Consider the following 71,036-nt stretch of genomic DNA (forward strand, 5'->3'; position numbering starts at 1 on the left):
CGGGACCTCTATGCAAGGCCTGGAAGCTCTTACCTCCTCTGTCCTGTCGGTTGTGCTCACTGGGGTGTGTACTGATTGGCAGCTAAGCCAGGATGAAAGAAAGCAGCCTGTGACCTGACTACAGGAGGGGAGAAGGCAGCTGGGGACACTAGGGCCAGGGAGGAAGGCAGGTTGCAGCTGGGAGCTGCCCTGAGGACTCCCTGAAGCTGACAGGAAGGAAGCAGGCCCAGGATGGGGAGGGGTCGAAGGACTCACCTGGCAGCAGGAGGGTCACAGGTATCCCTGAAAAGGCATGGTGGCCAGGCTAGAAGATGATGGGCCAGGAGTCAGGTGTGGAAAGGAAGGCTATTTTGCTCCCTGTTTCAGGGCCCCATGAGTGAGTCAGTGTGTGTGTGTGTGTGTGTGTATAATTCAGAGGAGGAATTCAATTTATACAACTGTTGTAGGTTTGTACGAGATTAATGTTTACCATCCATGTATCATCTTCCAGATTTTTGACATATCTGGGACCCATTTAAATATTTATGTGTTTATATATAATTTTTTTCTTTAAATAATTCACTCTTTTGGACACAAATAAATAAATATTTAAAGAAAACTTGAAATCCTTTCTATAAAAGAAAGCCAGAATCTTGTAGTATAGATGGAGAATAATGCTCGAAATCACCACCACCACAAACTATTACCAAATCCTAGCTGGGTACTGTCGCCTGCCATGTTGTCTAGGTCAGAATGGAAGTTAGAGAAATGCTAAAGAGAGAACTGCTCCTCAAAAGGCTTTCCCTTAAGATCATTAGAAGCATTGGGGATGAACTGAAAAGTGAGCAGGCTGCTCCCTGAGTGGTTCCATCTAACGCCTGCTCGCGGGGGCATCACCCCCAATCACCTGGACCCCGTGCCCCTTGGTTGTTTCCTTCCCCCTACAGCATCACGTGGCGGGGGGAAAGATGCCCCTCACCCCCGTTCCGCCATCTGTAAAACGAGGTGCTTGGCTGGAGAACCATTGTGAGGGTCCCTTACAGCTCTAACGTTCTTTCCACCTTCATTCTCACAGGATTCTTCACCTCTTTTATCATTTCTTAGGGTGGGCTTTCAACAGCCGTCATCCAGGGAGGGAGATGGGATCCACTGTAAGCATCTGCTGGCCCTGCGGGAGAAGCCTCCTCTCCTGCTGGGCTTCTGTCTCTGAACTCCTTAGAGCCTCTCCGTGACCCCCAACCCCAGCTTCCTCCTTTCCAAGTCTGGCTGCTTTGGGAACTTCACGCAAACTAAATGTCAGTTTAAAAAACAGTGTTCCATGAAAAGATTATTGTCTGGCTCCTTACTCGGTGCTCTGAGATGGAGCCCGTCCTTATTTGATTTGGTCCAGGGGCACTTTCAAAAGAAGGGATGGTGGCGGGGGAGCCAATTTGTCACTGAGAGTGAGAGTCAGAGAAGCAGGTTTCATGTGGGGCTTTGTTTATAATTGGAAAAGTGCTTTGAAATATTTTCACCAGCAGGCAATCGGCAGGATGATGCCCTGTTACACACAGCACCTAAGCCAGAATACAGCAACACCTGGCTCAAAGCAAGTTCACGATGTGAAAACTTGGCCGGAGGAAGGAAAGGTAAATTAGTAGGTGATTATGCACTTTACACAGGAAGGGTTTCTATAAGGAATCCTTTAAACAGGCAATCCCTGGTGACTTTTAAATAAAGTTTTGTTTCTTCTCAGAATGTGGTAAGGACTTAATAAGATGACCATGTTTCAACTAGCTGCATTTCAGGAATGGATTTCCTCCTGGAAACCGCTAATCTCTCCGTCTCTATGGATTTGCCTATTCTGGGCATTTCACAGAAACAGAATCATATGCTATGTGGTCTTTTGTGTCTGGCTTCTTTAACTTAGCATAACATTTTCAATGTTGTAGCATCTATCAGAACTGCATTCCTTTTTACAATTCCATTGTGTGAATGTGCTGAGTTTTATTCATCCATTCTTCAGTTGGTCAATATTTGGATTGGTTCCACATTTTGGTTATTGTGAATAATGCTGATGTGAACATTTGCATACAAGTTTCTGTGTGGACCTATGTTTTCATTTCTCCTGGGTATATACCTAGGAGTGGATTGCCAAGTCATATGATACCTCTCTATTTAATCTTTTGAGGAACTGACAGTTTTCCACAACAGCTGCACCATTTTGCATTCCCAAGAGCAATATATGAGGGTTCCAGCTTCCCAGTATCCTTGCCAACACTTGTCATTGTCTGTGTTTTTGTTTTAGCCATCCTAATGAATGGTATCTACCTAAAGTGGTATCTCCTGTTGTTTTTGATTTGCATTTCCCTGGTGCACACCTGGGGTTTAACTCCAAGTCCCTTGATTCCCAAATCGCTGCTTTATCCACAATATCAAGGACAAAGATGAGGAGCAATGACTTGAGGGAAGAAAAGCATGTTGTTCCACCATTATTCCTACTGTGTCTAGGGAGGTGGATTTGTTTAGGCTCCTGTATGAAAACTATTGAGCACAACAGGAAGAGGGGACAGTCTGTTGTACATGATGCAAAAAACTCAAACCAAAATGGACTTAAGAAGGCAAGGGCAGAGAGGACTCCATGGAAATGTGGAACCAGTTCATTTAAGATGTAATAGTAAAAAACAAAACAAAACTGTAATAGTTCCCAAGAGACTGGGCACAGTGTGTGCCTACAACTCCCTCCCTCCCCTCAACCCTTCCCTGGAGGCTCCCTGAGCTATAGAGCCACCATCTCTCCTTGGGCAGGGTCTGGTCCCTCAGGGATGCTGGGGCAAAACCAGCACCGAGAACCATGCTGTCCTGGCTGCTATTTCATGGAGTCAAGCATTCCATCACTCTACCAGTGAATTATCAGTCAATTTAGGTCTTTTTCCAAAAGGCAAGTATCATAATTTTTAGCCTTTCAATCTTCAGTGCCTGGCATATAATAGTCTTTCTAAAATTGTTTGTTGAAGTCATCCATCCATTCAGCAAATATTCCTTCAACATCTACTTTGTGCCAGGCTGTGTTCTAGGCTTGGTGGATACAGCAGTGAATAAAACAGTGAAAAATTCCTTGCTCTCACAAGGCATACCTTCTTGCAGATGAATGAATATAGTTTATAAATTTGGGTTTGAGACAATGAATGTGAAGGGAGTTTGTGAGCTTCACATGCTATATAAAATAAAGGAGTATATTGAAGGAAATAAGGAAATAGTAATAATACTAGCAACACAACAGATATGTGGTGGCAATGACTATGTGCCAGTCACTGTTGTAAATGATATATATTATATATATATATATATACACACACACACACACATACATATACACATGAGGGGTTTATACATATAAGATGATTATATGTATAAGGATTAAATGGGATTTTATATACATACACACACACACACACAAACAAAATGTAAAACTTTATTTAATCCCCACAACAACCTTATGAGATAGAAGTTACTATCATCTCCACTTTATAGATAAGAAAATTGAGTCACGGAGAGGTTAAGTAACCTCCCCAGAATCACACAGTGAGTAGGTGGGAAAGCCAGAATTTGAACCCAGGCATGTGCCTGCAGAACTTGTGTGCCTGACCACTATGCTGTGGCCTCTTTCAATGGACAAGAAACAGACGTGCATTTGGCATGAGGTGGCTTCCTGGGCTTTGACTCCTGGCTGCCACAGTTTTTATTCATCAGGCCTCCTCTGCTTGGAGCAGGCCTGGGATATTTGCATTGGCGGCACACTCGCCGGGTCATCAGAGCAGAGGCAAGAAGGTCTTTCAGGACCCACCTCGCCATCTTCCTGTCCCCAGGGGTCGTCCTCAGCCTGCACTGCCCGTGACCTCATGCCCTGGAAGCTGAGTCTCCCAGGGAGCACCCCCCAGCCCCCTTGCTGCCCTTCCCATAGGTGACTGTGGGCACTTAACACCCGTTCCCAGCAGCTGCTGAGTGACCTCATGGCTATGGCAAGGGCTTAAGAGTCAGGAAGCTTACTTTCCTTGCCTGGCCGGGTCAGCATCCCCAGGCAGGGCAGGGAGCCTCCAGGAAGCTGCAGAAGGGAGGTGGGCAGGGAGCAGGGGCCTAACTGGAGTTCGGTCACATTTTCTTCCTGAGTTGGGTGAGCTGTGAACGTCCTCTGGTTTCTCCCCGTAGAGGACCAGTGGCTGGTGCTGAAGGTGCCTCTGAATAGGAATGGAGACACATGTCAGGGACCCTGAGACTCCGGGATCCCGGGCCGCGAGAGCGTTCTAAAGCTAAGCAGCACACGGGAAGTGCCTGTGGAGTCTTGTCCTCGGCTGTGTTCCACTGCCTAGCAGGGCGGCACACAGTGGGCGCTCGGAGTAGCTCTTGATGAAAGGGCTGAAAGGGAAAGTAAATACCATCTGGTCCAACCCTTTTATTTTACAGGAAGGGTACTGAGGCCCAGGGAAGGGACGTAGCCCAGCTAAGCCAACATTTACAGTCAACAAATGGAACTAGCAGAGACGCAGGCCGGGCCCCGGCTGTGCACTTGAGAAGAGGTGTCCGTTCCGTGGCAGCAGGTGGCCGGGCCTGTGGGATGCCCTCTCCTGGAGGGAGCCTGTGTGCGGGTCCCCTGCCTCTCCTCTCCCCACTCCCTCTGATCTCCACGAACATCTGATCATTAGCAGCCCAAATTGGATGGTGGGGAGGCAGGAGGAGCCAGTTAACCTCTGCAGTTTGAAATGCTTTCTTGAGAGAAGGGGAAGGAGAGGAGTGCGGAAAAAAGGGAATTATGACAGTTATGTTGAAGACTATGTCTAATTAAAGACCTACTAAGTCCCAGGCCCTGTGAACAGGTCTCTTTCCATGTTTTATTTTTATTTCCTCGACATTCCTAAAATATATTATTGCCCATAGTCCGATGGTCCTGGTTGCTGCTTAAAACAAAGTAGGTAATGGAAACTTTCTAAATAGAATGGAAAAAAATTATGGATGGGCCCAGGTACCCCAGACAAGTGCTCAGCCCAGCAGAGGGGTGGGCAAAGCTCCCCCTGCCTGAACTGTGGGCTGCCTGTGGTCCCGGAGCCTGCAGCCCCACAGCACAAGCTAAGCACCTACGACGTCTTGGGTTCCAATCCCAGCACCCCCACATGCAACCGAGTAGTAGTCCCTTTCACAACTAAAAGGAAACGGATAAGAACACTTACCTCCCAACAGTGCAGAGAGGATAAAGTATGTGGGATGAAAATGGTCTCAGGTCCACAGCACATAGTAGGTGTTTGACAGTGGTTGGTTCTCTTTTCTCTCCCACCTGCAAACCAGTGTCTACTTCCAAGAAAGATGATGGCCTTGCATCCTCTTCCCCCAAGGAAGCGGCATTTTAACCGATGACTCTTTGAAATCACATTCTGGAGGCTCAAAGAAGTGCATTTGAAAAGGTAATTGGGAGCCTAATAAAAACCACTGGCTTGTGCACTTAAGAAAACTTGAAATGCGCTACCATTGCTCAGCTGATACAGGAAAGAACCGTGACAGAGGTCTTCCCAAATGTGGTACCAATTCTGAAGATGTACATGACATCACCAATAATAATCTGTGAAGCTGAAAGGAACTTTTCTAAACTATCAATGATAAAAGCAAAATTTGGTTAAAAAAAATGTTACTGGGAGAGACATGTAGGAGCAGAGGGGTTTTTCCCAGGTTGTCCCCAAAGGGCCTCAGACCCCTTAAAGACTTGAGCACATTTAGTCGCTGCATCTTTTTCTCGGCTGCCTCTCAGCCTCCTGAGCAGGGAGAATGAGATCTGGGAGACACCTGGGAGAAAGGAAGTCCTGACCTGCCCATGTCAGCATCTCAGGGCTCAGTGCGCCCAGCAGGTGCCCTGTGTGAAGGCTGGGGACGGGAGAAATGGGCAGTGGTGGCTGCTGTTCGGGAGTTCGAATTGAGGAAGGAGGATGCTAGTGACCTCTGGCACCAGGAGAAAGGAGTTCTCTGCTACTGTGAGGGTGTTGCAGTGTCTCATCACCATCTCCACGATGTGGGGAGAAGGATAGCGATGATAATTTACTGAATGTTCCTAGGTGGGACGAGATATCCCAGAATGCCTGCAATTAACATTTGTATCACCTTTGAGGCATGGGGACTTGGAACAGATTAAGTTTGGTTTCCAAAAAAATAGGAAAGTAGAGTTTCTTGTGCCTGAGGGTTGGGGTAAAATTTAAATATACAACAGATGCATAGTACTAGCATGTTAAGTGCAATATAGTAACACTGGATCTATATGCCCTTTTATTTTTCCTTTAATGATGTAGCTGATACTGGTTAAAGGGCAAGGTAAGAGGGTAATTATAAAATTTATATATGCATACTTTAAATGTTGTATTAATTTACAATACACTAACATATATTAATTTAGTGATTAAAAATTTTTTCATTACAGAAAATTTAAAACATTTACAAAATAGGCATAATAGTATACTGAACCCTCATGTACCCTTCATCCGGCTCCAAAAATTATCAAATCATAGCCAACCTTGTTTCATCTGTATCTGTCTCTCCAACCTGCTGTTACTTTGAAGTAAATCCCAGATGGAATTTTACGTAATCCCTAATATTTCAGTCTGCATCTGCTATGGACTGAACAGTGTCCCTCCAAAATTCGTATGTTGAAGCCCCAGCCCCCAGTGTGATGGTTTTTGGAGACGGGTCCTTTGTGAAGTAGTTAGGATTAGACGAGGTCATGAGGATGGGACTCTCATGATGGGATTAGCACCCTTGTAAGAAGAGACACCAGGGAGCTTTCTTCTCTCTCCACTGACATGCATCAAGGAAAGGCCATGTGAGGACACAGTGAGAAGGCATCTGTCTATAACCCAAGGGGAGAGCTCTCACCAGGCACTGGCCTTGCTGGTACCATCATCTTGGATTTCCAGTCTCTCAAAAGTGTGAAAGATAAGATTCCTGTTGTTCCAGCCACCTAGTCTATGGCGTTTTGTTCTGGCAGCCCACACTCAATAAAACAGCATCTCTAAAAGATAAGGGCTCTTTAAAACAAACAAACGTAACAACAATAACATTATCATACCTACAAAATGTATCATTGAATCCTTCGTTTCATCAGATATCAGCAGATGCACTTACAGTGTGGGGCTAAGGCTCTTCTTCCGAGTGTGCGTCAGCTAACTGGAGTCCTGTGTTGCCTTTCAGCGAAAACCACGTCCGTGATACGTGATCTACAATTTGCAGTTTCCGTTCTTTAATGCGGAATGAGAAGCTAAAGATATTTTGGAAGCGATGATGACAGAACCCTCCCAGGTAGTGATTACTCTCCCCCACTGTCTTGTATAGTTGTCTCACACACCTATTCTGACATCATCTTGGATTTTTTTTTAAAAGCCCCCTTTATTGAGCATTTCCAAAGCATTCACCTTAGCTTCCACAGAACTGACTTCTCTTTTTTGTACTCATACCTAATTAGTTTTTGTAGTATTTAGTTATGAATTAACACTGAAGGCATACATAGATTTGGGAACAAACAAAAGTGACTCCTTCTAAGCATCTTACTCAACTTGATGGAGGAGGGTCTTGGAGTGTGGGAGAGTGGGCCATGCTCATCACGTGGTTGCTTTTACAGAAAGACTAAGAGCATTGAATGATTTGGTAAGCCTGTTAGGAAAAGACTAAGTGAGCTGCTTCTGGGTATCTTGAAGATCTTTTTATATTAGCACAAATAGTTCCACATCGCTCTTCTTCTATATTGCATGGTATCCATTGTACCATATATCTTAACCCTTATGTTTCTTAACTGGTAGCCGTAGAAGTTTTTTCTGTTTTTCGCCAGTTCATTTTGCTTTTTTACTCAAAATGCTCCCATGAGCTTCCTAACTCATATGCCTTGCTGTACTTCAACCAGAATATCGACAGGATACATATCGTACTTTGGAATTGTTGAGTCAAAGAACAGATAGATGTATGTGAAATTTTTATTGCTATTGCAAATTGTTCTCCAAAATTGTTGCACTAATTTAAAAGTGTGTATTTAAAAATGTGTATTGCATGTCCACTATTACCAAACTTCTTCATCTTTACCAGTCTGGTAAGTAAAAAGTGTTGTCTAATTGTTGTTTTTATTTTAATTTCTTTAATTTTGAGTGAGCTTTAGAATTTTTCATGTGTTCAATGAGTATTGGGACTTATTTTTCTATGAACAGCGGGTTCATATCCTTTGCTCTGCTTGTCTTTTAAAACAAACTTGTGGAACTCTATTTAAGTTAGCAGTATTTGCCCTTTGCTTTTCTGTGTGTGACATAAATTCACAATGAGGCTACAATGGCTGAGTGTTCATCAAAGACGTGTGCTTTCTCTCTTCTGGTGTGTGGAGCTTCTCCTGGGAAGAGGTTGTCAGCTAGATGCTCCATTTTCCGGCCCCTTTTAGGGTGGGTGGGGCCATGTGACTGAGCTCTAGCCAATGGGCTTCCAGCAGGGATGATCTATGCTACTGGGGGCCCAGCCTATGAAAATTTCCCACCGGCCCTCTGCCTTGATGGCATGGGTCAAAGCTGGCAAGGCCCCCGTCAGCCTGGTCTCTGGATGATTTGGAGGAGGGCAGCTGCCCTGTTCTGTGCCATTCATTGAATCCACTGAGCTTGAGCCATTATGCATTTGAGGGTCTATATTTTTTTTAGAAAATAGTAGTAGTTAACCTCTGCCAACTGGTACACAAAATACCTAGCAAGTAGCCGATTCTAACTTAGGTATTAAATATGTATAGTGTTTGTTTTTTGACCTTTTCTGTGTTATTTATTTTTTAACCATACAGATTTATAATTTTTCTTACACAGCATTTTTTAAATTGACTGTTGGCTTTTGTGTTACCTGAAGAGAATCTCCTTACCCCAAGATTATTTTGAAAGTCATATCTGTATCTTTCTAGAACTTTAAAAATTTACATTTTTTGTTGAAATCTTGCTCCATCTGTAATTTATTTCAACCTAAAGTATTAAGTTTATCCCCTCCACCCTGTGATTAGGCCATTGTTCCCATCCCATTTGACTGACTGATTTAATTTTTAATACTGATTTGAATTGCATTTTATTTATACCAAATTCTAATATGCATTTGGGTTTATATATGGACTCTCTTCTGTTCAGTGGATTTGTCTATTAATGCACTGCCCCAAAGTATATTAGTTATTGTAGACTTACAATGAGTACTTTTAATTATCTAGTAAGAAAGTCTATCTTCATTTCCCCCCATCATTTCCCTGACTATCCTCATATATTTGTTTTGCAGATAAACTTTAGAGTAAATTTGTCTCATCAAAAGAAATTATATTGATACTTTAACTGGCATTGCTTTAAATGAGGAAACTGAAATTTTTACTTCACTGAAAATTTGTATTCAAGAATATATACCTTTTAATTTATTCAAATATTATTGAAATTCCTCAGTGAGGGGTTAAAGCTTTTTTTTCATTTAGATCCTACACAGTTCATGTGAAATTTATTCTCAGGTATTTTATTGTTCTTTTTCTTGTTATAAAAGGGATCTTTTCTTCCAGTATATTCTCTAACTAGCTGTCTTTTGTATAAGAATAAACCACCCAGCTCAGTTCTCTTCTTATTTCTAAAGTTTTCCTGTTGATTTGGATATATAATCATACCATCTGCAAGTCATATTACATCTACTTCCTTATTTCTAATGTATTTACATCTTATTTTTCTCTTTATCTAGTTGCACTGGCTTGTACTTGAGGAATGATGTTCCACGATGATGTTGGTGGCAGGAATCTACCAACCAATAGGAGGGGGTCTTTTATCCTCTATTGGCTGCCATCAAACCCTCTCGGAGGAAGTTGGGGAGTCTGCTAGGGGAGGCCTCTGGGGACAGGCAGGCCTGCTGGAAAGGCCCTCCCTGGCCATGCCCTGTACCACAGTAACCCCGGTCGCCTTAGCTCCCTAACCTCCCCCTGCTCCACCCCTCATAGCACTGATCCCACGGCATAGGATACACTCACTATCTGTCTCCTCTTTCCAGGGTAGAAGCAGGTCTTTTCTGTTCTCCTCCCGCCTCGTGCCCTGCCTGTTACATGGGAAACACATAAGCAGTACGTGGGCAGTGAAATGACACGATGGCAGATAGCTGCGGGCTGTCTCCTGAAAATGTGTCCTTCCTAACAACCACCCCTCCTGTTTTTACAGTCCTTTCTAGAAACAAAGCCCTTTCGTATTCATTATCTTGCTTTACCCTCTCATTGAAAACTCTGCCCCATTTTTTCTTCTTAATCCTTCTTTTGCAGATATGGGAAAAGAGGCTCAGAGAGGTTAAGCAACTGGCTCAAGGTTGCTCAGCTAAAAAGTGGCAGAGCAGGATTCCGTTGTAGCCTTCGAGTTCTTTCCGTTGAGCTGTGCTGCTGCTTAGCTGGCCATCCCTTGGAAAGCAGCTCTGGAGATTTTCCGTCTTGATAATGAAATGTGACTGAAAAATGCTGTCCCTTGGAAGAGAGTGATTGAGGGAAGTTGGGCCCCCGCGAAGGTGCTGTTGATTTTGCCCCTGCCAGCAAAGGGTAGGTTTGTGGAGGGGGTTCTGGGAAGGTGGGCTAGGGCTGGGGGTAGGGGCTGTGAGGGGTGGCAGCCTGGACAATTCTCAACTCGTTATCCAGATGAACAGGCCTGAGCTGCCGAGTCTTGGAGCCCGGACAGTGATGCTGCGTTGGCCCCTGAGTTGGTGGTTCTGTGGAGAGTAATGCAGACCTCTGGGCGTGGGCCACCCGCCCTCCCTGCACACACAGTCCTGTTCTGGCCACTTTGGGATGGTTCGGAGGAGAGAAAAAGCGCACCCAGTCCTCACCCTTAGGGGCCCACATTCTGAAGGGAGAGAAATAATGTAGCACCTACTGTGTGCCTTTGGCCACCTCACATGCATCATATTTCCTTTAGTCGTCATCACAGCTCAAGAGTGAGCTGTGAAGATGTCCAGAAGCAGTCTCAGAGAGTGAGGGTTACCAGGTGCCCTGATCACCTGTGTCAGGGCTCGAATTCCAGCCGCGGGTCGGCCATGACCATGCTCTCTGGTTGCTCCCTGCTGCCCTCCCTTGGGAACGTGTAGTCTCACGCAGACAGAGCAACCCAGGGTAGCAGCGCTGGGTCCCAGCAGGGGACAGGATCTGGGAGGCTGCCTGGAAGGCAAGTTGGAGGGGTGTGTGGGACCCAGGGAAGGCAGAAGCGGGCTCTGAACGGGATGGGTAAACAGTGTGGTCTGGCGGTAAGCAGAGCCCCGGGGATCAAACCCAGGCTCCGTGTGAGAGGGTGACTTCTGAGTCAGCAATCCTGAAGGCCACGTTCCCCAAACGCGGAGCTTGGCGAAAATGGTGATAAAGTGTAGCTACTTTTTCATCCCCTCCCTGAGCCCAGACTGGCTTCTGATCCCACGAGGCCTTTCAATCAACCACTCTCCGCCCCCAGCACCTGCCCCATACCTTCCCCCTCGCCCCCAACACACACACCACGAAGGGGTCCTCAGAGGCCTGGAAGCCTTCCAGGCTGTCTGTGGAGAAGGAATTGCTAATGTGGGCGTTTAGGCAGTGGACAAGCTGGTAGGAGGGTCTCCCGGCATCCCTTCCTGTCTGGGGGACCCCTTCTGCCTGCCCCACAAGGGGGTCCACAGGCTCAGGAAGCTGGGGAGCTCAGTGGACAACTTCCTTCCCTGCCACGATGCTGCCTCAGAGACAGCGCCGCTGGTGACTTTTTCCTTCGCTGACCTGGTACCAGGCCTTCTGGTGTCATGGACTCCCCTCTAACCCAGCAAAGTGGAGCGGCGATTCCGAGTGAGCGGTGGCCTGCCGTTGGGCGACTCGATTTCACTATCAAGGTGGAAAATCTCCAGGGGTTATTATTTTTCCGAGGACCGGTCACCTCCCACCCCCGTCTCCGTTAGTGGCTCCTTAAAACGCAATCCAATATCCTGGTGAAGATGACTTTGAAACCAAATCTGGTGTCCCCCGCCTTGCCTTAATCCCAGTAAGCCTCCTGCCCGTCGCTGAGAGCTGACCCAGCACTGGCCCCTGTGGCTTGATCCTAAAATGACTTGGCTTGAGAGGTGTCGTGGGATGAAAACGGAAGCTCACACTTACCATCTGGACAAAGCGGGACAAAATCTGAGACCACTGCTCTTGGGAATTTGGTCCCCCTCAAACTGTAGGTTAACACAGGATCCCCAAACACCTACCCCTCATCAAGCACGAAGAATCCCTAGTCAAGGATAATAGTGACATGGAAGGGTCCTGCCAGATTGGAAGATGGGGTTCTAAGCTATAAAACAGAACTGCGGGAACCAGTTCCCCTTAAACTTTTCTGAAGCCAGGGGCATCATTATTTAGCTTCCTAATCCCTGTCTGTTTTATCCCCAAATCCTCAATCTGCCCCAAAGAACAAGAACATCAGATTAGCACTATGAAGACCTATCATGTTTCCCATCAAGATTTACACATGCGTCCTCTCTCTCCTCCCTTCACATCCATTCTGCTCACAGAAGCCCGTCCTCCCTGCTTCTGCCCCAAGGCTGCAATCGGACCCATTCGTCCAGGCTAAACCCAGTGTCTGCCTCTCCCCTCGGTCTCCCTGGGTGCACAACTCCTTCTGTCCTCAGAATGCAGGAGATATTTAGAACAGGGCTCAGCACTCTTTTCCTGCTACTGTCACTCTTTTTGTTCCTTGTTCTGTGGGCAGCAAGCCCTCCTATCCAGCTAGATTACAACTTCCCCAAGGACCTGTGTTCTCTTCCTCCGTTACCCTCCTGTGCCTACCGCAGGCTCGACACACAGTAGGCCCTCAGGAAATATTGACTATTCAATTTTGGTTTCCCATCTCAAGGAATCATTCTTAGATGCTTAAAAAAAAAAAACAAACCCAGAGTGGGGAGGGTATAGCTCAGTGGTAGAGCATGTGCTTAGCATGCACAAGGTCCTGGGTTCAATCCCCAGTACTTCCATTAAAATAAGTAAATAAATAAACCTAATTACCCCCCTAAACAAACAAACAAGCACATAAAACTAAAAACAAAACAAAACAAAAACCAAAAAACCTCAAAGAAGGCAAAGCACAAGAAATGTAATCAGAACATGTTTGAGTATTTTTCACAAGATGTTCTGAGAATGCCTGCCTCTATATGTGGGGGCATGCCTGCCCTCATAGATGTACATGTGGTACTTCGGATCGAAGGCAAGATTAAGCTCATTAAGAAGATGCTTGCTGACCGCTTGCAAATGGGGGCATCGGCACAGTCCTAAAATTGCCCTGATTTGAGATGCTGTCTTCTTTGTACATTGTAACAAGCCCACAGTAACGACAGGGAGCTGAGGCTGGAATGCCTAATGAGCTGTGGATTAAGAGATGATGTGATAGCATCTTGCAGATTGTAATTAACACACGGCCTCTATTATGTCCTATCGGAGCTGCGTCTTCTTGCTGACAAGTAATTCCCCCAAACAATCACTTGTCTTTCAGCATCTTGACGCGAGGACTAATTGTGAAGAGCTCCTGCCTAGAAAGGCCACTGGAGCAATTTGGGGACAATTACATGGGGACCAGTGGCTGCTGGGCACAATTACCTGGACTTGCTTACATAGTGAGTGAGACCAAGCAGGGGGAACAAGGCCCTGGCTGGGCACCCAGACAGAGCCTGCCCTTGGCTGCTGGCTTCCCAATGGGTTTTCTGTGACCCTGACGTAGGAGAGTAAAGCCCTCATCAGGAGTACTTGAAAGGACTTCAACCATTTTCTTCCTTAAATGATACTAGTCATGATTATCTGTAGAAAAATTAGAAAATAAAGATAAATAACAGAACCACTACCAGCATCTTGGTTAGCGTAATCACCGTCGTCACTGATCCCACCAACACTCCTTTTTCCAAAATGTCCAGCAGCTGCCTACCATCAATCAGATGCCAACAAAGTATTCTTGTTTCCCTTTTCATGATCCGCCATCATCATCTTCACCACAGTTGTTACCATTTAGGAGCGTACACTCCATTCCACGTACTTTGCGAGGCACCTTAAATATTTTGTTTCTAGTTCTAATAAAAATCTTGCAAGGTGGGTGGCTATAGTCCCATTTTATAGATGGGAAAACTGAGACCCGCATCTGTCCCAGATCACACAAAGCTAATAGTATTAGAGGTGAAATTTCAGTTCAGGTCTGTGTGTCCAAAATCTGTGCTTCCATGCCTGTTCCTGTTGCCAGCTTTATGGAGGGAGGATGACCCTTTGGCTTCTTGCCGCTGCTAATAGTTGTTTTGAGAGTTTAGTAGGATACTGCATGTGAAAGCTTCGCAAACTGTGAAGTCTTGAATAGATTCAGGGCTTGTTAGCCAGTGCCTGGCATCCACCCGGGTACCATGCCCAGCTGCCAAGTAAATGAGCAACATTCAGGGAATGCTGTTTCATTGGGTCTCATTGAGAAGCTGAGCCTGGGAAGGTCTGTGCAGTTTTCTTCTGGGGAAGAGGAAGAAAGGGAGAGGAGCAAAGCTGGGTACATGGCGTGGACATCACGAGTTGAGAGGAAAGAGAATGACTCCACCAAGTGGAGTAGAAACTGACTGTCAGGCAGCGGGGATACCCTGCCCATCAGTCACCCCAAAGAAATACGGATTCAGAATCAAAACAGTGTGCTTAACAAGCAACTGTGGCCTCCACACAAGTTCTCTTGTCCCTCTTCCATCCAGGTTTTCAACTTCTTATATCAAAATCCTAGAGCCACTGTGGATGCTGGGGACGAGAAGAGCCTACGTTTGAGGATGTGGGGTGAGCAGAGTTAAGTGTCTGAGTATGAGAGGTGGACCAGAGCCAGACTTGAAACGATGTGCTCTCTGCTTCTGCAGTTGGCCTCACCCACCTTTGTCTCTGCTTCTGTCTCTGCCATCTTCACTTCCTCTCTCACTTTCCTTTCATTCTGCCCCTTGACTTGAGGAGATATATGGAAGTCAAAAGCTTTGTCCCTCTTGTGTGTGTATAAGTGTTGGAATCAGGAATCGGCTCTCATGTTAAAAGGCAGAGGTAAAGAGGCCTTGACATCCTAAATGTCTATACAGGTTGCCAGCCAAGTGTCCTGCCAGGCTTGGACACTGAACTCTGCTCCCATGTTGGAGGTCCTGATGGCATCTCGAGAAATTAATTGAAGTTCTGTTGGGCAACTCTCCTCCAGGGCACCTCTCCAGCCTCCTGTGGCTTCTGCATTTGTCTTGGAAGATCACCAAGCTAGGAGTGGAGTTTGACCAAAAGTAGGTGGAATTGACTCATAAGAGCCAACTCAGGCAGTTGCTACCATCCAAAAAAGAAAAGAGAAGGTGGATAGGGAGAAAAATTGGGCAGCATCAATAAAGATGCTACTTTGCTGGGAAGAACTTACAGCCACAGCCTGGGAGGGAGCAAGGCTGGGTATGTGCAGCTGCACGTATCCTCCAGCTGGGGTCAGGGCCAAAAACAGAATCTGAACTTGGCCTCTACTTCCGTGCACTGTGAAGCAGAATCCTCCCCGGTCCCGACGCTGTGCCACCTGGATCTGTCCTGGCATGCTGCTGACATAATGGGGGACTGTTCCACTGACCAGGCATACTGCATTTGGCTGCTTGACCCTGTGGTCAGTGAACTGGGAGAAGTAAGGAGCCAATGATGGCTCTCTGCACACGGCTGTGTGGTGACATCCTTAGAGAGGACACCAGTGGCCATGAGCTTCCTTTCTTGGTGCTGTGTTCTGTGCATCAAAGACCACTTCTGCCTTCATTCTTGACATTGTTGCGGGGATTCACAGAAAAGGGGATGTTGGTGTGCCATTTGCGCTGGGGAGGTTTTTAGAAGCAAAGAGTGATTGATGTGAGGGAGGATGGATAATGGGTGGAGGAGATTTTCTCCATGGAGAGGAATGAATGAATGTTTAGGAAATTAAGCTGCTGAGTTGCAGCATTGAATATATACTTGGATAATTTAAGCTGAAAAATCACATAGGACTGAAAAAATGGGCACAGACATATAATCGAATTGGAGTTCAGCACCAGGGATCTGCCAACTATTAACCACTGTCGATTAGTGGACTTGATGCTGATGCCATCCCTCCCTGACGGGCTGTGGAGTCTGCAGGGATTTCCAGGGGAAGAGAGGAGAGCTGTCCTCAGCGTCTCCCTGCTGTTCTAAGGCCTGTTGCTCCTCTACTTTGTCCTGACCTGCAACCAGCTCATCACAGGGCAGCCAGAGAGAGTTCTTCTGGTCAAGGTGAGACTTGGCCCCTGGAATGTGGCATCCAAAGTCATCGTATCCCAGCTGAATTCTCCACCTAAAGATAGAGAGGGTGGCCTTGAGAGGGTGTCGTGAGCCTCCCTAATACCCTGCTTAGATGGGCTCACATGAGGTGAAACTCAGAAGTGACACACTTAAATAACAGAATCTCCAGGGATTCAGTCCTGGAACCCGATCAAGTTCTGGCATTCCCTTGGCCCAGCGCTGACCTGGTGCTGGTGCCCTCGTGGGTCTCCACTCTGGAGTGAGACTTGAGGACCCATTTCTTTGAGCCTCTGACTCAAGGAGTCCCTCACTTTTGATCCTGTTCCCTCAGTCTCTGGGTCCATCAAGTTCCACCTGCTTCTTAGCTGTGTTCCATCCCCCTTTCATGAGGCAGGAACCACTCTCTCCTTGCCTCCCTTGTTTCAGTCTGTCAAAACATTTGATGAGGCTCTAGAAACCAAGTTTTATGAAAGATGTCTGAAGGATGATGGGATGTTCCAGCTGAAGAAGAGGAGATGCCAGAATGGACCATCACCACTCTCTTCAGCCCACTGCGAGGTGGTGTGTGTATCAGGAAGGGCAATCAGATCTTGGGTGGCTCAAGAAACAGAGCTAAGATCCATGGGTGGGAGCTGGAGGGGACAAGCTCTAGGTCAGAATAAGGAAGTTAGCAGCTGCAACAGTTAGAAGCTGAGCTGCCAGTCAAGCAGCCGGTACTGGAGGAGGCTGTCTGTTATTTACATTATCATCATCTTCATCGTCTGCATCATTGTCACCGTTTACTGAACATTGATGGGCACCATGCCCATCCCTTTGCTAAGCACTTCACCTTCATGATCTCAGTACCGCTTCTGCTTACTGTCACTTGTTCTCTCTCTATCCTCCAGCGCCTCTGGCTTGTGATCTTGGGGCAGTCTGGAGCTTGGAATGAGGAATCTTGACAAGGCTGCGGAGTCTGGGGCGAGGGTGGTCCTGCTAGGGAGACGCCTACAGGACTGTAGGGCTTAGGAAACAAAGTGCTTGCCTTATGCAAAAATAGACTTCACCCTCGTCTATCTGACAACCAGGCCTTGTCCTTAGTGGAGTAAGCAGATAAATGTGTCATTTGACCCAGCCTTCCCTTTCTGAGCCCCGGACCCCACATGCCGTCCATGAGTTACACCATTAGCACTCCCCTTTGCAGCATCCTTCACCCCATGGAAAGCTGCATGGAAAGCTGCATATAGAAGTGAGTTACGCACCAGATTCTGTGTAATTTTAAGATTTTGGTTTCCTCTTCCAGGGCAATTTTTTTTTCCTACCAGACTGATTTTTTCATAATACAATGAAAGTCTTTGTTCTATTAGTATTGAAGGAATGTTATGGTTCTGAGAGCAAGTGGGAGTATTCCAGGGGGCTTGGCAGGGGACTTGGTTCCCTTCAAACCATGCTACGTGGATAAGTGCCTGGACAGACAGGATGGAAAGAAGGGAGAATGGGGAGTTATTATTTAATGGACACAGGGCTCCAGTGTGTGACGATGAAAGAATTCTGGAGATGGATAGGAGTGACTGTTGCACGATGTTGTGAATGGACTTAATGCCGCTGACGTGTACATTTAAAGATGGTTAAAATGGTAAAAGAAAAGAAATGGTGACTTGGCATAACATTTGGAGACATGGAGGTGGGCAGCAGAAGAAACAATGAGAAGAGTGCCGAAGGACTGTCCCTTTGTCAAACTCCGGTCTGTTGCCAGAGAGGATGCAAAATGGTACAATCCTGATGGGGAGCAGTTGGCAACATCGATCAGAATCACAGATGCTCATGCCTTTTGAGTCGATGATCTCACTATTTATTCTGTTCATTCTCAGAGTGTGCCTGTTCTTGTACAAAATGACGATGGATGAGGGTCTTCACTGCAGCAGTGTCAGGAGTAATGGAAGGTCGGCATTGGGAACAGCCCAAGAGTCCACTCAGAGGGGGCTGGTTAAAAGATCTAGGATAGAACCACACCATGGAATACGATGTAGTTGTGAGAGATTTATTGTAAGGTAAAGACATCAGGGAATAGAATAGTGTAAATAGAATTCTACCTTTGCATAGGAGAAGGGGAAGTACCTGAATACATGCGTATTCTGTGTGCATAAAGGAGCGCTGGAGGATACAGGAGAAGCTAAAGAAAGTGGTTGCCTGAAGGGGCAGCAGTGAGGAAGGGAGGACAGACACAGAGATGGGGCTAGACTCTCATGATGTGTTTTTATATTGCTTTGATTTTTTTAAATTGCATGAATAAATTACCTAGTTAGATTTTCTGGGGAAAAAAAAAGAAAGAATGACTAGGAAATCCCTTTGCAAACTCTAAAACACTCTGCAGATATCAGGAATTAATCATGAGAAAACAATTATGATAATAATAATACTTTTAACACCTACCAATTCTCAAAGTGTTTACTACCTGCTGTGCTAAATACTTGACATCTACAGTCTTCATTGTTCCCTGCACAAGGATCTTGATTTTTACAGGCGAGAAAACTGGCATTCATTAGCTGGTCCAAGGCCACACTTCCAGGAAGGCACAGAGCTGGGGTTTGAACTCAGATCCGTGTGCTGCCACACGCGGCCCTTGACTGTGCGGTGCTGCCCATCACACCACGGCCCCGTGGTAGCTGTCCTTGCACAGCAGCTTGCTTTATCTTCTACACCGCCAGCGCTTCCCCTGGCATCCACTCTCCTTTCCAAGGGAAACTCTGAGTCTCCTATGCCATTCTTGGAAAAACTGAACACCTTGACACCGCCAGTCGGCCCCCGGCCGTGCGGTCATCCTGTCTTCAAGAGGTATTTTTGGTCGCAATTTTCCTGCAATATCCTGAAAAGTGCCATGATTAGGCACAGCGGTTCTTTGCGGTTGCTCCTCGCCTTCCTGAAATATCCATCCAGGACCATGCTGGCTCCGCAGCCTTGGATGGAGCCCAGAAGAAGGTTTTTATGGAACACGTCTTTAAACTGGTTAACGATTTAGGAATGACTTGGCAATGAAGGCATTATGCACACATACGCACAACAAAACCTTTTCCTGTATTCAGACAACCTTGGAGCCGTGCACTTAAACCTGCAAATAGGGCCGGGGTAATTACATGGTCCCAGAGGACACCCAACGTCAAATGAAAATTTGGTTGTAAAAATAATTAGATCACAGGATATTTAAAAATAGGGTCCAGAGGTAGAGCTGTGGGCTCCATCCTGAAAAGACTTCACGAAAGGGACCCCAAGTCAAGAGTAAGCTGAGATGTAAATAGTGCTGGTATTTGGCAGATGGAATTTCTGAGCTACATTTCCCAGGGCACATATCTGCTGCTGGTGGGATTGCCAGATAGAAGGAGAAGCCTTTTCAAAAGATTCCACTGGGGAAGTTCACAGCCTGTGAGTGCCCAGTGTGTTTCCATAAATGGAGCCCAAACTACCCTTTCCCCAGCACCATGCCTGATGACCTGTCTCTACCACGACAGTTTATACATTTTTTAAGTTAATGGTGCTCTGTGCCCAGAGAGTGAGGCAACTGACGTGCAAGTGCTTCCCTGGAGGGGTGAGTTAGGGGATGTCTTGTGGAAACTGAAGGTCCAGTTTGTTTCAGAATAAATGGCCGTATTGTGTTCTGTTTTCCGTGTCTCAGCTGATTTCCCACACCAGCCTAGCGCATTTGGGTGTCGCATTGGGGTTGGGAGAGGAGAAGGTAGTGTTTTGTTTGTTTCTTGCCGTAACTGTCAGCCATGGTATCTCAGAATGCCATCTTACCCCAAGCCATCTCTTCTACCCAGGTTCTGAGCACGAGCTGACAATTCAAGTCTCCCCAGCTAACCCAGAGTTTCTAGACCGTTTCCTGGTGAAATTTGTTGGCGGGGACCTGGCTTTTCCTCTCAGTGTTGGACATGCTGGAAACCCATGATGTTTTTTCCAAAGATGTCTAAGGTGGCTCATGCTAGAGTGGGGAGCGAGAGCTCTGATACACAAGTCCCTGCAAGCAGGCTCTCTGGCCATGTCGGCGGGGGTTTCCACCAGAGGCTTTGGAAGCACTGGCTCCTGTGCAGCTCTCAGATGCACCAGCCCTGGCTGGTGAGTTGGTGACTTTTGGTAGTGGTTGCTCCCATTAGCCTGTGTCTCTTTTCCAAGCAACTTTCAGCAAACCCCTCAGTGAGATGCTGCTCCTGTAGTTTTGTGGATTTTGTGACCCCTGCTTCCTGGTAGCATTTTTGTTTTTTTAATTGAACTATAGTTGATTTATATTGTGTTATTTCCAGGTGTACAGCATAGTGACTCAGTTATTTTTTTCAGATTATATTCCATGAGAGGTTATTACAAGATATTGAATATAGTCCTTTGTGCTGTATGGTAAATCCTTGTTGCTTATCTATTTTATATACAGCAGTGTGACTCTGCTAATCCCATACTCCTAATTTTCCCTCCCCACTCCCTTTCCCTTTATTAACCATAAGTTTGTTTTCTATGTAAGTCTGTTTCTGTTTTATATAGTCATTTGTATTATTTTTTTAGATTCTACATGTAAGTGATACATAACATTTGTCTTTCTCTGACTTAACTAAGCATAGTATTCTCTAGATTCATCCACGTTGCTGCAAATGGCAGTATTTCGTTCTTTTTAATGGCTGAGTAGTATTCCACTGAATGTGTGTACACACACACACACACCGTATCTTCTTAAGTCAGTTGTCTGTTGATGGTCACTTGGGTTGTTTCCATGTCTCGGCTATTGCAAACATTGCTGCTGTGAACATTGAAGTGTGTGTATCTTTTTCATTTAGAGTTTTGTTTTTCCAGACTCTATACCCAGGGATGGGATTGCTGGATCATATGGTAGCTCTATTTTTAGTTTTTTAAGGAAGCTCCATACCATTTTCCATAGTGGCTTCACCAGTTTACACTCCTGCCAACAGTGTAGGAGGGTTCTCTTTTCTCCACACCCTCTCCAGCATTTATTATTTGTAGACTTTTTGATGATGGCCACTCCTCATTTTGGCTTTTCTTTTTATTGAGATATAGTTGATGTACAGTATTATGTAAGTTATAGGTGTAAAACATAGTGATTCACAATTTTTAAAGGTTATACTCCACTTGTAGTTATTATGAAATATTGGCTGTATTCCCCACCTTGTACAATATAGTACAATATATCCTTGTACACTGTGGTTTTGACTTGCATTTCCTGGCAGCTCTTTTGAGGAACTTGTTCCCCTGTTGCTAGAGTTGGGAACTCACTGTAGAGACACTGTTATACCTGGAGCTTCTTATTCCTGAAGGAAACGTTCCTGGGGTCGCAGAGAGAGTTCACCAGTCGGTGGTGATCACGTCTGATCTCAGGCAGCCCTTGGTAACAGCTGTGGTTCTCCTCCCTGTGTCCCATTGGGGACTAACCAGGTGAACCGAATCCTGTGGATAACTGGGGTGACCTGCTGCTCCCTGAGATGGGCGTGCAAATCATCTCCAGCCTGACCTCCAGATTACTTTCTGTTGGTGTCAGGTACCGCAGAGTCTTGTTCAGCAAACACAACTGAGGTGTGAGTGTAGACATCAAGCTGGCTTTAAGAATATATTTATATTTTCACTGTACGGATTAGACCCCACCCATTCTTTTCTTCTGCTGAGGTGGTACAGGTCTCGTATCTCTGCTTTAGGGAAGGCAGGGCCTGATGGCAACAGCTCCCTGGATACAGGAATATTGGTTTCCCATACAGGTTACCGCTCCCCCATTCACACTCCATCCCCTAAGGCAGGCTTCTCAACACTATTGGCATTGCGGACCAGATCCCTCTTTGTTGTTACAGGCTGTTTTGGGCGTTGAAGTACGTTTAGCAGCAGTCCTGAGTTCTGCCTACTAGATACGCCTTCCTACTGGACGTAACAACCAGAAATGTCTCCAGACCTGGCCAGACATCCCTGGTGAGGAGTAGGGAGTTGAGTGGCAAAATCACCCTGGTTGGAAACTGCTGCTCTAGTGATGCCAACCTGCTTAGAGTTCCCAGCATGTCACTTTGCCTGCGTTTGGGTCTTTACTCATGTTCCTTCCATCAGGGATGCTTCTCTCCTCCCCAGAGGAAAGACACCTGATCTTCTTTCCACTGAAACTCTCTCTCCCAAGAATCCTTCCCTCACCTCCCTGTCCTGCCCTTGTTCCCACGGGACCTCTGCATGGCTCCACCATAGTGTTGACCCTGTTGGAGTGGTCACTGCTGACGCATCTGCTTGAGCTCCCAGGGGTCCAGGACAGGGTCCTGCTCTAGTCTGTATCCCTTGTGGCCAGTGGAGTACCCAGCACATCGTAGGCACCCAGCTGAGGGCGTGCCATGCAGCCAACAGCAGACTATGGGCTGTGTCCCCTCTTGAAGGTTGGCACACTCTGGCCACTTCAGATGGACATACACAAATTAGCCCCAATCTTTTCAAGTTGATTAAAAAGCATGCGGTACTATCTCTTGGGGGCGGGGATAAAGTTCTCCTCTACCCTCGCTGAGGCAGTTCTTAACTCTCTCTTGATTCATGAAGTTCATTCTTCGTGAATGCACTTTAGGGGGTCTGCGGAGATGCTGAAGGTTTTGTGTATATGTGCAAACAGGCATTGATTTCCCCCCCTCCCCTGCAGCGGGTGGAATCTCATAGGTTTCATCAATTTTCCAGATGTATCCATGAGTTCAGAACTGTTAAGAATGATTGCTTTAGCTAAATAACTGCTGGCTCAGCTGAGCGCTGTTGGGGAGACAGGGAGGCCCTAGACTCAGATGAGCTGTGAAACAAAGATGATTTCAGGGCTGAACTGCAGAGTACAAATTATCAGTGCAAAGAGGTTCTAGACAGGAGGATCACTTACGAAGCCAAGTTCACCAGTATCTGTGGAAGACCCCGGGAGGGCCTGTGTGCCGTGAGGTTGGCATTCATGTTCTTTGTTCCACAACTTTTAGTGACTATGAAGAAAAGTGATCAATTGTCATGATTTACGATAGCTTCTTTAGGGTCAGTTCGTATATATCTTGAGAATCTGCCATATATGAAGTTCTGTCTATTGCTTGGAGAAAAAATGTAGCTTTTTAGAGGAAAAAAGTCTTGGCTTCCCATCAGCTCTGCCATGTAGGAGCTTGGGGCTTTGTCAGTCACTTGGCCTGAGTCTCAGAATTTTATTTGTAAAATGATAGTAATAAAATCTTCTCTTGTGGAACCCATCTGTGTGTCAGTCCCCTTTTGTTGGAGAAATGCCCCTTCTCTACATAGGTTTTGAGGTTTTGGCTGGGGGTTTTGCTTGTAATACTCCACGCCCCAGGCTGGCTGGACACTTGACCAAGGCTTGTCCAGTCACAGTGGCCTGTCCTCCTGGGCTCACTGGTGGTCTTGGTCGGGTAGAACTGTGAGTCAGACTGAGCCAGTCAGAGTCCTTCCTCAGGATTTTTCTAATGGGAGACCCATCTCTGTCCTTACTTTCCACTTAGACTGATTTAAATTGGGGTTGTTTTCTGTAACCCAAATGGTCCTAACAAAGTACATGCATTGTGAGATGTAGCAAAGAAGTAGAAATAATGTATACAGAATTATTAACATGGTGCCTGGTGCCAGGATACTAAAAATATACATTAAAAAATAGCAGAACATAATGTTACAATTAAGAAGGATCTCTGTTAATGAAGTAGTGGTTACCAGTGGGGAGAGAGGAGGGGAGGGGCCATATGGGGGTAGGGGAATAAGAGGTACAAACCATTAGGTATAAAGTAAGCTACAAGGATATATTGTACAACATGGGGAATATAGCCAGTATTTTATAGTAACTGTAAATGGATTAGAAGCTGTGAAAATTGTGAATCACCATATTGTACACCTGTAACTTATATAGTGCTGTGCAGCAACTATACTTCAATAAAACCTGTCTGGGAGAATGGTAAAACAAATATGGTCAAATGGCAACATCTGGAGATTGATGAAAAGTATATGGAAACTCTTCATGCTAATTTTTACACTTATCTGTTGAATTTGTAACTGTTTCAAAAGAAAGAAAATTGTTATGTATAATGGTTGCAGGGGAAGAGAAGGATCTCTGTTTATGCCATGCTTGAATGTGGGCTACTGGAATTTATAAGTGTGCTGTTCATTCCTCTGTGCCTTTGCTCGTGCAGTTTTCTGTTTGCAGTGGTTTCCCCCTTCACCCACCATTACGCTATGTCAGTTCTCCTTATTCTTTAAGTCTACTTTGTCTGATAATAAAACAGTGAAACTGTTTTCTTTTGGTTAGAATTTGTCTGCCACGTCTCTGCCCACCTTTCAGCTTTTCTGGATCTTCAGATTATAGATGTGTTTCTCAATAATTATTATTATTGAGAAATTATTTAAATTATTCCTCAATAATTTAAATCCAATCAATTGTTTCTTTTAATCAGTGGGTTGAATCTGTTTACACTGACTGTGACTTTAGATCTATTTGAATATGTTCTACCATTTTCTTTTATTATTTCTGTTTACCTTACTTTATGCTGCCTCTGCCTCGCCCCTCTCTTTTCTGCTTTATTTCCCTTTCATCCCTCTTTGATCTGGGAGCTGTCAATTCTATTTTTATTCTTTCCGTGGTTTCCCCTAAAATGTTAACATGTGTTTACTCCACTTAATTTCAAAGTTAATGCACACCTCTAACCCTCTTGCATACGATTTGAGAATCTAAATATATTTAACCCTGAAGCACACTCTCTGTCTAACATGCTCTTGGATCTGGTGTCTTGGTTCCGTCTGGTTTGGTGCTGCCCAGGCTGGTCACCGACATCACTGTAGTTGTTTTAGAGATCGACGCTTGTAGCGTATTACCCACAAGGCAGGCAGTATTTTTGCTTATCAGCGTTTCTTTTTCGTTCCTCCCTTCCGGGTTCTGTTTCTTGCCCCTGAGGTTCCTCCTTCAAAGTTTCTTTCAGGGAGAGGCTGCTGGTGACAGAGGCTTTCAGTTTTCCTTTGTCTAAAAACACTTCATTTCAAGCTCGCGGTTGAGTCACAGTGCAGCTGTGCAGAGAGCTCTAAGCTGACGGTTACTCTCACTCAGCCCTTTGAAGAGACTGTTCTGCTGTCCCTGGGTTCAGCTTTGCTGTTGAGAGGCCGAATTGTCATTCCTCCGTAGCTGATTCCTCTATTCTCTCTTGTTGCTTTTAGAATTTTACTGCTTGACATCGGTCAATTGTGGTTTCTCTACAAAGCCTCTGTGGGTGGGTTTTTTATTTATCCTGCCTAGAACTTTTGCTTCCTAAATTTACGAAGTCTTGTTTTCCATCAGTTCTCAGCCATTGTCTCTCTGAATATTATTTCTCCTCATTCTCTGATTGTTTTCTGAAACTCTCATTAGATACCATATGATAGACGTTCTCATTCGATCTGCTCTGCCTGTCATGTCAATGCTCTTATTGGTATCTTTTTCTCTTTGTGTACTGCATTCTGGGTGTATTTCTCAGATCTAGTTATTTGTCTAATTCTTATAGTCCAACTGAGTCTAATCTGCTGTTTATCCTACTCACTGAGTTTTAAAATTTCAGTGACTATTAAGATTTTCCCCCATAAGTTCTTTTTGTTTTTTTTCCCCAAATCTGCTTCTCTTTTGTTCCATTGTGGTCCCCCCTCCACTTTTCTGTTTCCTTCTTTTATCCCTTTAATAATTAAAAGTTACTAACTTTATATTCTCTCTCATTTATTCATTTACCAGAAGTCCTTGGCAGTCCTAGCTGATCTTGCCTTTTTTTTTTTTTTTAATCTATTGACATTTGCCCCTGCTGTGATTGTTTTTTCATGGGTTTTGAAATTTTGGATGGTGAGTTCCTGTTCAGTGAAGCTTTATCTTTTGGAATCCTTCCCATCTTGAGTTGAGGATGTGTATCTTCTTTACACACTTTTTTATTTGTGTCCATAATATACTTTAGTGTGCATATTAGATGCCTGGTAAAGTCTTATCTTTGTTGATGTAATGGACAGTTTACAAAAAGGTAGCTGACTCTCCTTACCCACCTTTTATTGGAAGGGGACCTATTTCTCCACCGTGGTCCCTCTAAGTATTTTTTCTTATGAGTCTGAGATTTTCACTATTGTTGAGACATACATTCTTGGGACAAGAGAATGTAGCTGGCCTCGTGAGAAGAGAGCAAAGATTCTGAAAACGGGGAAAAGAGGATGGAATAATCCTTCAGTTGCAGGAAGACATTGAGGAACAAACAAAGAGGGATAAACAAGACTATCAACATTCCTGGGTTAAGACAGGGGAGCGAAGACCGGAGTAACATGGTGAGGGACCACTGTGGTGGAAGGAGGCTGGTCATTGTGTGGAGGACAGGGACTTGGAGAAAGCGGGAAGAGGTACATACTCCCACCTTTCTGCTGTATTAAAGATGGCCGAGGACAGTGAGAGGCAAAGACGGCCCACGTGCCAGGGACTGTGCTAGGAGGGTATCTGGAGTCTTTCCTTTAATCCTTAGAATGACTTATTGAGGAGCTGCTCTTATTCTCCCTAATATACAGGTGGGGAAATTGAAATTCGAGAAGCTAAGAAATGTAACCCATACCCCACAGCCAGAGAGGGGAGCAAAGCTGGAATTTGAACCCAGCTCTGTCCATCTCCGGAGCAGGAGCCTGTAGGCACTTCAGGGTTAGGATGCAAAAGACTAACACATGTGGCAGGTCTTCCAGGGACCCCACGAGCACCCGGTGGTGGCGAGAGCTGCTGAGGATGGGAAGACCGTGCTAATGGAGGAGTCAGTAGCACGAAGCACCTGGCATGTGTTGGGTGCTTTATAAATGTTTGCCTAAGAAACAGACAGTGGTTTTTCCCTTGTACAGTTGAGGAGCTGCGCCCTGGAGCAGCAGAATAGGACGCCTCGGGTTGAGGTGCTCTTCTCCCCGGCTCCTCCTTTGACTTTCAACTTCTCTGCAGTCAGCTGGAGAGACCAGTGAGTGCCCTGGTCACTTTCCCTGGTGAGGAGGCTGGGCTGGCTGGGATTTCTGAGAAGCAGGTCACCCTGCAGGCTGATGTGGGGACGAGGAGTTGCTGCCTGGCCGTTTGGACCCTCTCCTGGCAGGATGACAGTTTCTAGATATGGATCCTGCTGAGCCCTGATGGTCAGTCCTCATCCTGGTGATGAGAGAGCATGTAATGAAGCGAGCCCTCCCTTGTCTCACCTCCTGCACATACAGCCCAGGCTCACCCCTAGCCAGTATAGACCCCTAGTCTTTAGAGAGTTGGATTCTCCGTGCTGTAGGGGCTCCCTGGACCAGTGCTTTGCAGATAGACTGAGCATCTCAAGTATTTATTCTCCTGGGAAAGGAGAAAACCCAGAGTGGGAAGGTTCACTTGCCAGGAATTTGCCCCCAGGATTCTGTGTCTTTCCTTTATAAGGGAAATGACTTGTTTCTTACTGTGGAGCCTCCTATGACAGCTGCAAGCTGTCTGAGCTTTGCCAGGGAAGCGGAGCCCCCAGAAGATGCCACCAACTGGGCAGCTGTGTGTCTCTTTGTCTTCCCTGTGTCTCTGGTCTCCTTACTGTTCTTCGTTCCTCCCTCCGTCCCTCCTTCTGTCTTTGTTTCTCTCTCTCTCTCTCTCTATGTTCCTGTCTCTCTCTTTCTTCCTTTAACTTTTCATGTCCTTTCTCCTCTGGCCTTCTCTGCTCTCCCATTTCCTCTCCCCTGCCTCACACTTTGGTTTCTGTGAACTTCTCCATAGCTCCATCCACCTCCCACTGCCTTCCTTCTCTCCAAAGGCACAGCACGACACTCCTTCCTGCCTCCCTCCCCCACCATGCCCTGAGAAGGTCCTGGCTTGCCTGCAGCCCCAGGGCTCAGCCCACCCAGATTCTTCAAAGCTCCCTTCTTGGCTGCGGGCTGCATCCGGAGTCCAGGGAGAGGCCGAGGAGCTGGGCTGCCCGATGCAGCTGCTGAGTTAAAAGTCCCCCACTAGGGAGCATTTCCTGGGCTCCCTGGGATGCCCAGACCCTGCAGGGTGCACAGAAGCCCCGATGCTGTGGGGACGGACTCCCTGGGTGCCAGCCATCAGTCCGGGGGACTTCTGAGGTCCTCTGTGCTGACCCACCGTGGGGGCTTACCTGGCAGTGGGCTCCCAGTGCTTCAAAGGGTCCCTGGGGTGCAGAGACCCAGATCAGCATTTTAAAGAAAGGTCAGCAAGAAGGGATTTCTGAGACCTGCTGGGAGCAGAGGTGGTGATGGTGAGGGAAGTTCACCACCCCCCAGGTCCCCAGCATGCCCATCTGCTGCCCAGGTGGCATTTGAGAGGGCAGGAAAGGCACAGATAAGAAAGGGGGAGGGTTGGATTCCCACTTCAGCTCAGTCACTGGTGAGTGAAAATCTGGGCAGGTTACATAATATTTCCAGGCCTGGCTTTCCTCCGTTTCACAAGTAAAAGTCAGAGGAAATGACCTCTAAAACCCCTCCAGCACTAAAGTTATGATGATCCAAGGAGGGGGCTGCGGGCTGCGTGACACTGAGGTGCTGTTGTCCACTGACCCCAGGAAGGCCTTGGAACAAACACCAGCTCTTTGTGTGACTTTGGGTGAGGTAGGTGCGTAGCCTATTTGAGCCTCAGTTTCCACATCTGTCGAGTGAAGGTAATACTTATGGGGTCCTATAAGAATTAACCCAAGAGGGAAAGCGCTGCATTTCTCAGAGCGTGAGCTGTGTGGCCCCAGGCGGCACACTGGGTGACGTCAGCTCCTCCACCATCCGGGCACTCACTGAGAATGTCAGGCCTGGTCAGTCCTTTCTCAGACCCAGTTGCCACGGAGCCAGTAGGCGTGACTGTAACATTCACCAGTTTCTCCTTCTAACAAAGGGCGTTCAGGCCTCTGGGTAAGGGCCCTCAGTTGCCAACATCAAGTTCTGATTTGATAACACCATTTTTATTTATTAGGTCTGTTCTTACACTTTCCCTTTTTTTCTAAATTTGCTTTCCTTATTCTTGTTTTACTTATATATATATGCTTTTTATTGAGGTATAATCAGTTTACAATGTTGTGTCAATTTCTGGTGTGCAGCATAATGCCCCAATCATACATGAACATATATATATTCATTTTCATATTCTTTTTCACCATAAGTTACTGTAAGATATTGAATATAGTTCCCTGTGCTATACAGTATGAACTTGTTGTTTATCTATTACATATATATTAGCTAGTATCTGCATATTTTGAACTCCCAATTTATCCCTTCCTACTCCCTTCCCCCAGTAACCATGTTTGTTTTCTATGTCTGTGAGTCTGTTTTTGTTATGTAAATAAGTTTGTTTGTCTTTCTTTCTCTTTTTTTAGATTCTACTTATAAGTGATATCATATGGTATTCTTCTTTCTCTTTCTTGGCTTACTTCACTTAGAATAACAATCTCCAGGTCCATACATGTTGCTGCAAATGGCATTATTTTATCATTTTTATGGCTGAGTAGTATTCCATTGTATAAATACATCACAATTTCTTTATCCAGTCATCTGTCGATGGACATTTAGGTTGTTTCCATGTCTTGGCTATTGTATCCTTCTATTTATTATCCTTATGTTTGTGTTTTGTCTTATTTACTTAAATTGTATTTCTTATCATTGATTTACCTTCTTCGTATGGCAATGCTGGTTTTCCATGAAGGTTGTGTTGTAGAATATCCTTGTGATAAAAATTTGAATAAGTAAAAGGAATCAATTGGAGACAACTATTAAGTAATAGTAAAGGCAGCATGATGATATGGTAAAAATTGTGAAGGTGATCTAAGAATTGAGGCATTAAGTGTGGGGCCCTGTGAAGTGTCCCCTCTGGTCCCTGACCTCCACAGGCCGTTTCTCTGCCTGTCATGTCAGCTCCAGGTAGTGCTGATGACACCAGTCTTCCTGGAAGAGCCATGGATTAGAGTGGAGCGAGCTCTCTGGGTGGTGCAGCGTAGGGATAAATTCTGTTCAGTCTTTATACTGGTTCTGACTCAAATCATCTCTCGCATTGAGTTTAACAGAAAGTCATTTCAATGGGCCACCAGATTATGACTCATTGAATTTCTACATTAATGATGAAGGGGCTGGAATTCCCATCTGAGCCATTGTACTTTAAACAGAATACCTATTACCTTCTGAAACAAAAAGCCACTTATGCATACCGACCAGTATGTCTCAGTAGTGTCAGCAAGACAGATCTTGATAGAAGAGTCAAGAGCAAGTGAAATCAAAAACTGTTAAGTCCATGACTCTCCATCACCCAGGGAGTTCCCAGGACAGTTAGGGCAGCTTGTGCGTTACTTTGTTCAACTCACAGCTTTCAGTTCTGTTACAAGTGAGGAAGAACAGAATGAGATTTATAGATAAACAAAGGGATGTTTCTGTAAGCCTCCCATCCAGGAGGCCATCTTGCAGAAAATGCATTTAGAACTGTGTCCTGGGGCTCCCCGGGGCTTTTGGAAAGTAAAGACTCAGCTGTGTGCCCGGCACTGTCTGCCTCTAACAGTCTGCTCTCTGCGAGCTGCATAGTGCAAGGTATCTTTCTAGAAGTTTCTCGAGTATCCAAAGTCTGTGCTCCAATAAGCCCATGTCAGAGGTCCCTAGGGAGGAAGAGCTGGTGAGGTGCTCAGTGGGTGCCCCCAATCAGCTTCAGCACCTGGAGAAACTGGAAGTCACTCCTCTCTGTGTTTGGACTTGTAGGCAATTGGCATAGCTCTTTCTGGATTAGCAGGACAACTCTGCAAAGTTCCCCTTGGTGGCAGACTCAAGGACTCAGGTCGTGGCCCATAGGTGAGGACTTACCTCTCCTTATTGTTCTCAGGCACTTTTCCTAGGACAGTGTTTCATATATTCTGAAAATCTAACAGAGTTCTGCCGAAACATGGCAAATGCCTTCCATAAAGACTTTTAATGAAGTTTCCTCTTGAACTCGGCAGTCTGTTTAAGGAGTTGTTTTCCCTGTGTGACTTATTCTTCTGCAACTCCCAGGATATTGCTGGGTTGGGTTCTTGTCTTATTTTGTTGTTTTTGCAAAAAATATTGCAAAAGCAGAATTTTTTGGTTTCACACAGATAGCCTTACCTCTTATTAAAATACCATGGTCTATAATTTGTTAAGCCATTAAATTATTATCTCATCTCTGGGAAGCAGGAAGCTTGGCCACTGTGGGATAGATACTAAAGTTGAAGAAAGGATGTGACTTCAAGGGGGGCCAGTTGTCAGTGTGAAACTAAAGGATCCTGCTTTGGATCATGTTATGCCAAAAGCAGACACCAATGGCGTAAGTCAAAATTAGAAGTCAGCAAAACCCACAGAGACGTCTGACTTTTGACTCACCTCTCCTTAGTCTCTAGAGGGTTTATCAGTGGGAAGGATGGTCTCAGCATTGTCCCTTTTTGCTAAGTGGCAAGAGCTACTAGGCAGAGGCAGGATTAAGCCCCTTGACTCATCTACACAGTCCATCCCTTTTCTGATGCAGTCATTAGAGTACCTTGGGGCACAAGGGATGAACCCTAGACTGCCCAGATCTTGAACCAGAGTCTTCACAAAGATCAAATCAGGGCCCCTCTAAGAAAAGGATGAGAAAGTCTATTGGTCTGGGAGTCAGAGGAACAAGTGGGGCATCCTGTGGAGAATCTCTTTTGGTGCCTTCTTTCCCCACTGGTGAAAGCGGGCGGATGAATTTTTGTCCTGCCTACCTCCCAGAGGCGAGGTCCCCAGTTCTGCTGCTCTGGCAGGGTGACATCGATCACAGGGATGAAGGTAGGAATCTGCAGGATCGTTATTCTGGAAGTCCGATGGGCTGGAAGTGGAAGATGAATTCTAAGCAGGGCATGCTTCATGAGTTGGGTCTACTTTGACCCAGCCATGGATGTAGTTAAGGGGAATGAAGACTACATTCACTCAGCTTGTATCTTGGCTAGCACTGGAGACAATGACTGAGAATGTGCGGTAGGACCACAGACACTATTTTCCCCAGCAGCATTGGCTTTGATGTGTTAGAAAAGGGGAGGATTTTTCTGTGGGTGCTATGTCCTGGCCTCCAAATTCTTCACTCAGAATTGGCTGATTTGAGGCCCCTGATGGGGGGAAAGGCAGGGAAGTAGCCCACAGGCATGTTGGCTGGTACGTGCACCTTCTCTGGAAGACAGGCGCTAGGGCTAGGATGTAAGAATACCAGTGGAAATCTTCAGGGTTGACTAGTATGAATCATTAACACAGGTTTAGGACTTACTTAAAAAGATGTTAAGTTTTAGAACAACCTAAAGGTCTGCAGTACCCTTTCTAATAGAGTATTATTCAGTTATTTTTTAAAAAGTGTTTTCTATGATATTTAATGACATGGTAAAAAAAATGCTTAGAATTTAATGTTAAGGGAAAATAGAATAAAAATTAGATGTTCAGTCTTACCCTAATTTTGCAAAAATACACACCCGAGAAGGAGTGTGAAAGAAATATATAAAAATATTAATAATAGTTATCTGTTGATGGTGAGATTCTAGGTGATTTTTATATTCTCTTATGAAACTTTATGAGTCTGAATTATTCTTATAATCAGAAAAAATGTTTATAGTAAACAACCCCCTCAAATCTTGCTCTCTGAGTCCTTCTCTGCATCCTGGGGACCAGTGCTCCATCCTGGTACTCAGAGGCCCTTAGCATGGTGTCAAGGGGTATGCTGCTGTGGTCTTCCTCCTTTGCTGTAAATCATAAAGAGATAAATTTCTCCAAAGATACATGCTCTCTTGTGGTAGCTTGATGGATCTAAGCCTCAGTTTCTTTGCCTGTAAAATGGGAGAATAGCTACTGCCCTTTCTTACAGCACAAGGAGATTATAAGGACTAAGAAAGGAAGGCAGGAGTACTATTAGCCATTTAGAAGGTAATACAATGATAATTTAGGGAGTGGTAGGTTACCAACGGTAGTTACAGTTTAGACGATCTGACAGCAGATCATGGCAACAGTGTGAACCCTGTTAGCCAACTTTATCACAACAGTGTGTATGCTATAGAACCCTGACAGCTGGTTAATTAATATTACTGTGGTTGTAGATTTTTACAGCAAGACTTTTCTCTTTGGAATTTTCATATCTCAAAGTTCTCATTAAAGCCTCCTTTTCGAACATTCACAAAATAATGTCATGTGCCAGAGAGACCCACCAGAGGGCGCTAGATCACTTACAGAGTCCACCTGGCTTCTCCACAGAAGAATCACCTACATTATGTCAAGAGTATCAAAAGTGCGTGCCGGCGTGAACAAAATGAAATCCAGTGTACATTACTTATGAAATTGGGCCTACATTTAAGTAAATGGACTTATTTGTTCTTTTTGGTCATTACTTTAGTTGCTCTGCTTCTTAGTTTGTATGTTTATGCACTTTTATTTCTTTTAAATCATTTGGGATTGTTCAGATTAGAATCCTTTAGAAACTTGTGTGCTTTGAAAGCTGCCATAGGCACATGTTCACATGATAAAGAGGCTTCCCTCCTCACTGAGAAGCTTATAAATATGATTGAAAATAAATAGTGGCTGGTACTGAAGTTTCTACTTTTGTATAGGCTTTCAGTTCAGTGCAGTTGTCCTAAGTTTCCAGCCTGCAGACACACCCAACAAGAGATGAAATGCACAGAGGCTATTTGTAGATGCTTTTCCATACCCTTCACATGCCCAATGCTGTCCCAGGAATCTGGGAAGCAAGGAGTGGGCATGCGTGTCAGAGTTCAAAGAGCCCATTCAGCCTGGAGCGGCTCTGCCATGCCCTGGAGTCTGTCCTGCCAGTCTGTCTGTCTGTCTGCACAGGCTGCTGTGTAATGGCTGCAGCTGAGGGCAGAAGCACTGTGCCTCAACTCTCATCCCAACTGAGGGGCCTCGCGGGATGGAGGACAGTGAAGTGGGTCAGGGAGCAACAATCCTGCCCACATCCATTTCCCCCATGGCACGCGTGCGTGCACACACACACACACATACATACAAGACTGGCTTGCCGGTCAGAAGCTCTGGTCTGAGCTGGGCTGTCTTTTTGGGGTTGCAGTACTTACAAGATCTGTATGTTTTCTTTTCCATTCTTACACATAACCCTTTGACGTAGGCAGGGCAGTTCCTGTTTTTATTTCAACTTACAAATGAGAAAACACAATGAATGAAGGGTACCTAATGATACTTTTAAGTTTGAGGTTCTGGGAGAGCTTGGGCAATGGCCTGATGAGATCTGTTTCTGGTGGATGGTGGTGGATGTTGGCACTCTGTCATTTGGTACCTACCAGCCAGGAGGTGGTGAGGACTGGGGGTTATAGCAATGGTGGGAATCTTGACTTTGATGGTGAGAGTCTCTGAGAATCCCGACTAAGCCTTGGTTTTATATAACACAGAAGTTGCTAAAAGCTTCACTCAGCCAAGAGACAAGTGATGGAGAGAGCAGAGGAAATGATGTCTTAAGGGCCTCCAAGCATCCTCTGGAAGGATAATGAGATGATGGTGATGATGGAGGAGAAATGCAGCTGGGGATTCTGCAGTTGGGGTGATAGAAGTCATTGCAACCAGTGGCTCCCACTGGTGTCTGAGGGGAGCCCAGTCTGTGGGGGAAGTCCAGGAAAGCCTGGAGGGGATTGGTTGGTTTGCAGAAGCTCAATTATGTGGGCGAGGGAATCCATTCTGGGGGTTTCATATCCCACTGAGGAGATAGTCCTATCCTTTGCTGCTCTTTTCGTGTTATGAGTGTTTTGTTTTTAAATTTCAAATCTTAGACTTGGTCCTTAATTTTCCTGGCATATGCTGAGGCCTAAAGGCAGCAAACTAGCCATTTAGAAGGAACCTCAAGGCTGCAGCCACCTTCCTCACAGCACTTCTGGGGCTGATCGCCCCTCTTCCAGCCCAGTGCTGGGAAGGACTTGGGGCCTTTGCACGCATGGGACTGATGTGGCAGGGATGCACTCAGAGTGGTTTCTGAACACGGAGGACCAGGCTGCAGGTACCATATGGGTGACAGACAACTTCACTTTCTGGAAAATACTGTCTGTAGCTCCCTTTGACATACCACTTTTGAGGACTAAACACTGGAGCACTCTTACCTGATTCCATTTCCCCTTTGACCTCGGCCTTGACTCTTTACTGTGTATAATGGATATGTGTCTTGAGCCCAGTGAATGTACCCTGAATCAAGCAGGAGACAGTAGCTTCAAACATCCCCTTGAGCCTCTCTGCCCAGCTTGGTTTCCCTTGCCCCCTCCTCCTCTGCATCCTAGGGTCTCCAAAGGCAACGGGAGGGGCTGAGCTCTGACTGAGGCAGAAAGAGGCCTACACAGTGAAGGATGCTAACTTGGCCTTCACCACAGGAAGGGCTGAAAGGAACCGGAGAATTCCAATTAGGCTTAAACTAATGAGCTGGAAACTTTGGGGAAACCACTGTGGGCAATGAGGGGAGAATGCAATCATCTTCCTTTTAATTAGCGCTGGAAAAACTTGTGGTCCAGCTGGTAGCATGAGGAAGGACAGTGTCCAGAGGGAGCCAAGTTTGATAGTATCAGAAGGGGGATTCCCCTGGTGGTGCTGGACAGAGGCTGCTGAACAAACCCAGATCCCTTCATCATCTCTATGTGGAGGAGAGGGAAGACCCTAAATGGGGAAATGTGGGTTTGAATGGAGCCTGGAACTGCCCTTCTCACCTGATGGAGTCTGAGGCTGGATAAAAAGGGGATGACTTTAGGGAACTCTCTTGTCTATAGGAGCCTGCACCCCCATCCCGCCCTGCCACCACACCCCATCTCTGCCTACTCTCTTAGCCTCTGTCGCTTAGTAAGGAAAAGGCTTGCTACCGTCAAAGGCCACAGACCACTTGTCAGCCCCTCAGATGACCCTGCCTTCCAGCCACACGGGGGGCACTGAGGTACCTAGGAAGGCGACAGGGAACAGCAAACTGGGGGTTGGTAGAACGAGGAAGTGTTTCCTGGAGAAGGGTCCTCCACACTCCAGAAGCCTGAGGATCTTGGGGCGCCCAGCCTGTGCAGTCAATAGCTGTCGCTCCTCCCCACTGGAGGGTCCTCTGGGTAAAATGGCCTGCCACGGGTGCCCGGCCATCCTCCTCGTGTACCTTAGGGAGCTCAGCTGGGGGCGCAGCATCTTGGAGAGAGGTGCCTGGTCCCGCGCCTGGGTTTGGGACTCCACCTTGCGCATTCGGGCTTTGGGGTGCATGCCAGGCCGCCGCCAAGGGGTCTGCCGGCCCCCTGCCCAGCCCCGAGCCGAGGCGAGTCAGCACGCCGAGCCTCCTCCCCTCCTGCCTCGGGCGGCCTGAGCCCGCGCCGGCTCCAGTTGCTGCAGCTGCTGTTGCTGGCGGCTGCGGGGAGCGCGGGTCGCGCGCAGAAGAGGCTCGGTCGGCGAGGACGGGGACGAGGAGGAGCCTGAGGAAGCGAGGAGGAAGATCGAGCGAAGGCCGAGGAGGCTCAGCGGCGTGGCGACGCGGCTCTGGGATCCCGGGAGCATGGGCTAGCGGCGGCGGCAGCGGCGGGCCGGGCGCGGTGAACCTGCCGCGGCCCGGCGCACACCCGGGCGGCGAGCGGGAGCCGAGCGCAGCGGAGGGAGGAGGGCTGACAAGGGGGCGCCCAGGAGGGGGCTGATGAGACATTATTAACGAGTTGCCTACTAATAAGCCCAGAGCGGCGTGGGCGACGCGCGGGGAGGGGGTCCCCGGCCGGAGCGCGGCGCACACGCGTGGCGCACACGCGTGGCGCACGGCGAGCGGCGCGGCGCCGCGCCGAGGGCACCCGGGCAGGCGCGCAGAGCCAGGGCGGGCTCGGGGGCGGCGCAGACCCCGGGCGCGGGCGGTCCGCGGCGCCCCCTCGCTCTCGGCCCTCGGGGCCGGCGCAGCCCCGGGCGAGCGGGGGACGGGCCAGGGAGGGGAGCTGCCCGCGCGCTCCGTCCCCCTCCCCCCCACGGGCGGGCCGGCGGCTGGGGGGAGGGCGGGCGGGCGGCGGCGGCGGCCCGCTGTATATATCTCCACGCACCCCGCCAGGTCGCGCACAGCGCCCCGAGCCTAGGCGCCTCCCCGCCCCCTCCCCGCGCTCCGCGGCGGCATTGGCGGCAGCAGTAGCAGCAATATGGCTGTTGATGGGTGTTCGGGGTGGCGCTGGCGGCGGGAGGAGCTCCCCCGAGCCCCTGCGCCGGCCGCCCGTTGCTAGCTATGGCAAATGGTGGCGGCGGCGGCGGCAGCAACAGCGGCGGCGGCGGCGGCGGCGGCGGAGGCAGCAGTCTTAGAATGAGTAGCAATATCCACGCGAACCATCTCAGCCTAGACGCGTCCTCCTCCTCCTCCTCTTCCTCTTCTTCCTCCTCCTCCTCTTCCTCTTCGTCCTCGGTCCACGAGCCCAAGATGGATGCGCTCATCATCCCAGTGACCATGGAGGTGCCGTGCGACAGCCGGGGCCAACGCATGTGGTGGGCTTTCCTGGCCTCCTCCATGGTGACTTTCTTTGGGGGCCTCTTCATCATCTTGCTGTGGCGGACGCTCAAGTACCTGTGGACCGTTTGCTGCCACTGCGGGGGCAAGACGAAGGTAACGCGCGCCCCGGGCGCCCGCCCCCTGCGCCAGCCCCGCGGCTTCTCGGCGTCCCTTGCAGCCCACCTCCTTACTCCTCACAGCACCGTGCCTCCCTCCATCCCTGCCTGACTTCCCTTCGCCGCTTTCCCTTCCCTTCGCTCTCCTGGCGCCCGCCGACTGGGGCAGCGGGCGGCGCGCCGGGATTGAGGAGTTGCCCCCAACCGGTGCGCTCCGGAACGCGGACGCCCAATCCCGTCCCCTTGTTTATTGTAGGGTTGTTTGCGGCTGCGGCTGGGGCTGGGGTAGGGGACGCGCGCTGCTTGGGGACAATGGTCCGGGGTGGGGAGACCTGACCCGTCGGGCACCCGGCAAGCTGGGGGCCCCTGGGTGCATGTTCCGTGTGGGTTACCTGCGGCCGCTAGGCTCCTTATGGTGGGCGAGGGGGAACACGTCAGCCGCACTTTAGAAACCTGTTGGGGAGATGAGTTCGTGGCATCACAAGGCAAGGAAATTCCTTGGGGCGAGGGAGAACATCTTTTAGACTAGGGAATCCCCGGGGAGGAACATGGCCAGGGGAAGCGGGGGGACCTGGATGGGCGAGAGAAAGTTGGGGAGATGCATCCCAGTTTTGGAGGCAACCCATGAAGGCTGCCACTTTAGGAATGTGGGAGGTCGCAAATCTGATGTCCCCTTGCTCTCCGACTCTTAGATGTTCTCATGGAAGATACCCGCATCCCAAGTGCTTCAGCATCTATATTTTCGCCCCCATTCCACCACCTTTAGGTCCCCGGAAATGCCACCAACAGCGTGGAGCTGGAGCGGGAGGTCCGCCTGAGAGCCGGCCGAGGCCGCGGGTTTTCCGCAAGCCTCCTCCCTGGCGCTTTTGAGGTGGCTGGATGTTGGCTTAAGCTATTCCTGGCGCAGAGACGCCCACCAGCACCGAGGCTCACTACACCTTATGTATGGTTGCTAGGCAGACTGCCTGGTCTGTCGTCGTGTGTCCCTAGAGATGTCCTCTTTTCCCCGCCACTGTCTGAAGGTGAGAGGCAGGGGCAGTTTTTCATAGAATACTGCAGATTAAAAAAGAAAGCACTGGAAAAGATTGACCGAGCTGCTTTCTTTTGGACTAATTTTTTAACCTAGGGGACTTCCCAGCGCCAGCATTTTCAGAGGGAAAGGAGATCAAAGGGGACTAGGGAACAGTGCAAGGCAGAGGCAGTCTCGGTGGGAAAGCTCACACCTTTTCTAATAAAGTTAATCCGCGGACCCCTCAAACTTCCACAGGGCATAGCAACTGGTAGCAGCCTCCTTAATCCCTGCCGGGAGTAGATAAGACAGGGGCCAGGGGTGACACACCAGGGTGAAGGGACGCTTTCTCTCTCCGGATCATTAATTATACATTGTGTCGGCTGCTGGAGCTCAGCTGTGTTTTGTGGTAGCACATTTGTGCTTTGGAAAATACTGGTGTGTTGGAAATAAGGTAGAAAAATAAAAGCCATCATTCTCTTCCTCCTCCTCCCACCTCTCCGGAGGCCTCCAGATGTTGGCCAGCTTTCTCTGGAGTTACATTCTTGGCCATAGTGGTTTCTCCTTACTTGTCATGGCGGAGAACCCCCCACCCCCCCATCCCAGAGCAGCCATCAGATTAAGCGAAGTCCTAACCCTGAGACCCACAAGACCATGCCCCCTGCCTCGTCCTTCTTCTGACAAGCACTTACTCATACGCCTTCTTATTCCCGTCTCCCCTCTCTTCTACCTCCCTGACAGCCTTCAGTGGTAGAGTTTTTTTTCCTTTACTGAGATTCAGTGACTACCCTTAGGGGAAAGAGAGCGCCTAGTTGTACGAGTCTCAAATGTTCTCTAGAATGAGAGATTTTGGTGAACTTTTAAATGGCCTTTTTATCCTTCAGAAACTGGGCAGTGTTGGTCATAATGAAAACTTTTTCTTCAGTGAGTCAAAATAAGCTTTGGTGTTTTTGTGATCCTGGGGTTTTAAACAGAGCTTCTAAAGAAAGTCTTTTTACTCTAGGGGTTACAGCGATGCCACTGTGTTGCCTGTGATGAAATGTTGATTGGATCATTCACATAAAGAATCTCTGTCTTAACTGATGACCAAGCATAACTTCTATAAGTTTTCTCAAGAAAATAGGTTTTTGGCAACGATGATTAGAAAAAAACAGTCCCTATGTATCAGACTATAGTTTGTGGCTCTAAGATGTGCTGAGTTGACATAACTGGAAGTTTCTACAGAGAATCAACCTGGGGTGAGGGATGCTTGCAGTTGGTTGGGAAGACGTGAGGCCAGTATAGAAGGAGATCAGGTCACTTTTGGTGCCATTAGAGTCCCTTTTAAAACATGCCCAGAATCTCTTAATACTTGCTCCTTGATTTGCTTAATTAAACCTGTGTAGACAGCTCATTATGCCTCATAACAGTAACTTTGGCCTTTTATAAGCTTTTTTTTCCTAACCTTGAGGTCTGTATTTTTCTGCAGTATTTTTTTTTTTTTAATCCCTCATTCTTTTTGCTTTCCAAGTATTTGGTAGTTGTCGAGACACTGTTCGGAAGAATGCATTTGGCTTTAAGTTGGGAATAATTATTTTAGTGCTGGGTTTCCCAAGCAAACCAAGGCTGCTTTTCTGCAGAATTCTACCAGTTGTCAAGTATGTTCACCCTCACCCTTGTTTAGCCCAAAGATAATTTGACCAGAAATTAGGGTCCAGAGGAAGGCTGGTCTTTTAAAAAGAATGTGAAATTCCAGGGGAGATAAGTTTCAGCAGGAGCTCTGGAATCACAAGCATTTGGTCTCTGGGACTGCACCATCCTTTTCCATCAAAGGAACTTGAAACTGGACGTACATCACAAGGCGTCTCATCCTTAGTCCCCTTGCCTCTGAATTCTCCAATCATGCATGACTTGACTATCTTGGAAAGAATAGTATATGGATTTCTTTAGGAAGTAAAGAAGAAAAAGAATCACATTTCCCCCCTGTTAGGAACTTGGACACAGTCATTCCAGTACTATATTCTTTGCTGTACTTTTTCACGTTACTGTTTCATTCCCTGTTGGGTTTCATCAGAGCCTTCTATTCATTTGGCTGTGACGTTCTGAGGTCCAAGCCAGTTGCAGACGGTAGTGAATGGGGAGCTGCTCTGGCAGCCTGAATAAGGTGGTGACCTTGAAGAAGTCGTCTAACCTCTCTGGTTCTGGGCTCTTTCCCGATGTGTAAAATGTGGGGATTGAGTTCTGGGAATGCTCATGTCCCTTCCTGCTCTGTGACTCAGTGGGGGACAGTAGAAGGAGCTGGTGAACTATGAGTAAAGTTTCTAGCTCAGAACGTGTTTTGTGGTTCTCCAGCCTTGGAGCATTTGTGTGTTTTTATTCCCATCTTCTACTCCTCTTCCAGCACGCAGTCTGCTTCTCTTTAAATGCCTAGGGAAACTGAGGCCGGCTTCCTGTGGAGCTGTGGCTTGCCAGGGGGCCTCACGTGGCCCAGGCTTAGACGCATCCTGCTCTCTGTTGGAGCTGACCTGCCCATAGGAGTTTGGGTTTGATCAAGTATGGTCTGCATGTGATGAATTATGGAGGTGTTGTCTCCTTGGCTGTGTCTGAGAAAACAACACGTTTTCTCTGTCAGGCTTGTGACCAATATAAATATCAGATCCCATTATGGCGTGGTAATTACCCAGGGTCTGTCCTGACGCATCCAATCGGGGCTGGAGCTTCAGTGCCTCCGAATTCTTGATTCCAGATTGGCCCTGGTGCCTCCTGTCATCCTGGAGATCGGCTGCATTGGACGACCTTCACATGCTCCCTTTTCATCAGCTTACTTAGGGTGGCCTTGGAGAAGTGCTTGGGTCCCAGTCACAGGGGAGCTCCAGGTGACCTTCCCTCGTCCAGAGAGCTTTTGCTTTTCTCTTTTCTGGCTCTCTCTCTCTGGAAATGCATGCTTTTATAGAGACTCTGCCATCAGACAGACCCAAGTGCAAATCATGAATCTCACGCCTCTTAGCTGGGCATCTGTGGCTGGCAGCCATGTTGAGCTCGGTTTCTTCACCTGCGAAAGAAGGGCGTAATGATGCTTCCTTTGTATTCCTATACGGAGTGCCAAGAATGGGTATGTAGCACCCAGCAAATGCCTGCTGCTTAGCAGGTCTGTAAGCTATCATAGCGCCTTAAAGTGGTAGGTTTTTAATTTTCTCTTTGATTCCTCGAAATTTTGGCCCTGAAAGGGCACAGGCTATAACAAATAGAGCTTTTGAACCAAAAGGGACCTCTGGACCGTGAAGTTGATTGTCCTTGGGTCAAACAACCAGTTAGGATCAGATTGAGGTTTGGGCTCATGGCTCTTGGCTATTGCAAGGCTGGAAGGCTGGGGAGGGGCGACCTAAGAGGACTCTGGATGAGGACTTGGCAGCATAGCTAGTGCTTTGATGGCCAGGGAGTCATCGTGGGGCCCCGGGAGCTGCAGCCCTAGCAGAACGGGAAGGTTTGGAGAGCAGGTGTGTCTGTCCAGTGTCTCTTGAGAAGGGTTGAATTCAACCCTTATTATCCCCAGTCCAGAGCTCACAGACCTGTTCCCTTGATAATGTCGCAATTTCCTGGCCGGGGTCCTCTCTACCTGGACCAGCTTTATCCTGACGGCCCGCAGAGCACTGTTTCCCCAAGTGTGTTCTCGGAGCACTTGCCCTTGAAGTTAGCTTGTGAAACAAAATTATGAGTCAGAGCACACCTGCGTGCCCCTTGGAGTGTCACGTCATGGGCTTGGAGAAGTCTTGTGAGGTAGAGGAATTGGTCCAGCTGCTCTTGGCTGCGCTCACTTTGAGCAGCGGGCCTAGATGTCAAGCCTGCCCAAGAGTGTGACCTTGGGCAAGGACTTCACCACTTTGTGCTTCAGTCTCCTCATCTCTGCACTGGTGATTGTAATCCAGCACGGCCCTTCGGGATAGGTCTTCTCACTGACCCCACTTTATAGCATTTCCTGGAAGGACACTGGTGACCACAAGCTATGTGCTGGCCCTACCTCCTGGTGCCCAGGGGCCTTGTGCAAACACGAATCAGGAGGAAAGGAAGAGCTGCCCTAGCGTGTGGCCTGGAGGGGAGAGGACTCCAAGGGCCATTCATTGTGTGCCTGGCACAGGGAATGCGTGCTCCCCCTCTGGGTCTCTCCCTGTCTCTGCCAGGGCAAGAGAAGCCGGGGGTGGGGGGGTTAAGGAATCAGGTAGGCATTGGATTGCAGTGCCAGGACCTCCTTCTCAAAGTGGGAAGCTGGGGTGTCCCCGGCTCACAGCGGCAGTGGCCGTGCTAGTCTGTGAATCACAGCAGCCAACACTGCCTTCCTGGGACTTCAGGGCTGTGGAGCGCCTGGAGGGCCGCCTCTGTGGTTCCAGTGAGAAGGGCTGTGTTTGTGCTGTGATGCCGCAGTTCCTGGAGCCCTGCAGAGAACACTGATCTTCCTGTGACCTGCCTGGGGGTCAGGCAAGGTCAGCCTCCCGCAGGACCATGGAAATTCCACAGCCTTTCTGTGCACAGCAGGGAGCAGATCAAGAGAGTGTCCTTTTTTGAAATGCTTCTTGAGTGGGTGGAACCTTTGCTCTGGGCACATGGAGGAGGAGACTTGGGGCCTACCCTGTGATACAGGGGTGTCCCAGCACTCTGGGTGGAAGGCTCAAGGGATGTGCAGCTGGGGTATAGAGCTCTGCCTCCAGTGGCTGGAGAGAGCATCTAGTTTGTCTATTCCTGGGGCTTCTCACACCTTAATATGCACACAAATCACCTGGAGAGCTATTAAAATGCAGAGTCTGATTCAGAAGGTCCAGGGTGGGGCCGGAGATTCTGCATTTCTGCCAGGTGATGCCTGTGCCGGACAGATCATGCTTTGAGAAGCAAGGATCTGGTCCATTGCTCCGTCTCCAGGCAGTCCCTCCCTGAAGACGTGCCTGGTTTTAAAGATGGAAATTCCCAGCTCTCCAGCAGTTGGGAAGGGTCGAGAAGAGGAAAGGTTCACTGTGCCAGGACAGCCAGGTGGAGAAAACTCAGTTCAGGCCTCTCCGAGTTGCCACGGTTCAGTCTGGGCACTAATTGCTAAAGCTGATTGTTGGCATGTTCGCTCCCAAGGCACCCACAAGCGCTGTCAGTTTGGGGTTGAGTTGTGGCGGCCAGAGCAGCATCCTGCTAGACGTCTGGGGTACAGTGTGTGTGTTGCCCACCCGAGTGTGGGCTTTCCCTCACACCCGCGGGTCCGGCTGTGAGGGGTGAGGCTTTCCAAAGTCCAGGATGGCAACTCAGCCAAACCACCTTCCTGCAAAATTAGAGGCTCATGGCGGAGCCAGGGCTGCACTGTGCTGATGCTCCAGGAAGCCAGCTGCCGGTCACGCCCTGTGGACTGCTGCAAGTCAGCCAGCAGCAAAACTGCCAGCCTGATTTTCCATAGGGACCTGGGTGGGCCTTTCCACACAGAGAGTCCAACTTGAAAGGAGTGGGCTCGAGGCCTGATCGCTGAGTGGGGAGAGACGTGTGGCACTGTGCTATGCCACCCTCCGGTGGTACTTCTTGAGAATTCTAGCAGATGAAATTGGAAGTAGTTCCTTTTCTCACCATACTGTCTGGGTTTTTACAGCTCCTACTGTCAGGCACTTTTTCCTTGAGAAGTGCTTTTTGTGTTGTTCCATCATTCAGGGGAGAACCCGGAATAAACTTTTATCATGAGCATCTTCAGATTAAATGAAGGGCTTAGCATGGTGCCCAGCACACAGTAGGTCCCCAGAGAACTCTCATGGTTATTACAGTTGTTTTTGCTTCTATTGCGTAGTAAGTGCATCCTCTGTCAGGAATTGAGCTAGGTGCCTGGGGTAAAATAAGACTGTTTGTTTGACAGCATGGAGGAGAGAGAAGGAAAATTCAGTTATCTTCTGACAGTGTATGCCCACGTCTGGTCTATGAGTTGCCTGCAAACCCCCTGAGGGCAGGAACTGAGTCATATAAATACAAGTGCACATATGTGTTGGGAGGGCCCTTTCCATTTGGTTTGGTTGGGGGTGGCTGTGTGGGACTGTTGTAGGTGCAAATACATTTTGCTGCTTTTTTGGGTAATTTATTAGACGCTATAGAGGAACTCTGAGTGAAGGGAAGGGGTTGGATTTGGTGACACAATAATGTTTGAGTCATTTCTGGATTTCAGTTATTCATGCCGCCCCGGTCTCCCCTGACCAGTGGATCACAAGGATTTGTTCCCGATGAGCACTTGTTTGCGAGGTGGATGAGTCAGGCAGGGGATGGGACAGCTTCAAAAGCATGGCTGCTTGCAGATGGAATTTGCTCTGTTTTTGGCAGTATTTGGTGCCTGTCTTTGGGGCATAATGTCTGATTGCCAATTTGGAAGTGTAATTGGCAGTCCAGCTCCAGAATGGATATATTCAACGTTGTCAAGCCGAACCTCTAAAACTTCTCCCTATAAGCTCTCATTACTTGTATGACCAGTGCTCCTTTACGTGGTCCCAAAGCGAAATTATTTAAAACATCTCATTTACTTCATATTCTCTATGCTCTTTCATGGGCTTCCCTACCAGGTTTCCTCGGGGACCGGACCCAGGTGACGCCGGCCTTTTCAAAGGCACAGGAATGCCTGTGTTTTTTCTCTCCTTCCTTCTCCTCTTCTGCCTTTCTTGGATGTCCCTGCTTCCCTAGTGATTCCTGCCAAGTCTAGGAGCAGAGGGACTGAAGTTTGCAGGTTAGTTGATCTTGCAGGCATAGAAGCATGTGGAATTTGGATGTCATGGTAGTGGAAAGGTGGTTTGGGGCCGGGGTCCTACCTCCTCCTCCGTGCCAGTGCTGGGAGCCCTTGGCCCCATCTCCAGAGAGGGCAGGGATGCTCATGATCTTCTCAGGCCACTGTTCCATTGTGCACAAACCCACCTTAGAATGAATGGAAAGGTCTTTCTCCTTGTATTAGTCCCTCTTTGCTTCTGAGCTGTTTCCAAGATACACAGAACATGTGTTGGTGGGGGATAAATTTCAAATTCCAAATCTGGCCCAGGAATGTGCAGAGCTGGGTGGGGTTTAGATGTCAGCAGTGTTCTTGAGATGTAGAATGCCCACCTGTGTTGCTCCCGTGCAGGGACCCCACTTTCTTTTTCTCTCTCATGACTTCTGGTGTCCTTCTACCCCAGAGGCCTTGAGATTTCCCCCTGCCCCATGCCCCAGAGTTTGCACAACAGCCCAACCTGGATATTAGTTCTGGTGCTTTACCCTGTGTGATGTATTGGGTCTTGTCAGAAGCAGTGGGTGAGGATTTGGCCGTCTCTGAGCCATCGGGTCACTTCTTTGTCACTAGAATCTGCCCAGTGTTTCTAGAGTTTAGCTCCATTCAGAGTTAGCACTGGGCTTGGCTGAGAGCAGATGTGACTTGGGGAGGATGCCAGGGATCCAGATGCAGAGTGCGGATCCCTTGCTAAGAAGCCCCAGTTGGGCTCTGCTTTCTAGTTGTTGGCTCTTCCCAAAGGAGAGAGAACAGACAGAGATCTTGAGCCTTTTTTTTTTTTTGGATGATTTAAATACAGCTGCTCCTAGAATTGAGGATTATTCCTCTCCAACTGCTCATCTGATCTCTTCTCCTCTGGGCTTCTACATTCTAGTGCTGCCCCTGTTTTGCTGAACAAGAAAAGAGAGCATGCAAGAGAGGAGGGTGAGGAAGGTCAGCGGCTAGTGGGAGATGTTTACACACAGAAAAGTGGAATTTCTCTTCTGGGAGCTAGAGGTTGGCTAACTATGTGACTGGATGGGTTTTGCTTTCAGTTCCTTTACTTTTTGTCTTAATGAACAAATCATGCCAAGTGGCCCCACCCCCAAGGAGTGCAGCATTCTATAAAGACCAGTGGAAAGAGTGATTTCCCTTTTGGAAGATTTTAGCTTTTCTAGTGAGAAGTTCCCTCCAGTTAATTGCTAGCATGGGGCCTGTGTGGCCCAGTGGCCCAAGATGCCAGGGGTTATAAGGTTTCTTAGGGCTCTTCTTCGTGTGCCTGTTATGTGAGAGCAGAATTCTCTTCTTTGGGAGAAGTTGCCTCATTAACTTGCTTTCCCTTTTCGTGACTTTGAAAAGTAGACTTTTTGTGATTCGGGAAGGGGAAAAAGTGGACATAATAATGATTAGCAAATGGAAAACTCAGAGATAAGGGCTCCAAGGCCCTGAGGAAAGATTTGGAAGATGAAAAGATTTATACAAGTGCTGGGGATTTTCATGACCAACATTAGGAGGCAAACGCTTAATACAGTGTTTTTCTTCTTTATGCATCTGGGAGCACTTTCCCTTACGGTGCTTAGAGGAGTTGTTTTAGCTACCCGTGAGTGTGGCCATTTCTCCCATAGATTGTGGCAGCCACAGCCAGTCAGGTGGCAGGATTCTTGAAGAGGATAGGAGTGGTGTCAGAAGTCAATAATTTGCCTGTCCTAAAAAAAAATCCATTTCTTATGTTCATGTGAAACCCTGTTTTCCCTGAAAGATTTCTTTTTCAATTTGTGTTTTACACTTTTGTCCTTAATCCTAAATGTGGCTGTATTCTTTGTAGAAAATGTAGTCAGGACAGAGAGGCAATTAAAAAAAAAAAAAGGACACCTCACACCCACTGGGATGGCTACTATATCAAAAAATCCAGAAAAAAACAAGTGTTGGTGAGGATGTGGAAAAATTGGAACCTGGCTGCACTGCGTGTGGGAATGTTGAATGATGCAGCTACTATGGGAAACAGGATGGTGGTTCCTCAAAAAAAAAAAATTAAAAATAGAATTACCATATGATCCAGCAATTCCACTTCTCAGTACACATCCAAAAGGAGATATTTGCACATCCCTGTTCAGAGCAGCATTATTCATCATAGCCAAAATGTGGAAGCAACCCAAATGTCCATCGATGGATAAATGGATAAACAAATGTGGTCTCTACATGCAATGGAATATTATTCAGCTTGAAAAAGAAAGGCAGTTCTGATGCATGCTACCACATGGATGAGCCTTGGGGACATTATGCTCAGTGAAATAGGCCAGTCACGAAAGGACAAGTACTGTGTGATTCTACTTACATGAGGCACCTAGAGTAGTCAGATCCATAGCGACGGAAGTAGAAGGGGGGTTACCAGGGCCTGGGGGAGAGGGGATGGGGAGTTGTTTAATGGATACAGAAGTTCAATTTTGCAAGATGAAAAGGTTCTGTGCAGCAATGTGAGTACACTTAATACTACGGTGCTGTATACTTAAAAATGGTTAAGATGGTATGTTTTATGTTACGTCTGTTTTACTGCCATTAACATTTTTTTAAAAAGGAAAAAAATCCCTCCAGACCCCGCTTCCTGGAGATGATTATCACTGTCTTTGGGCACCTTCTTCATTGTGGTGCTCGTGTGTGTCCGTGGGGCAGCTGGTATCCTTCCTCTAAGGACTGGTAAATGGCAGTCCCAGGAGACGTGCCCAGAATGGCCTTGTTTGATTTAGATGGTACCCAGAGTGAGAGCAGAACAGACTGAACAACCTACTTTCTGTCCACTGAATCTGGTTTGATGGTGTGTGAAGTTAAAGGACCACTGGAGTTTTTGATTTTGACACACAAGTAGCTGTGATACCTTAAGCAAGTCATTGCCTCTGGGCCCCAGTTTTCTCATATGTAGCATGCTCTCTGATTCAGTGATTTCAATATACAGCCATTTCTTAAATCAGATTTCAAAGGTATGATTTTTACCTGATCAAGAACCCGAGGCTAACTTACTCAAGGCCGTGGGCCCAGGGAGCAGTTCTGTTCCTCTGTGAATCACGAGAGTGAAATTTGGTTGACATGTCCCCAGAACTTCAACATTGACTTTGGTGAGGTGGCATACTTAAGAATTACAGTCTGGGGACACAGGCCCTATTGGAAATACCATCAAACTTGTCATTAAAAAAAAAAAAACTCTCAGAAATAGGTTTTGGTGACTATGCTGTTACTTCTAGCGACATGGCCACGCCACTGTTGAGGTTTTAATTTTAATTTCTGGTGTCGGGGAAAGGTTGAAAATGTCTTAGATTATAGACCAGACTAGAAGCAGTGCCCTATGATAGGCTGGCTTTGTTGCGGTTGGGAATGAAAAGAAACTTTGATTAAAGAGGAGGTGGTGCTCATGTACTTATACTTTGGTGCTTTCCCTTAACTTGCCCCAGAAGGCAACCCCGGAGCCAGAATGTTCATCCCAGCCCTGTTCCACGGAGCATTCCAGCCGCCCAGAGCAGGGATAAGGTGACCGCAGCTTCTGTGGCAAAGGAGAGAGTATCTGATGGGACCCCCATCGCTATCCCCAACACTGTCAGTAAGTTCTGAAATAAAATCCTTCCCCCACCCCAAATCGTAAGCAGCCAGCACATCAGAACCGTTTGAATAGTCTCCTCGGTTATATAACACCAATCAGATTATGCTCCCGGGGCCACGTATTAAATTTTAACTTGTCACAGATACATTCCATTAACACTTCCCAGATCCACAGTGTGCCAGGTAGCTTTGGGGTGTTATGGAGCGAATTGGTGATTGTGTAGGACTTGACAAGGCCCAGATGAAAATACTTCCTTAGATTTTCTAGATGGCAGTTTAACTCTTCTTGGCGGGTGCAGACATCCTGCATGTATTTCTTACAAAATCAACTGAAAATTTAGACTGTGGTTTTTCTATCTACAGTACCGAATGGTGGATTTATGGCCACGAACCAAATAAGACAGACATTTTTTAAAACTCTGGGAAGCTTTTCATTTTCCAGTGACAGGCAATGCAAGCACTATATTTTTAATTGGTCCCTTCTTTAAGTCAGGAGCTGAAATGTTATCATGCAAATCTCTCTTGAGTTGCATGGAAACTAATAAAATCACGAAGGTTTCTATTTGTACTCTATGAACACAGACTGTAATGAAACCGAAACAGCTATCTCCAGGGATGGTGCTATTTAAGTGCTAGGCAAGGCTTTAAAACGACTTTAATGCTGAAAAGAGAAGCCAGCAAGTGAGTGGTTCCGTTTTTCCTCCCTGCCTCACCAGTGCCTGTTCACCTCTGCTCCTCTTTCTGTCCCAACCTCAGAAAGAATTCATTGAAAGCAGAGACCTGTAATCACTAATGAGGCCTGTTTGCTACCTGCTTTAGGAATTTAGCAGTTGATCCCCAAACATCATTCTCTCTTAGTCTTTTCCCTCTTCGTCCTCAGACATTGCATTGATCTCTACACTAACTGGTGTTTTTGTTTTGGTCTTTCTTACCAAACTGAAGTAACTGGCCTTTTAGGAAACAGATTAATAACACATTTTTTTAGAAGTTACTATGCATCAAGCACTGTTTAAAACTCCTTATGTTACTATGTTATTTAATCCTCAAAACAGTCCTGTGGAGGAAACACTTATAGTTCCCAGTTTACAGATGAGAAGACTGAGGCAGAGGGAGTACAGTTTTCTCTCTCTCTCTTTTTTTTTGGATAACAAACATTGAATGTTTACTGTAGTAGTTTCTAAGCTGTTTATTATTTAATCCTCAAGACAACCCAGTGAAATAAGGGTTATTATCATCCTCACTTTATAGGTTAGGAAAGTGAGGCATGGAGAAGTTGAATGACTTGTCCAAGGTCACACACTTGTGAAGGGCAGAGCCAGGTGTAAATCCAGGCAGGTGAGCAGTGGAGCCCACCTGTCTAACCCCTGCACTGTCCACCTCTAGTCTTACCTCCTATAGTGGGAGAATCTCCTCGGCTCATCCCTGCCATGGAGTAAAGGGAGCTGTGAAGATCAAGGACTCAGAAGAGAAATCCATGTGTAGAGACTCACACACCATCCCTAGGGGAGATGTGAGATCCCTTGGACAAGTTCAGAGAATTCTGTACTATTGGATAGAAATGCACCCTAAAGTTTATCTAGTCCTTTTAATTTCTCTAAGTCTTGGTTTTCCTTGCTGGAAAATGGGTTCATCACCTTTTCTCTGGCTGGTAAGCAGGTGTGCTGTGTGCAGTTGTGCAGGTTGCTAACTGCACAACTGTAGGACTGCTGTGGGATTCACATCAAATAGTACATGATTGCATTTTATGAACTAGGGCGCACATACCATATCCCTGTGTTGGTGGTGGTGGGATGGGCGGTGTGAAGGCACAGAATACGTATTAGGGCATTTTTTGAGTATCAATCTTCCTTGAAATTTTGGATAAGAACACTAGTTTTAATATTAATATAAACATGGAAGGTATTAAGAGTAGGATGAAGAATTCAAGCATATTTTAAAAACCTTGAAAGGTGTGTGTGTGTGTACGTATGTGTGTGTGCATGTGCACTCACATGCAGGAGACAGCAGAGCAGTGGAAAAGTTTGACACTCACTCGCAAAGGCTGATCATTAAGCTCAGAACTTGAGCATCCTGATGTGGAATGGTGCTGTCTTATTCCCACATGCTATTTGCTCATATCTCAAACCCTGAAACTGTGTTATTAAAAGAGTGGAAATGCTATGAAAAGCAAATAAATATCTCTGAATTCCCTGGCCTGATATAAAGAAAGTGCATTTTTGATGTCGGTGGGACAGAGAATTTAATCTGCACACTCAGAAGGCGGTAGTGGTAACTTATTCAGTGGTTATGAATCTTCCCTTGCCTTTAGAAAGATCAATTCCTTGCCCCTCTCCACCTCCACGGCTTAGAAATACATTATTGTATCACAATATGGACTTCTTTGAAGACCACTGGGCATTGTGGCCTTGTGCCTGCCAAACCCCATGCATAGAATGTTTGGAAGCAGAGATGAATTGGTCAGTCTACGAATCTTTATTTGTGTGCCTCTTCTTTTCCCAGGGACACAGGGTTGTGTAAGACATCATTTCCTCCCTGGCAGGATTGCACACTGCAGTCATGAATGATGCCCCTGGAATTGTGCAGTGCACAACCCGCATGTCCATATGTGTGACTTTCCTAGGCATCTAGCTGGGTTGGCATAATACACTCCTCACATGAGAAATTAAAAATACAGTGCAAGGCCTGTAATTCTTAACGGCCAAATAAGTAAGAGAAACACCAAGAACCTGAGATTCAGAAAAGGTGGAGAACACAGAGAATTAGTCTGAGTGAGGGTGGCCAGAGACAGCCCACTGCGAATGTGGGGGTGTGAAAGTGGACCCAGCCTGCCTGTGCCTAGGCCCAGCCCCCAGGACAGGCTGTGTCTGTGATTTCTGATCACTGTGACATGGAAGGGCCACAGGTCCCCATACTGATTCTTAGCGTGAGCCTTTGAGAAGGGGGAATGCTTGGGTGCCAGCCTGTGTGTTCCTAAGGCCCGTGGACAAGGAGTGACAGGACCCCGAGGATTTGGAAAAGTCCTCTCCTTGCACACTGTGCTATTTTTAGCTCCCTCCCACGGCCCCTGCTGTCCCCAGGTGTTTGTCAGCAGAGCATCCTGTGCTTGTACAGAAAATGGCAGTCGGAGGCCAGGCCGGCCTGTTCGGCCGCAGCAGTCTTCCCACCAGGCCTGGCGGCCGGGCTGGGGCTTAGAGGCTGGCAGGTGGCTGCGAGGGTGATTGCGTAACTGGCCTTTCTGCCGGTCGTGGTGCCTGCTGGTTCTGGGTGAGGAGGTCGAGCCAGAGTAAACATGTCTGCCGTCCACGCTCCTCCCCGAGCCCTGATGGTTTGGATAGGCTCGCGGGCCGGCGTTGCGCTGGCACTGTCAACGGCTGCTTCTGCTCTGCTGCAGAGTGCCCAGGCCTGAGCGACACACCTGTACTGGGATGTGGGGAGGTGGCCTGGCCTGGTCCACAGCTGGTCCCAGATGTGGAAGAAGGCTGGGCAGTGGCCTCAGGGCTGGCCCACTCCTTGCCTTCCAACCCTTTTCTCTGTCTCTCATATCCCTCAAGGCTTGTTCACTTGCTGGGAAGGTCACTTTCCTGGGAAGCCTTCTCTACTCGCCTGAGTCGGGTCTAGTCCTTTCCTTTGACACCCCCACTCTGTTCTCTCCATCCTGTGTAAGCATCGTCTGTTGAATGCTCCTTGCGGCCGAGGCTGGTGTTTTTCTTTTTTAATCTGTGCCTCCTCCAGGTGGTTCTGGAGGGTGGGCTGTGGGCATTGGCTGATCAATAACAGCGTGGCAGCTCGTCTTCAAAGGAGGCCCTCAGTGAACCACGAGTCTGGTGTTTATGCTGTTGGCTAGTCCCCTACTTGGAAGCAGGGCTGGCTCTGCGACTTGCTCATAATCAATAGGATGTGGCAGGAATGATTCTGCAACTTCGAGACTAGCTGGGGAGAACCCTTGGAGCTTCCCTCTGGCTCTCCTGGAACCCTGGCTTATGAGCAGCTGGCCACCATATAAAGAAGTCTGACTACCCTGCCAGCACCATGCTGTGGCAAGTCCATATCTCATGGGGAGGCCCTGCAGGATGAGCTCCACGTGGAGGGGGCTGGGGGGAGAGAGAGAGACTGTCCAGGGAGCACCAAGGCACCAGACGTGGTGGCAAGAATCCACCTTGGAAGGGGTTTGCCCCACCCCACCCCCGGCTGACGTAAGTCAAGAGATGAACCAGCCAGCTCAGCCCTTCCTGAATTCCTGCCTTAAAAATCACGAAGAAAATGAGATGACTGTTTTCAGCTGCTGCATTTTGAGGTGACTTGTTATGTAGCCATAGATGATGAGAACAAGTAACTAGCATTAAAGGCTCTTGCCCTCTGTCTGGGTTCCTTCCCAAGCTCTCTGCACTCGGCCGCGTAGGATTTCCTTCACTTCATTAAGCTTTCTGTTCTTATACCTCTGGGCCTTCCCACATCCCTGCACTCTACCTGGATTTCTCTTTCCTTGTCCTCCCTTTCCTGTTCCACTTAGCGCTTTCCTGTTTACCCAGCGCTGTGCCGGCAAGTGTTTGATCTCTAGGAAGAAAGCCCCTATTGGTAGCATTTGTCAATTCCTGTGGTGTAAAGACACCCACTGTGGCTGATTTCAAGATACCAGCATGAAGTCCCAGAACACGAAGGCAGGTGCTGTTACCCACATTACATGGAAAGTGAAGCTCAGAGAGGTTTACTTTCCTCAGTAAATCATGGGCAGGTATGGATTCTGGTCTTTTTGGCCTCAAAGACCACACTCTTTCCACTGCACTACACTGTTCTCATGAAGAACCCAGAGCCCAACCTGCACGCAGGTCACATTGCTGCTGGGCTGTCCTGTTTCTTCTAGACTAGGGGCCCTTCCTTTGCTTCTCTTGAGTTGCTCCTGGCTCTTCCTCATGCTTTGTGCACCCAACCAATCACAGCTGCTAATTTCTCTCCTGGACCGTATTATGGTATCTAGATTCTGTGGTGCATGCAGTAGTCATGGAAGCACTGAACTAAGAGGGGCCCATGAGACCATCCTGGAGCATGATGAATTATGTGTATTAGGCTAGGCCAGCTGCTGTAACAAACAACCTCAACATGTCAGGGACTTCATACAGAAGTTTATGTATTGCTCATATAAACTACTATTGATAGCGGTGGGGGGGTTGGGGATGGGGTCTTCCTCCAAGCAGTCATTCAAGGTTGACTCCTTACACCTGTGGACCTGCCATCTCTTGGGGGCCCTGAAGGTCTAGGCTGAATCCTCTGCATCCCTTTGACAGATTTGGAATGAGAAACAAGGATCATGAAGTGTGGTTTTGTGAAAGTAGTCCTGGAAGTCATTCACATCACTTCTGCCCAGGCAGTCCCTTGACCAGAGCTGTCCCGTGGTATCTTAACTGCAAGGCATCCTGGAAAGTGTGGTTGTGCGCCCAGGAGGAGTAGGAGGTGGATTTAGAGAACACTCAGAGGGGCTCCAGAATGCCACACTGCGGGAAAACCGGGCTGAGGGGTTTTGCCATCCATAGCCGACTCTGCCATAATTAACCATGACTATGAACCAATAATAACACTGGATGTTAATACTGAATGTTAATATTCAGTGTGAAAACTGAATATCCAGGATATAATGCTGAATATTAACACGGGGTGCTACTAGGTATCACACGCACTGTTAAGCACGTTCTGTGCTTTATCTCACTTAATCCTCTCAAGAAGTCTGTGTTGTAGAAATTATTACCACTGTCTCTGTTTTATAGCCCAGCCAACACTGTGGCTTGCAGTGGGCATAGCACTTGCCCAAGGGCGTCACTTAGTAAGTGGCAGGGTTCCACTCAGACTCAGACTTCTCTGGCTTCAGAGTGTTAACTCTTAGCTGCTGCCTGTGCTGCTCTGGGGTTCCCTCAGCTCTCCCCATTCTTGTCCTTGCCTTCAGTTTGTAAGCTATTCTGCTTCTTAAACACCTCCAGGAACAAAGGGACCAAGGGGCTTACCTGCCTCCTCCCTCTGCCTTACAGAGAACAAAGAGAAAGGCATCTTGGCTGTGGCCAGATGACGTTGCCCCTTGTTCTCCCCCATGGTGAGGGGGTGGTGAATTGATGGCAGGCACCTGCTCTCCTCCCTATGATTTGAAAGCATCTTCTTCCCCTCAGCTCTCTCCCTCTTTGAGTATTACCTCCAGAGGGCTCTTCGCCTAGAACGTCAAAAGCAGAAAGGAGGTGGATGGCAGAGGCTGGTCCCCAGGTCCCTTGCTTTCCTCCCTGTGGTGAAGTATTTCACCCTTGGAAATGTCACTTCTCTTTAGCCCATTCCATCCAGTTCAGATGTCATGTTTTAGCAAAGCGAGTGAGTTCAAGTGTTCACTGCTGAGACAACAGGGGATCGAACGTGAGTGATAACATCAGTGATGTGGCTGCTCTTTTAAAACCCAATGGACCAGTACGCGCATGTCCAGATAATCTCCAGTTAGCTTGGTGGAGTTGGCAAGAGCATGCCGTCTGGAGCCAGACTTCTTGGGCTCAAATCATAGTTCTGCTACTTGTTGACTTTTAGACCTTTTGCAAATTGGTAAAACTCTCGGTGCCTCAGTTTATTCACCTGAAAAGTGGGACTAGTAACAATCCCACTTCATGGGTGTGTTGGGAGGATAGTATGTGTTTATTGATTACGATAGCACCTGGTACATCACAAGGGCTATATGAGTGTTAGTTATTGTTGCGCCCTTTTGAGAGACTGACTCTTTTCCCAACATGGACCATGACAGTCACCTCCTAGGTGGTCACTCTGTTTTCCAGAGGGGTGGCTAGCATGCCTGTCTCCCTGCTGGGTTGTAGCATTTCTGAATTCTGGGACTGTATGCTGTCCATCTTTGCGTCTGTAGTGCATGGGGCTGCATGAACTATCATCCCCGTGTTGAGGGCTCCAAGAGGACAGGGACCTTTTAATGTTTATCCCTGTTTCCTTAGCAACCACCAGCAGGGTCCAGCATCACAAAATTCTTCTCAAATAAATGCAGGACTGAAAGAACAAGTGGCTTCTTTCTTCCTTGGAAAATGAGGGTCTTTCCTTGGAAACAGGTGTGTGATAGCATCGGTGCCTTCTTTTGAATATGGCTGGGGTGACATCTGTCAGTATTTGAAAGTCAGTTTGATTTTAAGAAACTGTCTGAGGGAGTTTGCAGGCAAGCGTAATGAATAAGAGGGGAAGCCAACATGGGTAAGTTACTCCTGGTCCCCCAAATGTGTCGTTATGATTACACTTAAGTGTCTGAAGGTTCTGGGTGGTGTGTAAATTACCTCTTTAGGTGATTTCCAAAGAAAAGTTCTAGAAATGCTTTGAGTTTTGACAGCATAGGAGCAGCATTCGTTTTGATTTGTTACCTTTGGTCCCTTCAACTCAGGCTTGTGAACTTCTAGCTTAGCCTTGGAGCTGGATGGAGGTGGGCTTAAATCCCAGATCTCCTTTGCGCTAGCTTGGTGGCTGTGGGTGACTTACTTAATCTCTTTAAGCTTACTTTCTTCATCAGTAAAATGTGAATACCGAAAATACCTGCCCCATAGGGTTCTTTTTTGTGTGTGCAGGTTAAATGAGATGATTACCATGAGCCCTTAGTGCCTCTTAGGTGCTTAACAGATGGCTCCTGTTATGAGGAGACTGAGTGTTATTTTAAACCCGTCTCCTCCATCAATAGCCATAGTAAGGTTGCCACTGAGAAGGGGAGGAAGAGGCCATTTGAGGGAGCATGAGCTAGGGGCCAGCAGTGAGCACCAGGTAAGGGTTGGTTGAGACAATTCTGAGGGTCCCTCGGTGTTTTTGCATGAATTGTGATTTTTGCCTCTACGTGTTCTGCCCTGCACTCCCCACTTCCTCAGCCTCAGGCAGATGGAGGTAATAGCAGAGGGGATAAAAGGGATGGAAGTATTGGAGGCTCTGGAGGTGCTTCTCCCAGAAGGGCCAAGGGGATGTGAAGGGGCTTTTGAGTCTGGTGGGCCCATCTGTCTGCTGTCCTGGGCAGCCTTCCCACCCTGTGAGTGCCCACAGGGGCCGGGTGAGCCGTGAGTGAACCAGGGGAACTTTTGGGCTGTAAGGGCCAAGAAGACGGCTCTTCTCAAGCCTCAGCCTCTCCACCCAGGTTACTTCGAATTTATTTTATTTATTTAATTTTTAAAATTTTGTTATTTTATTTGGGGGGGGACTAGGTTTATTTCTTTATTTCTAGAGGAGGTCCTGGGGATTGAACCCAGGACCCTGTGCATGCTAGGCATGTGCTCTAGCGCTTGAGCTATACCTTCCCCGCCACCCAGTTCTAATTTGAGTTTCCTGAGGCTGGCCATGTGCCTGTTTCAGGGTTTACAGAAAACCTGGTATTTGTCCTCAGACTTTTTCTTCCACCGAGGATTATGTGTTCTGAGGGACCACAAACAACTTACTGTACACTAAGCTCCTCCAGGAAGACTTCCTGGTCATCTTTCTTTCCCCCTCCCACTGCCTCTTATCTCAGGTTTATTCTGCCACAGTTACCCAGTTAAGCAAATATTTCCTCTTTGGCAGCTTGTCCCACACGGGCTTGGCTGTGAAGAGGACGCCAGGGGCATCATTCATAGTGGGGCTTCCTTGGCGGAGCCCACAGTGGCTTTGGGGCTGGGTGATGCACACGCCACAGTACTCTTTCCTCTGCTTTTGTGGTGAGGAGGGAAGGGTGTGGGATTTGGGTACCAGGACCCGGGCTCAACTCTTGCCTTGCCCGCTGATGGGCAAGTTTTCCGCCCTCCCTAAGCCTCCGCTTCCTTTGCCTGTAAGATGAAGACCACGGAGAAAGTTCTACTTAGCACATGAGTAGTAGTGAATAGGTAGTGGCCACCCTGTTTCTTATGGATCCAGGTGGAATGATGTCATTTAGCAGAAGTCGATGGATTCAAGCCCACCATTAATTCGCCTTAAACAAAGCACTGAGTTAGGCAAGCGATGGAGACCAGCCCTGGAGAATTCCACATTGCTTCCCTCGCTCAGCTCTCTGGCTAGATTGTAAGCTCCTAACCCTGGATCCTTCGGGATTTGGCACATGCTAAGCTGTGGACTTCATTTACCTCCGTATCCTGAAAACCAGGCGCGCAGCCTGACACAAGGAGGGCACTCGGTAGACACCGACAAATGAATGAACAAATGGGCATTCAACAAACTCTTACTGATGAAGTGACTAATAGACCACACTGGTAACATTTATATTTTGGGCACTGAATCTCTTTCTTTCCTGTGGCTTCTTTAGCACTGAGGGTATTTAATTATCTCTTGAAGCTGAGGTTGAACCTTTCAGGCCTACCTTCACCAGGATGAGACAGACACCTATCCAGTCCTGGGCAGTGGCAGGATGTGGGTGCTGGGGTGAGTCTGCAAAGGTAATCTTGTCCCACCCCGCTTGCCTGTGGCTTGGCACAGGATCCTAGAGTGTCTCCTGTCCGGCTTCCCCAGAAGAAAGGGGATTTGTGTGCTCTGTGTGTCTAAGTGTTGGACAGCAGTTTTCCTCCAGCAGACAGTGTCTGATAAAATGACAGACTCATTCTTTTCTCCTCCCCTCTCCCCCATCTCCTTCTTCCATTCCCTGTGTGAAGGGGCCTCTGTCAGGCCAGCCACCAGCTATAGTGAGGGAGCCAAGTTCCTCGTCACACTGTGCTGAACAGAATTACTGCAAATTGGATGGAGAAGGCAATTTCAGTTCAAATACAGACATCCTGTCGGAGAACCAAGCGATGATAGTTTTTGTTGCACATGGAGAGTGACAACACAGAGGTGAATCCAAGCATCTGTTTATGCTAATTAACCCGCAGGTGTGCCCTTATGCTGCCGTGGGGGCCTGCCTGCAGCCTTAACCACCTCCCCTAAGGAAGGCCCCTGGGAAATCGAACTCAGTTGGCCCAAATGCCTTTTTGGGCTTCGTGATTTACTTGTTAGCCTCACTGGATCTGATTTTAGACAAAAGCATCGTTTTGGGGCCCAACTGACTTTGGGTTCTTTGAGGAGGCACAGAGTGACTTGGAGAGAGGTACAGAGCACCCAGGGTGAGATTGGTCAGTTCCACTCAGCCAGGGTTTATTGGGCCCCTGGGAAGTTTTAAACCCTGTACTGTGCCTGGGGGAATGTTGGAGCAGGGACGTTGCCATTTCTTGAGAGCTTAAAATGTGTCATATTCTGAGCTGACCGCCTTGCGTCTCATCTGATGGAATTCTGACAGCAACCCTGAAAGGCAGATGTTGTTCAGGCGCTGAGACTCAGAGAGGTGAAGTGATCACTCTGGGGTCACACAGACATCCCAGGGGGTGGAAGACACATACCTTGAGAACTTCCAGCCCTGTTGGAAGAGGAAGAGTTCCAGACTGTAATTTATTCCCATGGTAAACAATTGTATTTATGCCTCTGCCCCGTGCAGGGGGTACCTAGGAATGAATCAGCCCAGCTTTGTCTTCCTGGGAGCAAGCAGCCTCTAGAGGACTCTTTACTTTTGTTATTTTGTTTGGGGGCCGGGAGCTGTGGCAGGGATGTGTGCGAGGCGAGGAGGCAGGGACTCATTCTTAGTGGTGAGAGAGGAAGGCTCCCCCAAGAATGTCCCATTTGAAACCTGCCTTGAAGATGAGGAGGCATCTGCCAATGTTTCACCCTTCATTTTTAAAACTGAGGTCTAACTACGCACTGGGCAGGCACAGATGTGGAATGTCGAGGTGGGTGAATTTTCATGCAGGTGTGCATCCATGTAACCACCAGTTCTTGGAGGCAGGAACCCCACGTTGTGTTCTGTGCTCAGGCAAAGAGATGAGATGCGGACCATGAATTCCCCCCAGGAGTTCAGAGGAGATGGAGCTCAGTGATCCTCCACAAACCTGGTTTCCGTCATAAGGGAAAGGAAGATGAATATTCATGCATCTGGGTCTCTTTTTGCATCATGTACGTTTTGCTTTCTCTGGATCTGAGGCTCCCCACTTGCCCCTGGGTTCTGAAGAAGAATTGTTTCATGCATCACATTCTTACTGCTCTGGGAGGAAAGAGGGGAGAAGAAAAGAAATTAGAGGAAGACGAACGACTGGACTCCTTGAATAGTTTAACCAGCTTTGTGCACATATCTTAGAGTGTGCCTGGGTCTCTGGCCACGTGCATGGAATGCGCATGTTGTCTTTGGGGTTTGCGGGAGCAAGGCCTGATGCTGAGCCCTGATGTGCTGTTTCCTCCACACGTCCTTGGAGGGAGTGTGTTTGGATCTGGCCCTTGTGTGGGAGCAGAGGGAGCCAGGGGGAACCAGAAGACCACCGGGACTCTTATCTCCTTCTTCCTAAATCTCCTTTAGCTTTCGCTGTGGCATTGCTTAAGTCATGTCAGGAGGCAAATACATGCTTGAATGTTTTGCAGACCTTAATCACGTGCCTTGTTCTTCTGTTACATTCCTCCCCGCTGCTCTCCTGGTCTAGTCTGTGCACACGGTAAGTCACCCCATGAGTGCTTGTTTGCACTGATTTTAGCATCTTTGGTGAAGTTGTTTGTGGCTTGCCATTACAGGGACATGGAATTGGATTATAAGGTGATAAGCCAATATCTAGTTATAAGCCAATAGTATTCATCTCTAGACATCTGGGTGAACATTGACCCTGGTGAATAGCATAGGACAAATTTTGGGGGAAAAAATCACAATAGTTCACACTTCAGAGAACTTGTTATGTGCCAGGCCCATAGTGAAGGACTTTAGGTAGCTGAATCAGTTGTGGTGCATTTGACTGCAGACTTTAATTGGCAGAAATACTGACTTTAATTGGCTTAAACATTCATGGGACTTCATTGGCTCATATAACTAAAAAGGTAGGTGACTTCAAGTAAGGCTTGATCCAGTGGCTCAAGTGATGTCCATCATCCAGTGATGTCTCCAAGGACCCAGTTTCTTCATTTTCTTTCTGTCTCTCCAAACTACTTTCCTTACAGGTGACCTCTTCGTGAGGCTGCTTTGCCTCTGGGTTCCAGGATGGCTGCCACAGTTCCAGAGGGCACGTGCTGTAATGCTCACACATGGCAGGAAATAAAGCAGCTTTGTTCCAGCATATCTTACATAGGCCCTGAGGGTCACTCCAATTGGATGGACTGAGGTTGGGGGTATGGTCAGAGTCCTCAGAACTTTAAAGATCCTGGAGTGGAGAACAGGGTCTGCAATGAAGGGGGAAGATGGACATTTGGAAAGCAGTCAACCAAAGTCCCCTACACATCATGGCTGAATTTAATCTTCACCACACTCTCGAGATTGGCACGGTTATTACTCCCTCTTACAGATAGGGAAACTGAGGTACAGAGAGGCCATGTAATTTACCTGAGTTCACACAGGGTGCGGCTCGAGCCAGGAGTTAAACCCGGATGGTCTGACTCTGAGCCTGCAATTCTGACCGTTCCGTGGTGTTTTCCACTGAGCTTTTTCTTTTTTTAGCTGAGGGGAAATGTAGCCTTCTAAACTGTATAATTCAGTAGTTTTTAGTATACCTGCCGAGTTGTGCAACCATCACCATCATCTTGTCCCAGAACATTTTCGTCCCTCCAGAAGGAAGCCTTGTACCCATTAAGCAGTCCCTCCCTGTTTCGACTCTGGGTAGTCTCTGGATTTGCCGAATCTGGACTTTTCATGTAAGTGGCATCACACAATATCTGGCCTTTTGTGTCTGGCTGCTTTCACTTAGCCAGCGAGGTTTTTTGCGGGGGGGTAGGTAATTAGGTTTATTTATTTATTGTTAGAGGAGGAGGTACTGGGGATTGAACCCAGCACCTTGTGCCTGCTAAGCATGCGCTCTACCACTTGAGCTATACCCTCCCCACCCAGTGAGTTGTTTTTGACTGGGGTCTGCTGTGCTTAACCTCAAGGATTTGTGTTCCTATCTTACCCATCACAAAAGTCAGTGCTGTTGGCTGGCAGAGGAAGAGGGAGATTCTAGTGCTAGTGAGAGAGGAAGAGAGAGACTCCGAGGAGGGGCTCTGTTTACTTTTTGGGGTGCCGCCCCGCTGGTGTCTGGGAGGTCAGGGGTCTGCAGTGTCTTTCAGATATGCACAGTGAGGGTTCCTGCTGCATTCTGGAGCACCCTCATACTCCAGGCGTTGTCCGAAGCCCTGGGAGGACAGGAAGGACAAGGGCTGGGCTGGGAGCCCGGGTGGGGTGGGGGCAGTTGATCAACCATCGGCCAGTACATGGGTGATCATTTCCAGGAGACCCAATGGAGAATACTGGAGAGGGTGATGGTATCACAGGTGCTTGAGGGGCTGCCTTGGAGGGTGACCGACCGGGGAGGGCCTCTCTGAGGAGGTGTCGTGGGCAGAGACCTGCAGGGGAGAGAGGCAGCCGGGCAGGATTTGCAGGCAGCACATGCTCCAGGCCAAGGAGCCAGTTCCCCGAAGTGGGGAACTAGGTGGCACCCCCTTGGTTGGAGATAATGGTGACTGTCACCTTGTTTCTGCGTTTGCCAAGTGGCTCCTCCCTCAGTGGGACCCTCTCTTACCTGCATCCTCTGTTCTGGAAGCGTTGGACCACTGCCGAAAGGTTGTGGTGAGGTTCATCCCTGAAGGGGCTTTATCTTCTGTGTTTTGAAACTTGAGCCCAGACTTCCTCTGGTTTCTGATTCAGGCCTGAGGATGCCCATCAGCTGTTGTTGTTTTAAAGAAAAATTTGGTTGTTCAAAGACCTTTATGTGCTTTCTTTTTAGATTCGTTACTGGCCACATTCCAGGGACCTCAGCCTAGTCCAGGTGAACACCTGATGTCACTCACCCCGGGAGCTCTGTAGGCTAGGGTCTGTTGAGTCCGCTGTGTTGGGGAGTGCAGATGGGGTGCTGGGGGGAAGGGGGGAAGGGGGGTCCTGAGAGGGAGACCCAGGCCACAGCCATTATGGTGTGGCTGGAAGACGGTGCGAGTGGACACGTCTGTGGCTGTGTCCCCAGAGGGAGGGTGGTGTGGCGGGGAGTGTGGACTCAGCCCTAGCCCTGCCACTTACAGCTGCTGCACGGCTTTGGACAAGCTGCGTGTTCATAGGTCTCAGTTCTCTGTCAAATGGGCCCCTTCCTTATGGAGTCTGCGCCCCCGTAGGGAGCTAATATGGGTGAAGCATGTGGCATTTAGGAAGCACCCTAAGTTTGAGCTACTTCTGTTGACACTGCAATGTGTTGGCAGCCCCAGGGTGGGTGGGGCCTGGCCTGGGACATGGAAAAGCTTTCCAGAAAGGGGAGTGGGAGATGGCCCCTGTCCCTTCTGCCAGCAATGGCCGAGGTGGGGAGGCTGCTTGGGGCTTGTGCCAGGAGACACCGCTGCAGACTGTCCCAGCAGAAGCCGAACACTGCCCTGGAAGCCCATGTGCCGGTTGGATGGGGGCCACTTAGCAGGGGGCTGACAGGCTGCCAAGTCCTGTCACCTGGCTGCTCCAGGGACAATGGAGGAAGAGGGAAGTGGGCAAAGCCCATGTTTAGAAGCAGACAGATGTGGCCTGAAGCCTAGTGCAGTCCTTTCCTACTTGTGTGACTTTTCAGAGTTTCAGTTTTCCCATCTGAAAGGTGGGACTCACGCCCAACTTGCTGGGGGTGCTTTGGGGCTTAGGGAAGGAAGCTGGGCTGCAGCTGGGCAGGGTCCGGGGGAGGGAACATCCCTCTTCTGCAGGTGCTGGGGTGGCTGCTCTTAGGACTGCCTGTTTCATGGGTGTTCCCTTGTGCTCAGCCTCCAGGCTGTTTTACAGGCCACTGTATTTCTTGGAGCCACACCTCAGACGGGGCCAGCCCTTTGGGATGTCCCAGAGCCCTCCGGGTCACAGTGGCACGTGGTGGTGGCCACCCTGAGCCGCCTGTGAGAGGAAGGGGCTTGGGGGAGGGCCAAGGCAGGGAGGCCGGGACCGGGGTTTCCAGTGACCCTGAGGCCCTCGGAGAATAGCGCCCACCTCTGACGAGAGCCTCTGCTGGTCTGGAGGAAGGGCTTCACAGCCCGGCTTCTGTGCTGTGACATCAGTCATCTCGACCTGAAGAGGAGAATTTGATAACTTTTAAAAGCTAATAAATGCCCTGCCTGCTGATTGTTTTTTTAAAGAGGCTTATTTTATTTTATTGAATTTTTGTTTCATTTCCCACTTCTCTGTTCCTTACTGTCCTTGACAAGAAAGGCTTTTTCTGGGCCCACTGTGGGTTTTACAGGAGGCAGTTTGGTGGAGGTGGTTAAACTCATGGGCTTAGCATCAGACAAATCTTGGTTCGAATCCTGTCCTCCCCACTCAACTGTTTTGACTGTCACCTGGCCTGGAGGAGCATTGTGAGCATTCCTTCCCAGGGGCTGGTTAGAGTCAGCATCCTGCCCTGTATGGGGCAGCCCTGGACAAACAGGGGTCGCCCCACCCCCAGTGCTGGTAGTTTCCCTGGAGAGACGTTGTTAGTGGGTCCCCAATAATATCTGACATCTTTTGCACACTTTTCTGAGTCACGCACTGTTGTAAGAGCTTCAGATTAACCTTGTGGTGTAGGAAGCATTACTGTCCTGTTCTTTTCTTTTTTCCCTTCCCTTCCCTTTTCTTTCCTTCCTTTCCCTTCTTCTTTCAGAGATGGAGAACTGTGGTTAAGTAACTTGTCCAAGGTCACCGGCTAGGGTGTGGTAGAGCTGGGGTTGGGACCCAGGCACTCTGATGTGAGGTTGGCTCCCATGATCACCAAGCTAAATTGTTCTGAGTCCATTCTCTCTCCGGGAAACCAGGGTTCTGCATGAGTGTTGGGCAGCCCTGTGAGTGGGAGGGGTCTAGGGAAGGAGCAAGAGGTGGCACTTCCTGCTGTGTAATGGGAGGAGGTGGGTGTGAGCTCAGGCTTACATATTGCCCCAGCTGCCCCCTTCCCCACTTTTGACTCCTTTCCCTAAACAATGGCCAGGGTTGGGTATCCAGTTGTTCAATGGCTCTGTATTCCTCTGCTCCCCTCTGCCCCTCACTAATGTAGATGCTCAGCTGACCACATGTTTGGTTCTCAAGCCCTGGACCACATCCTTGCAGTGGGACATCAGAAGGACATCTGTGCCAGCCTCATGACCAGTGGAAACATTTTCTCAGTCCTAGACTCCTTGCTGCCCACTTTATGCTATAGACATCCATACTGAGATGCTGAGATGGTGGAGAAAGGGAGGTGAGGCTGATCGAAGGAAGCCCAGAAGGAGGCTGGCCTTGCAGGGGCTCCTGAGAACCCTGGCAGCACAAGTACCACGGCCTGTTGCTTTTATTTTTAGCAGTATGAGGGGGATGTGGGGAATCCTGTTTTTTGCTCTGTCTTGCTAGTGGGACCTCTAGCAATTTTTATGCCTGATTTGTTTTCCTCTGAAGTCTGTCATGCCTGCAGCCCCAAACCGTACATTTCCTTCGACACAATTTGGAGGGACACGGATGATGGTATCAACTGTCGGGCTGGCAGTCTCCCTTTCTACCAGCTCCAGCTTCTCCTAGGAGGAATGTGGCCATCTCTCTGGTTTCATATTCTCCCCACCCTTGGCTGGGGTACAAGCAGCCAGCTTTTCTACTAGATGAATGAATTTTCCAGAGGTGTTTTCTGGGGCTCTTCTGAGAATGTTCCCACGCCCGCCTTGGTTGCTTAGAACCCTTGAGTCCATGTGAGGGATGAGGGCAGTCGCTTGGCAGGAGGGGCCGGCTGCAGGCTGACAGATTTGAAGGACGGCATACGGGGTGCTGGTCCCACAGCTGTAGGACTGCTGGGAGTTCCGAGGATATGACGACCTAGTGCAGTGACAGGCTGTGAGGCTGGGGAGTCTTCCTAACTTGGTACTCTCACTTTCCCCCTCTCCATCATCACCATTAAAAAACAGCTTTATTGAGACATCCCTTATATACCGTACAGTTTACATATTTAAAATGTTTTCTGGTATATTTATAGAGCTGTGTAGCCATCACCACTCTCTAATTCCAGAATGTTTTTATCACCCCCACTAAAGAATCCCCATACCTCTGAGCAGTGGCTCCCCATTCCCTGCATTTCCCCAGCCTGACAGCTGCTGGATTGCTTTTGGTCTCTGTGATTTGCCTGTTCTGGCCATTTCATGTAAATGGAATCAGCGTGTGCCCTCTCTAATCTCCATGTCATGCTACGAGAATGAGCCTCTGTCCTTTTCTCTGACCACTTCTGTCTACAACAGACACGAGAGTCATCAGAACCTGAAAAGTTAGTACTATAGGGGAGTCTTTCTCTCCTAGCCCAGGCTTTAGCGCCCTGGTGGAGATGGGAGATGCCATCAGACTTTGCTGTCAGCATTGGTGAGTTTCACGTGCCTCGCAGATTGGAATAAATTCAAATAGATTCATCAGGTAAATGGCCATTAAAAGTCATATCAGTGTTTGCTGTGCAGTTATTATTTTCTTAAATCTTGAACAAAGGAGTTTTCTTTGAAATCTCAGGGCTGGCCTCCAACTACAGGAGAAATTGCCACATTGAAATGTGTTTTCAACCTTACCAAGAAGAGGGAAAAAAAAAAAGGAGCAAAATGCAAGGTGTGGCAAGAAGTTAAGATTATAGTCTTTTTGTTCTACTGGGCTATTTGGGGCAAAGAGGGCCAAGTTGAACAAACTGAAATCAGTGTACAGCAAGTGGGGACAACTGGCAAGACGTGCTCTCTAAAGGCCTCCCATTCCCTGTAAGAGAAAAGCTCCATTTTCAAGGCAATGCTGCTCATTAGGTTGCATTTCAGAGCTCTGCTTAGGAATAAATATGTCCTGGGAATCAAATGCTACTTGCACACCAAACTGAAAAGGGAAGATGTTGCTAAATATTTCCTTCTGTCAACAAAGTTCCCTTTATGGTCTCTGATCAGGTTCTGTACCTGGACCTGGAACGTGGTCATGGCAGTTTGATTCTCCAGTTACTCTGCAGCTCAGCCCTGGAGCAGCCCCTCCGAATCAATATGCATTTATATGACCATGTCCACTTCCAGCAGAGCAAACAGTGCACTTAGGACAGGAAGGAGGGTGGATGCATATATACACACTGGGAAAAATGACTAGCTTGCCAAAGGCACCTACCCTGGATCCTGCAACCTTTTCTTTGTTTCTGCCACAAATGCCTCCCCCTCCCCCGCAACTGGATAGAGCAAGTGGCCTTGTTAAGGCTAGGATGAAGCATTCTGCTTCAGAACCCAGGCCCTGGAATTCAAGTTCCGGGGTTTGGAATTCCAGGTCTGTAACTTTGAGGCTGTATGACTGTGAGCAAATTACTTAAATCCTCTGTGTCTTGGTTTCCTTATATATGAGGTATACAAAATAACAGAAATAACCTCCTATGACTGTTATGATAATAAAGCAAATATTCCGCATAAAAAAAAATTCAAAAGGCCCCTCCCACCACTTGGAATGGTGAAATGTACGAAGGATGGCCACGTTCTCAGCGCTCTTTAGTAAGGTGTAGTTTTGATGAGAAGCAAGGTTAGTTTCTTAGGTGGCATGGATCTTCTTGTATTCCTTACTGCATTCCTTACTGAGAACTCAGCACTGCCTGCGTGTAAACATTAGCCTGGTCGGGGCCATCTGCTTTGGCTCTTAGTCCAGATAATTTGCTGCATCCCTTGACCAGCTTGATTTTGGCCATGTGTCCTTGAGGACCAAGACATTGCCTTGAGGTTCACATGGTTTCTGGTTGAGGCCCTGGCAGTGGCCCTGATGCTTACCAGGGCCTGTGGGGAGGCGAGGCACCATGGTGATGACCTTGGACAATAAGTGGACCTTTGGAACTAGACTGTGGTCTCCAAAGGCAGGAGTTTGGTCATCCTGGGGCTGGTCGGAATGAGCTACGATAGATATTTGGGTTCCTAGATTATGAAAGAGCTGCAAATGTGTACTTCACAAGGATTTAACCATTATATGGTCCAAGTGTAAGGTGATGGCATTATTTGTGCTTGGTTGGCCAAATCACGTCTGATGGGCTGCATCATTCACATCACCGAATAGTTATGGAGTGCATATCACTCACTAACCAGCAGCACAAATTTGGCTCTGAATGTAGGTTTAATTGTAGCTCTGCTTTTTGATGAAATTTTTGAGATTGTCCTTTCTGTTCACCTGTGAGGCCTTGGGTGGGGTGGAGATCATGGTGGTCCCTGCTGTCTCAGGATATGAGTGTGTTGGTACAGCCATGGGACCTTGGGCAGACCCTTCACACGTAAGCCTCTGTGACCCTGTCTGTCAGATCTTAGCCTCTCAGAGATGTGACGATCAGATGAGATGTTTCTGAATATATTTCAGAACGGTGGTCAGACCCTCCTGTACGTGAAGGGCCAGGATGAAGTCTCTCCTTTGCTTCTGGATGAGAAAATTGCCTTTGCTCAGCGGAAGGGACCTTCGACCATCTCAGTCTGGGGAGAATCATTAAGTGCCCATTAGGGGCATGTCACTGTGTTAGGCAGTTTAACAGGCAGTTTTGTGCCCTGTAGCAGGAGGCAGAGGGATGTAGTGGAGGGGTGCAAGGGCTGGAGCGGAGGCCCTCGTGCATAGCTGGGCTGTGCTATGGGCTGGGCTCCGTCACTGGCTGACTCTTAACTTTGAGCAAAGGTGTGTGTGTGTGGTTCATAGTGACTTCTGTACGTATCCTAATACCTGAGAGGGCTGTTGTGAGGGCTAAGTGAGGAAATGTGTATAAAGTGCTTGGAAATGCTTAATAAATCCTACTTCCTGCTCCTCCTTTTCCTTTGGGTTGGTCTGTTACCCTCATTTCACAGGTGAGGAGACCCCAGGCTACCCTTCATCTTGTGTAACGATATCGTGGGGGGCATTCCAACTCTGTTTAAATACCCCTGGGAGTGGGGAGCTTACTCCCCCGCTGCCCTAAGGAATCCAGTTCCAGTTTGGAATAGCTTCACATGAATCTTGGAATATGCCGAGGAGGATGGGGAAGTGCTTACATCAAAGTGGTGAGATGTTTATCTTGAGAAGATAGTGTGGTCGGCCCACAGTCCAGGTGTGGGATGATTTTTCATGACGTAGGGATGCTTGGCAGTCCATGTTGTCTTGACTTGTTGTCCCCTTCATACAGGTGAAGGCCCATGGCATTTTAGGGGGTGGTGAGCATTCGGGCTGGAGGAGGAGGAGATGAGCCTAGGGAGTTACAGGATTGAAGAGAGAAGGTGGCTGGCAGCAGGGCACTGGAGCTGAGGGAGGATGACGCCATTACGTGTAGGGTCACAGGCCTTGTTGCACTTGACCTTGAAAATCAGTGCGGGGCTGGGGTGTCCAGTGCTGTGCAGTCCTCATTAAGACACAGTAAGGTGGGGGGACAACCATGTGATGGTTTCTTTAATTGCTGAAAAAGCATTCAGTATAATCCAGTTGGCACTTCATCGAAGACTCGGCACAGAAGGGAACTTTCTTAATTTGATGACGGATAGCTACATGAATCTATAGCCAGTATGGGTATTCTTGGTAGATAAACATGGGACACATTCCCTTCAAGTAAAGACAGGAATGGGGGTTATGGCTCAGTGGTAGAGCACGTGCTTGGTATGCACAAGGAACTGGGTTCAATCCCCAGCACCTCCATTAAAAAAAAAGAACAAGACGGCAATGCCTGCAGTTACCCTTCTCGTTCAACATTGAACTGCAGTTCCTAGCTGGTGCAGTAAGACAGGAGGAAGACAAGGGAGACACATGCCATGGACAGGAGGGAAGAGAAGTGTCATTATTTGCTGGTGAGCTGATCATCTGGCTAAAGGAAATCCTAGACTCTGAATCTGTAAATGATTAGAAGCAATGAAGTTCAGCCAGGTGATCAAAGGTCAAGTTTGAAAATGCTTGGCTTTCTAATAGACTGACAGCAAATAACTGGAGAACAAAGTGGAGGAAACCAGGGCTCTGTGTAGTGAGGGGTTTTGAAATATCCACACGGCATCCACGGTGGTGCTTGTCTCCTGACTTGTATGTGCACAGCACGATAAAGGACACATAACTTTATTTTGTTTTTGCAGAGGAGGAACCTGTTAGGCTCAGAGAGGTTAACAGTGACCTTGCCCAAGGTTGCTCCGTGCATGGGAGGCAGAGCTGGGACCTGGCCTCCCAGATGGTTCAGTGCTCCTTTGCGCTGCTCCTCACCACTTTCTTCAGACCTCACCATCTCTACCAGTTGGTTGCATGCACCAGAGGCAGAGCTCGGTGGGAGTGCTGGCCCAGAAGCGTTTCTAGTCGGGTTAGAATGTGCTCTCTGATTTCTTTTATAAGCTTGTCCTTCCTAGTACGCTTATATGCTTATGCGGGAGATACTGAGTGAGATTAGCTTCTGCGGGGCGCCTGGCCTGGGATGTGAGGAGGGACGAGAGAGGTTAGTGGTGGTTGGGCGTGGTCCAGGGTCCCTCTCCATTTTGGCTTGCCCAACCCCCGCTGCTTCCTCTTAGTCCGATTTACATCTTTGCTTTTTTGTTTTATTAAATGCCTCTTCCACAACTCTAACAATAACATACGTTCACTGCTGCTGGTGGAATCACAACATGGGAGATAAGGGAGCCTTCTTTATTCTCCTCTGACAGCTTTCTGCTGCTGCACATCTCTTCTTCAGTTTCACTGACAGGTGGTAAGCCTTGTATAAATTCTCCCAGTCATTTCTCCAGGTGCAAACAGATTTTCCAGTCATTCAGTGGGAATTTACAGGTGCTGTGCTAGATGCTGGGGATGCTGCCATGAGCAAGAGACAGAAATCCCTGCCTTCATGGAGTTAATAGTCTAGAAGGGAGAAATATCTAATAGTGAAGCATCTAAAGTGCCAGCCAATGGTAAGTTCTATGGAGAAAAATAAAGCTGGAAAAAGCTCTGCACCCTTACCCTCCTTGTAATTTTGAATGAAGAAGTCAGGGTAGAATTTATTGAGAAGGCAGGTTTTGTACAGAGACCTAAAGGATTGTGTGGGGGACATGGAGATCTCTTGGGTGGAACATTGAGGCTGAGGGTAAGTGCAAAGGCC

The 71,036-nt window shown here is 47.9% G+C and overlaps 1 protein-coding gene, 1 long non-coding RNA gene and 1 other non-coding gene across 12 annotated transcripts in view; all 3 read left to right on the plus strand.

The window, feature by feature from the left end:
* Positions 1–1,503: 1,503 nt before the first annotated feature.
* LOC140699303 (uncharacterized) lies at positions 1,504–10,526 on the plus strand. The gene is made up of 4 exons (XR_012077352.1): positions 1,504–1,607; positions 5,299–5,414; positions 7,183–7,290; positions 10,274–10,526. It is a non-coding gene; the product is annotated as an uncharacterized lncRNA (long non-coding RNA).
* A 26,486-nt stretch (positions 10,527–37,012) lies between these two features.
* The window catches only part of KCNMA1 (potassium calcium-activated channel subfamily M alpha 1), a 708,582-nt gene continuing 674,558 nt past the window's right edge, over positions 37,013–71,036 (plus strand). For 7 of the 10 annotated variants that reach the window (XM_072971250.1, XM_072971249.1, XM_072971247.1 and 4 more), the window contains exon 1: positions 37,232–37,763. In XM_072971250.1, the coding sequence (XP_072827351.1) occupies positions 37,392–37,763 (372 nt within the window). In that variant the 5' untranslated portion in view covers positions 37,232–37,391. Of the gene's footprint in view, positions 37,764–38,457; positions 38,849–71,036 lie in introns of those variants that run through there. The other 3 variants (XM_072971245.1, XM_072971241.1, XM_072971239.1) reach the window with 3 other exon arrangements.
* TRNAT-GGU (transfer RNA threonine (anticodon GGU)) lies at positions 69,553–69,625 on the plus strand. Its single transcript has one exon. It is a non-coding gene; the product is annotated as a tRNA-Thr (tRNA).

Source organism: Vicugna pacos, chromosome 11, assembly GCF_048564905.1.
Source record: "Vicugna pacos chromosome 11, VicPac4, whole genome shotgun sequence".
Classification (NCBI taxonomy): Eukaryota; Metazoa; Chordata; class Mammalia; order Artiodactyla; family Camelidae; genus Vicugna; species Vicugna pacos.